This window comes from Musa acuminata, chromosome BXJ2-7 (genome assembly GCF_036884655.1).
Source record: "Musa acuminata AAA Group cultivar baxijiao chromosome BXJ2-7, Cavendish_Baxijiao_AAA, whole genome shotgun sequence".
Classification (NCBI taxonomy): Eukaryota; Viridiplantae; Streptophyta; class Magnoliopsida; order Zingiberales; family Musaceae; genus Musa; species Musa acuminata.
In genome coordinates, this window is record NC_088344.1 from 26,240,322 (window position 1) to 26,310,000 (window position 69,679).

Here is a 69,679-nt window from a genome sequence, read left to right on the forward strand (position 1 = left end):
GTGATCCTCTTGAAAGCCAAAAGAGTCATTTCTCTTAGGTGTTAAACTAAATGAAAAATCATGAGGCTCTGATATCAACTGTTAGGAATGAGTCGGCACTAAGAGAAAGGGGTGAATTGGTGAAGCGGAAAGATTATGTCAGTTTAAACAATCTTTATTTGATTAAAACCAATTTCGATGAAATTCATTTCAAAGAGATATTAACTTAGAAATCGTATTCATAAGCGTAATGGAAGTAAAGCAAGTAAGTAGTTTGTAGTGAAGGTAAATAGCAAGAATAGAAATGCAAATCAAGTTTTTATAGTATTTCGGTCACCATGACCTACATCCACTCCGCCAATTTCCATTCTGTCAAGGCCACTAGCATCCACTAATGATCTTCCTTTAATAAACAAATATCAACCTCCTTACAACTCCATTCTCCTGTTGCAGGCTTAAGAGAGAACCTTTACACCCCTTTTTTACAAAGCTTCCCTCATACTCTCCCTTAGAATGATCTCTAAACTTTAGGATGAGGGACTCTATACTTTACAAGGGTTTTCAACTCTAGAATCATAGAGATTTTGTTCACTTTTCTTGCTTCTCCATCAAGAATAGCTAGGATATTTATAGACCCCAAATGGCTTCAAAAATAGAGCCAAAATTTAAATCCTTGAAATTTTAGGGTATGGATGGTACCATCACTTGCAATCTGACACTGGGTGGTACCACCGCCCAGTCTGGCGATACTATCACTTAGAAGACTGTGTCTGGGCGGTACCACCACCTGACACTGTCTTGGAGATTGTGCCACGATGATTTCACTTGTTTGGTCACTATTTGGACCTTTCTCTTAGCCCAACACAGCCCAAACTTAGCCCAATTGTCCCCTAATTGGGTTGGCCCAATTCTAATCCAATTATATGCTAACTATGAATTTTAAGATATTTAGTAAGCTAAACAAAGTCCGTAAGTCTAGGCTTCTTCCAGCAAGCTTCCGGCAATCTTCCGATGAACTTCCGACGATCTCTCGGCAATATTCCAATGGACTCCCAGCAAGCTCCTGGACTTCACATCAATCTTCTTGGTGAGATCCAATAAGCTTCTTCAGTAAGCTCTTGGACTTCTCAATCAGTTTCGGTAGAACTTTCGACAAACGTTCGGACTTCCGACGAACTCTCGAACTCCCAACGAAATCGCGTTCTTGACTCCCAGGCTTCATTTTGCTTTATGCCTTTCTATCATAGTTAATCCTGCACACATAAAACACATTTTGATCTAGACAATTATTACTAAGCATGAATCATGTTTTCTGGCATGTCATTGGTCCATCGACACTTCGTTAATTCTTCGGTGCATCGTCCTCTCTTGTGGCCTATTACCCAATCGGCCAGTTGACCTCCGCAACTCTGATATCCTTAGTAAAATATCCACTCTTCTTGGCCCAAAGCCCGAAACTATGGCCTGAAACCTTCTGTCGATAAGTCGACTGATCCTCCAGCTCGACATCCAATCTTCTGACATATTTTCCTCCGACCCAACATGATTCTTCCTGCTTTAATTGTCTCATCCTAATCGAAGTTTCCTGCGTCACTCAAAACACAAATTAAATCATAAATACAATCAATTGGTTTCATCATCAAAATCTGAGATTCAATAGTTAGGATTGTAAAGGCACTAAGAGGGGGGGTGAATTAGTCTTTCAAAATAAAGTTTCGATTTGAAAAATTTTGATTGAAAGATACATATCGAAAATGCGTTTAACTTAGAATGTGAGTAAGGGTAGTGAGTAACTAAATCAGTTAGTAATAGCAAGGAAAGGCATAAAGAGAAATGCAGACCAAATTTATAGTGGTTCGGTTATCCCAACCTACGTCCACTCCCGATTCCTCTTCCCTCGAGGTCATCAGCTTTCACTACCGATCTTCTTTTCAATGGGTGAAGATCAACTACCCTTGTTATAACTCTTTCTCTTTTTGACGAGAGAACCTTCACACATCTCTTTTATAAGAAAACCTCACAACTCCCCTGGAATGACCTCTAAATTTAAAGAGGAAGAGACTCAATACTTTTCAAGATAGTTTACACAGTTCAAATCATAAGGTTTTCGTATTTTCACTAAGTAAGCATGAGTGGGGTATTTATAAACCCCAAATGGCTTAAAAAATCAAGTCAAAAATTTAAATCCCCGAGTTTTGAGATACTGGAGGTACTACCACCTACACCGGGTGGTACTACTATCGTACAGAGCCTGAGAACTTGAGCTCTAATGGCACTACCACCTGACAAAGCTTGGGAACATGGGCTCTGGCGGTACCACCTCTTGCTTGGGCGATACTACCATCGGGATTTCTGAAAAAGTATAAACTATGCTTTCCAGCTCTCAAGCGGTACCGCTGCTTCGACTTGGCAGTACCACCACCCTGCCTAACTCCAGGTCACTGAATTAGCCTTCTAACAGGCCTAATTAGACCCTAGTTCAAGCCTAATGGGCTCTTAATTAAGTTGACATGGTTACACCCCAAAACTAATTCAATTAGACTCTAAAAGACTACGATCAAGACTTAACAACTCTAATTATAATTATGAAGCCTTCAATACATTATCCTGCATTTCATCTATTCATCTGGCACTTCATCTGAATCTCTAACGTATCATCCTTTCCTTCGGTATATTTCCTGATCCATCAATATATTGACCTCTCATAACATCTAATCTTCTTGGCGCAATACCTGATCCTTCTAGCCCGATATCCAATCTCTAACATGATGCTCTTCGGCCCAACATTTAATTCTCCTGCTTCAATGATTTGTCTTTTAATGGTTCAAGTCCATGATGGAAGTTTCCCCTGCATCACTTATCTCAAACATTTATTAGCCCATAAACTCATTAATTGATTTCATCATCAATGAGATTCAATAGGAGACCTATGTTTGATGGTCATCCAGAAATAGATGGACCATATTATGTTATGATCCCACTTCACCCTCTTTGTTTTTGATACGATATCCAAAGTATTGTTTATAAGTTTCTAATGTACATTTTGGATAAAAATAAAATAAATGCAATGTCAAATATGATATTTGAGCTTGTGTTTTTTATTTATTGATTGATATGCTCTAAAATATTTCATACGCTATTGATATGCTTCGAAATATTTTTTACGTCATTGATGAGTGCCTAAATATTTTTTACTCAAATGATATGCTCCAAAATTACTCTTTACTCCATTGTTATCAATAAAACATATTTCGAATAAAATGATATTTGTGATTCTATATATAATGAATGATATATATGAGATTTTGTATCTCTATCTTATGATTTTGATATCAAAGTTGTTTGAACTATCATCTCTTGTCATAGATATGTTAGTCACTTGTTGAGTTTTATAGCTTATCCTATTACTATATAAATTTTATAAGTTAGTTCGTCATGAAAATATTTGAATTGAGCTGAGATAATAAAAAATTATTCAGATTTTAGGTAAATCTTTGTGGATTGTTATGTTATTATTGTATAAGTACATTTTACAAAATATTATCAACAAATCTAAATTGATGTATCTTATAAACTTTGAAAAGACATTTTATGTTTGAGATTTTAGAATGTTAAATTTAGTTTTATGATAATATGAACTTGTTGTGGTTATATAGATTCTCATACGGATGACTTTGAAAAGACATTTTATGTTTGAGATTTTAGAATGTTAAATTTAGTTTTATGATAATATGAACTTGTTGTGGTTATATAGATTCTCATACTGATGAATTTATAAGCGTGGCTAATGTTTGGTTGAGTTGACTTTAAGTTTTATGAATTATTGTCGTAATGTATGATTATAAACTATGGATATGAATAATGTTTGAATGTTTTTCATTGTCCTCAAATGTTAGAACTTAAGAATATTAATTTAAATCTTAAATTTATATTATAGTTGAATTATAATATTCTTGATTTAAGATTAGTTGTTTACTATAGTATTCAATTTACAGATAAATAAATGTGTGTAACTAGTGATCACAGCTTTTGAATAAAAGGATAGATAGGCCACACTGTCCATGGGTGCTTTTAAGTTTATAGATTTCCGAAAATTTTAAAGATGCAGAGATTGTTTTCCTCGTTTTAATTTGAAATTAAAAAAATAAAATTGCTGTTACAAAACATAGTAGAGAAGGAAATAGTTATTGAGCATATTAAAAAGCACTCTCAAAGTTCCTATATAGAGGTGGCTTATGGTCAAGTAATTTAAAGCCCTTCTTCAGAGAGTATAATTCAACCTGCTAAGCTAATAATATTCTGAAATAACCTGAAGACAAGGGAGCCGCCACCAGAAGCTTGAGGAGAATTATGATGGGATCAGACTCAAGGACCTGGTCAACGTCTTTCAGTCCAATTTGTTCCTTGGATAGCCAACCGTGTCTGGTAAAGGGAACTCTTGTGCTGATTGTTTAGCAAATTTTATTCATATAGTCAATCACAGTGGCATGATAGAAGCACCATAATTTTATCAGATAACGTCACCCTCTCAAGAAGCCACCATCTTGAATGTTTAGCCTGTACGAAGCTTCTGCAAGAAAAAAATATTTGTCCAGCCACAAAATCGGAAGATCTGACCACCTCATGAAACTACATCCGATATTTACATGGGATGTAATACATTTTTTCATTGACAGAGCTTTTGCCAACACAAATCATCTAGTAGCAGCTTGGAGCTACGATATTTCCAGTATTCCTTGCATCCAGCAGTAGCTATAGCTGAAATCAGAATTTTCTAAAAGACCATTCTTTGTGACTACAAATTTCTGTTATCTATTTGCATCTGTACTATTTCGTATTGTGCCTGCACAGAATTTTCATATAAGATCCTATTATCTGTTTCCTAAAACAACATCCATTACCAGTCTTTACAAATGAATCTCCACTTACTTTCCCTGGAGATATAGCTTTACTCCAAAGTAATCTCGTCTAGCAAATCTTGTGCTTCCATCAAAAGTGACCCATAAATAATCTTACCTGAAAGCGTACTTCCATTTACATCTTGGTAAATGAGGCCAACTGAAACAACCTAATTGTCCACAATCCAAGAATACCAGCCCCTTGTAATATTACTTTACCCAGCGAATGGAAGAACAAAAGATATAGCATCAGTGTTGACTAAATCATTGTATATTCCCCATGTGATATATGTACAGAGATAGTCGTCAACCTGGAAAATGTGAACAAACAATACAAAGCAAGCACTAGTAAGTTGAAACTACATCCACAGGTTGGCAGTCTCACTTCACTAGTTGATTTGTGCCATTCTTCTAAGAAGACCTTAAAATTGAGTAGTAGTCACAAGACAAGACCAATGGCTGAATGCGGTTTAACCAAAACTTAGTTTTAATACAATAGCATCAATTTACCACTTATGATAGTAGGTACAAACTCATTGAATCTTAGGTCAAAGCTTTTTTTATCTCCAGTCACAAGCTGGTCAAATGCCAACAATATTTCAGCACAAAACTGTCCAATGTCAATGCACCACCAGCATGCTGTTGGCATGCACTTATGCTTGGAACCTTAAAGGTTTCACTGGCCTGTAGGACTCCTATATAAACCATGATCCGAACCTAGTACCCCAATTAACACAACAAAAGAAACACTGTTTAACTAGGATCCACTTTGACTATCACTACTACTTTGATTGTATAATCATTCATAATACACGAATTAGCCACTGAAAAATGTCCATGAATTTTTGTCAAATAACCCCTTTAATGTCATCTAACAATACCAGGACACGAATTAGTAACTTGGATATATTTAGCCTTTGATTGCAATACCTGAAATGCGCAAGACCAAGTTACTGTAATCAACTCACCAATTCTTGAAAACAAACCAAACACACCATCCACCTACCTCCAGTGCAAGATTAAACAGAGAATAACACTTAACATACTGTTAATTGTCTCCAAGCAATTCTGTTCATCATAAAGCAAATATTGACCATAGATCTAAATATCAACCCAATACCGGCAAGTCATTGGATGTATATCGGGGACTAGACCAATATTACTCAGCTTAGTATCATTGAATAAATTAATAAAAATAAATTGATTTGTATGACTATTGATAACATATTAATAAAAAAGCAATCATGCTTTTAAATCACCTTGGTGAACTTTGAACCCAGAAAGACAGTATCGGGCAAATGTTGAGAAAACAAATGCTCATCTGGTGCGGCATACAAGAAAGGTACTGTAAGGATCCTATATCTCATGCAGGAACAGGGTTGCAGCTTCTCAAAAACAAAAACATTTCAGGTCAGACAAAACATTTACTAGTGCGCATCTCAAGTATATCCAGAGTGAAAAAAATTTAAAATAATGAACCTAATAAATTTAAGAAAAGCCTCAGATGTAGAAAGCAATCAGATTTTTTTTATTGCTTCAGAAAAAAAAGAGTGTTCCACAAGGCAAGCATATGGCAAGAGTCTTTAGAAAAGCAATAAGATAGCACCTTTGTAACAAATGCCAAATGCATAGTGCACCTCTAATAAATAGTCATATTAAACATTCATAGGATAATCTAATAAATTCACACACGTTAATGCCTCACTAGCCAACCCTCATTATCAATATGTCTAGATTAAATTCCAAAAGTGACTGTATTGCTCTATGAAGGAATAGCCCATCATTCTAGGCATTAATCTCAACAGCTAATATTATGAACAACATCAGCAGCAGCCATGATACCCTTTGTCAAGAATTAATATCAGCACCTCCAACCTTTTAAATATTTTCAAAAACAATTCTCAAGCAACCTCATTCATCTGATGTTAGTAGTTCCCATGATATAACATGCCATTGCTGGATTTTTTAGGATACTGGTTCTTCCATGAAACAGAAGCATGCCACTTAGAAGTTATGAGTCAAATGTTCTTCAATGGTTGATACCAAGGTTCGTAATTCCGTATCATATCGACGTATCGAGCTTGCTCGATACGGTATGATACCAGTGTACCAAGCAGTATGGTACACTCATAGCGTACCACTCGGTACGTATATATATATATATAAAGGAGGCATACGCTGCCTCGACGACGTCGCCTCCTTTTCTTCTCCTCGTCATGTCAAATGAGGAGAAGAAAGCGATCTTCTCCTTATCTACGGTAATCGACGAAGACATCGAAGGCCACAATACGAGCGGTATCATTCGGTATTGTGATCCTTGGTTGATACACACTCTAGCTTTACCTGAGATACCTATAACATTTCACTAACTAATTTTCCAGACCAATTTCTTGTACAAACTGATTCATTGCATGTAATAATTCCATGCACTTAGACATTCAGTTTCTCAATTAACAGTTCATATGTTCATGACACAACAAAATGTCCTTTAAGAACTAATAATCAGATACTTTTCAATAGTCAATGATTTTCTTGAAAACCTGAAAGAGCCTTGTTTGGTCATAAAATTGCATGTATTTTTTTGGGAGGATTTGTATCTTTAATAGCATAAATAAATCTTTCCCTCATGATTTGTCATTAATTTTCCATCATTCAGCATCAGATTAGATATGTGAGCAACGGTAGTCATCGTCCAAATCTTGATCGCACTGATAGTGATCATCCAAACTTAATCAGCTGAATCAGATCATGTCATGGTTCTTGTGATAATTCACCTCCACATGTTCTCTGGTTGAACCTATTTCAACTAGCTGCACAACTTGCACATTATTTTTGAAGTGGATCGGGGAAGAACAATTAGAAACAGAAAAAGCGTTGATGTACAACAGCATTCATCAAAATTCCAATGCGTGTAGAGTCAATCATCAAGATATCATAAATTATTTTTCAAAATCATTTATACCACATATTAAAGAATACTACCAAGATTTCAAATACCAGTCAGTGTAGTGTGTACCGGTTGGTATTTTATCAGTCCAACAGAGTACCAGTATCGAATCATATGGTCCAACACTAGTCAATATTGTATTTTTGTTGGTTTTTCTGACAATACCAAACAATACAAGTCAGTATACCATCCAGTACACTAGAACCATACTGGTGTGGTAGATTATCAAAATTGGTACCAGACTGAGATTTAAAACCTTGAATCCTACCGTTTATCAAATAATTAAAGCATTTATTATTAGAAATAAAAGCAGACTGGACAACATCTAACAATGTCTACATAGTGAAATGGCTCCTCTTATGAATTTATGAAAGAAAACTCCAAAAGATGGAGCAATTTATACAGCACAAATATTGTCAGATGCATCACAAGGATGTGATGGTGTATATCTGACATGATTTGATGCAACTAGGTTTAGATTAGGTGTAGTTTAATTTTCATCTACACAAGACCTGATCTATAATAGATTTAAGATAAGTTTTCTATCATCTAAACTCTTATGATATCATCTATAGAGATAGTTTAGGGGTACACAAAGGATACATCATATGTTTCTATCCACTAGTCCAAAATACTTTAACGAAAAAAAATCTTACATATACTCAGTTTTGTCAAAAAATCAGGGTTGACTACATGCTAAAAAGAATGACCCTTGATCAGTAATGATTATAGTGCAGCAGAAGTTATGGGAACTGTTAGGAGATTAAAAAATGTGACATGCCTGATATTATAAAAATAAAAATAAAAAAAACACTGCTTTCACTTCTCTTCTTTTTCCGCTTTAATCTTTATCTTCCTTATCACTCTTCTATAACCAGTTTTTCCTTCATCTTTACCTGTGGAAACTACGCCAGCATTAATTTAGCAAGATGATCAATAAGTCACTTGTTCCCTTCACTGCTAATAGCATGAACTTACAACAATAGTGTGAAATTAAAATGCAATTGATCTTGGACTGCAATAAGTTCACAGGATATGCTTAAAAGCTAAAACAATAGTATGGATATCAAACAATTCATGCATCTGAACATGGAGAACATCCAGTTCAATATCTCTTTCCAACAGAATTACATGGCACTTTAAGATGTGCACATAACAAGTAACTCAAATTTGCTGGTAACCTAAACAAATTTAAATTAAAAATCAAGAGTTGATTTCAGATTTTAATTAATTTTGCACACAAATTACGACTCAAATTGTTAAGATCTAGTGTGGTGTATAAAATCTACAAATACATGCCCCTAATCAAACCTACATAAAATCTTGTGGCAATTAAACAAGAAATTCCATGAACAAAGCACATATCTTTCATGTTCCAGGAATCATATAGTAGTAGAATAAAGTCATGACAAAAAGAAAAGGTAAGAAAGTTGATTTAGTTCTTATCCAATATTATTGTCAGTAAACAGGCACATGTATCATCACTCAGTTATGAACTGGCACAACAGATCCCTTTGACATGCTTCTTCAGGAACAATGTGTTTTCAGTTTCCATATAGACACACAAGTTCCCTATAACATTATTTCAGTGACTATTTAGTTATCAATTCAGTGAACAGTTGGTAATAATACAAGGAGACTAAATGTAAAGTTGTTGCTGCCCAATGCCTGTTTCAGTAAAAAACTAAGCACAAAAAAGTACAAGAATCATACCATTCATTTAAATTTTGCTGGCGTGATTACAAGAATCCATTGGTCTAAGAGATAATATCACAACAAATTAAGGTGCCTACTTTTCACCGAACACATGTTTCATTGTAGATGGACAAGACAAGAAGGAACAACTCCTTGTATAACTTTGCTTTTTTCACCCCAAAACTCAGTCATTTCCATAGAATAGAAAGGGATGATATTGCAAAATAAGTTGGCGTAGTTTACATCAAATAAATGTTCAGGTAGGGAATGAGCTTTAACCGAATGAAGAATCCATTCCACCCATTTATCTTCTTGATCCCAAAATTTAGCAGATTAGGTAAAAAATTGTGTAACAGAGAAGGAGATCCTACCTAACAACCACTTCATTCCAAAACAACTTTAGCACCTATCTCCTTCATCTTCTCCACGATCTTCTCCGCATCCTCCTTGGGCACCCCCTTCTTCAGCACGGCTGGGGCCTTTTCCACGAGCTCCTTGGCCTCCTTCAGCCCCAGGTCCGTGAAGGTCCTCACTTCCTTGATGATCTTGATCTTGGCGGCCGCGTCGAAGCTCTCCAGCTTCAGATCGAACGCCGTCTTCTCCTCCTTCTCCTCAGGCGCCGCACCGGCGGCACCGGCGGGTCCAGGGAAGCCGGCGGCGGCACCCATGCCGGGGGTCATGATGGCCATGACCGGCATCTGCTCGACGCCCAGCCGGGTCCGGAGGGCCTCCGTGAGATCGGCGACCTCGAGGAGGGAAAGGCGGGAGATCTCGTCGACGATGGCGGAGACCCGCTCGGTGGGCTGGTGGGGGGCCGATGCGGTAGAGAGGTGGGCAGAAGCGACCGGACGGAGACATGGCGGACGGAGGGAGGGAGGCCATGCGCTCGAGAAAGCGGGGCGGAGGAGAGAGTGGGATCGCCTCATGAGAGAGAGAGAGAGAGAGAGAGAGAGAAACGGGCAAGGAGAGAAAAGAAGAGAAAAGTGTCTAAAAGCGCCAAAGGTTGGGGTTTTGGGAATCTCAGTAACGCCGCTTCAATGCAGCACAAGGAATCGGAGCGTTAAGATGGACACGAATATTACGATATTAATAAGTTTTAAATCAAAAAATAAAACAAACTATTTTATTTTATATCATTGGAATTATTTTTAGATAATTTACCAAAAAGATCTAGTATTTAGTTTTTACTGGGTACTGTTGATCGAAATATTCTCATTAAATCTTGTAAATTATTTTTTTCTTGTTTGACTTGATTTTTTAGAACTGAATTAATTTTTTTTTAAAATGAATCGGATCAAAATGATTTAACTAAACATTAACTATTTAATTTAATTTAAATAAACCTAGATTATCCATGAATTTTTTAAATTACCATCTTTACTTTGTCTCCTTCGGCTTTCGCCTTCTCATTTTCACTCTTGGTTTTCTCCTCTTCTCGCCTCATCCGCCTCCAATTTCACTTTTGCCTTCTCCTCTCCCTCTCCCTTATCCACCTTCGTCACTTCCTCCTCCTTAAGAATGTCAACAGTGGGATAGAAAATGCTTCTATCATGTTTGTCCTCATCTCATCCCTATCGCATTCCCTATTTAAATATAACAGGGGCTAGTAATCTACGAATTCTCCATATCCTATTTAATTAAAATTATTTATTTATTAAAAAATAAAATTACTATCAAATCTAGCTAATAATATTTAAATTTATATATAATAAAATATAAAAATATAAAAATATAAATAAGAAAGATATGAAAAGATGAAAAAGGATCGAGGAAAGACACAATGGGAGGGGATGAGGGATGTGCCGTGAAATCATGGGGTGGACGAGAGAAACCGTAACGAGTAAGGATGCAGGAAAAAAAGAAGAGTGTCTGATAGGAAGAGAAGAAATAAAAAGACAAAACTATTTATCGTTTGCAGCTATCGATCACCCAAAAAATTATCATTTATTTATTAATGGAAAGAAGAGGAAGATTGATAAAGATAAATTCAAATAACTGTCACGATGCTGCCTATGATTAAGGATTAGGTGAGGAGTTGCTATTATTAAATAAGAAGATATTTCATTTAATTCAAGTGAACCAAATTATTATTAATTAAATCATAACCGATTTAATCAAGGTTTACTCAATCTAATTTGAATAACAAAAAACTAACTCTTAATGAGTTGGAGGTACAAGAATTAGTATAGAGTGAGGAATTGTTTATGTCTCATATTTATGTGGGTAATATAAAATGTTTCTCATCCTCATCTTCTTCCCCAAGGCATGTCCCCATGGGTACCCATACTTGTCTCATACTTCTCATATTTTAGCTAAATTAACTGGTACACTCGAGTTACACTTATTCACATAACATATTAAAAATATATTAATTTTTATAAAATATTTTATTTTAAAAATTAATCATTAGAAATTCATTTAAAAAGTAAAAAATTAATACTAAATATATTAGCATCTCACCTTAGTAATTCCAAAAATATTTAGGTAGGTTTAGTAAAAATTCAAAGAGTTATACTTGATCATAGATTTAACCCAAAAATATTATATTTCAAAAATTAAATGTCCTAAATTCATGAAAAAATAAAAAATAATACTAAACATGTTATTATATTACCTTAATAGTTCTGAAGAAGTTTGGATAGATTTGATAAAAATTTAATAAATTATAATCGATCACCCATTCCCAAAAATATCATGTTTAAAAATTTATTCACTTTAAAATCATTAAAAAAATTAAAAAAAGATACTAAATATTTTAGAATCATACATCGGTACTTCTCAAGAAATTTTAATTGATGTGATAAAAATGTCTTAATTATATTCGAGTTACACTCATGTTATACTTGGGTTGGGTGACACTCATTCAAAAATATAACAAAGTTCAACTCAATTCATTGTGACCCGACTTGACTATATTTGAAATGAGTCTAAATTGGACTAAACCATCTTATGAATTTCAAAGGTATTATTGAGATTTTTAAAAAATATATCTCCCGGTAAAAGGTGTCATACGATAAAAATATAATGCTATAGGTTTTTAAAAATTGATAATTGTTTCTACTACACTAAAATAATATTTTAGGTATAAAAATTTATGTCCTTAATATAATATTCTAGCCATCAAATTTTATGCCGAATGTTCGATGATTACTTGAGAAAATACCATCTTTTTTTGTTTTGGCATGTGGTATCCCTTTACAAAATTCTCAAACAATCATCTCCTATTTTTAATTTTTAATGTTCTAAAAATGCCTTTTAAGAAATTATTTTTTCTCACCCAAATTTAAAATTATTTATAATATTTTGTGTTAGTTATATATGTTGTACAAGCTGAGTGATGACACATGTGATATGATCTGACGATCTCTCTACTTATTATTATTAGCATTTTATCACATATTACCTTGATGTTGTTAGGAACGAGTTGACACTAGGGGGATGTTGTTAGGAACGAGTCGACACTAGGGGGGTGAATTAGTGCAGTGGATAAAAACGTCATCGGTTCAAAAATCTTTCGTTCGTTGAAATCGATTTTAGAAATATGTTAACTTGAAATACGTTCGGAATGGTGTGCAGCAAAAGTAACCAGCAAGTAAAGCGGTTTGTAATAAAGATAAATAGCAAAACAGAAATGTAAACAATTTTATAGTGGTTCAGTCATCGTAACCTACATCCACTCCACCGATATCTCTTCCGTCGAGGCCACCGACATCCACTAATGGTCTTCCTTCAATAGGCGAAGACCAATCACCTCTTTATAACTCTATTCTCTTTTTGCAGGCTCAGGAGAGAACCTTTATACCCCCACTTACTCTTCTCTTAAACTACACTAACACTTAGAGCTTTTGAGAGAAGTTCTCACAAGATTACAATAGCGTTTTTCTACTTTTTTGCTCTTAATTCTTGTGTTTGTTAACCAAGGATGAGATGGGTATTTATAGGCCTCAAGTTGATTTAAACTTAGAGCATAAAAGAGTCTCATCCTAGATTTCCTAGGTCCTGGCAGTACCATCACCTGTGTTGGACAGTACCATCACCTACAGCACTAATACTAGATGGTACCATCACCCAGTTTAGTGGTACCATCGTCTGGAAGACTATGTCTAGGTGATGCCACTGCTTGACACAGTCTCGGAGACTGTGCTACGACAGTGCTACCGTTGGGTCACTATTTAGGCATTTTACTTGACCCAACTCAAATTTGGGCCCAATTGACTTTTAATTGAGCTGGCCCAATTCCAACCTAATTATGTGCTAAATATGAATTTTTAGACATTTACTAAGCTAAATAAGTCCGTAAGTCTAGGTTTTTTCCAGCGAGCTTTCGATGAACTTCCGACGATCTCTCGGTAATGTTCTGGCGGACTTCTGGCAAGCACCTAGACTTCACAATAATCTTCTTTGCAAGTTTTGATGAGCTTCTTTGGCAAGCTCTTGGACTTCTCGGTCAATTCTAGTAGAACTTCTGACGAACGTCCGGACTTCCGACGAACTCTCGAACTCCCAATGAAATCTTGTTATTGACTCCGGGACTTCATTTTGATTTATGCTTGATCTTTATCATAGTTAATCCTGCATACTTAAAATCTTCTTCAATCTATATAATTATTACAAAGCTTGAATCAACTATTTTCTGGTATATCATTGGTTCATCGATACTTCGTCCAATTCTTAGGTGCATTGTCCTTTCTTGCAGCCTATTGCCTTATCGGTACGTTGACCTCCATAACTCTAATTTCCTTAGTGTAATTTCTACTCTTCTTGGCTCGATATCCAAACTTATGGCCCGAAGCTTTCTGTTGATACATGGATCGATCATTCGACTCGACGTCCAATCTTCTAACATATTTTTCTCCGGCCTAACATGATTATTCGTGCTTTAATTGTCTCTCTCTGATCGAAGCTTCTTGCGTCACTCAAAACACAAATTAAATCATAAACACTCTCAATTGATTTTATCATCAAAATATTAGATTAAATAATCTCATCCTTTTTTATGATGACGTAGTTCCCCCTATCAATATGTCATATTGATAAAATCTTGAATTCAAGTCAAAGCAATGAAAATTTATAACATATCATCATAAAATCATGCATAAAATCAACATACTTCTCCCCCTTTGTCATCAACAAAAAGGAGAAGTGCAACTATTAAAGTACTAGAGATATGTAATTTTAAATCATTACATTATAAACATAATATCAAGTTTTATCATCATGCAAGCTAGTAATTTTCTTTCTTCTCTTTTGAGAAGTGTAAGCTAGTAATTTTGCTTCCTTATAAGTTTTTCTCCTTGTAATTTATTTGCTTCCTTATAAGTTTTTCTCCTTGTAATTTATAAGCTAGCAAATTTTTACTTCTTTTACAATGTGCAAGTTCCCAAATTTTGTTTTTTGAGCTAGTAATTTTTCTCCCTCTTTGTTATTGTCAAAATGAAGGAAAGAATACAATGTTGTAATTCTTTTCTCTTTATATTAATTTTCAAATCATGACAAAGTTAAAGTATCAATCCTTTTTCAATATAGTTGTATATTATTATAATTTTAAATTAAATTATATATAATTTTAAAACCTTACATTTCATTCTTACTTCATGCATGATACCAAAAATAAATCAATCATCACTATAGATATATCATACATGATACTCAAGTATTCATGATATTTCATTAAATCAATATTTTTAAACATTTATCACTTCATGATTGTTTGTACCAAACATTCATTATTTATTTTCTCCCCTTTGTTATATGTAAAAAGAGGAGAATATCATAAAAGTATAAATATTCAAGTCATCATATATAAGATATCAAGAAAAATTTAGTGATGAGATACACTTCATGAATTCAAGGAATTAAACATAAAAATCATATCATAAAAGATAAAATATCAAAGATCACTAAGGATTAAGCCATGATACTAAATGACATTATTTATCTTGGTAAATCTCCCTTTTAGTAAATAACAAAAAGAAACATGAGAGTTCAAAAACAAGATCTTTATTCATAGAAAAATCTTATGTATCAAATATCAAGAAATTAAGATGATGATTCAAAAAAAAATCATAAGTTATAATCAAAAGAAAAATCATCATTCATTTTCAATTTATCAAATCAACATTATTTGGGTATGCATGATACCAAAACATGGTTTCAAGTCTTCAACATATAACATGCATAATTTCAAACTATTATCAAGGTCATAGTTTATTTGCATAAGTCTCTTCTTTAGTAATTGGTAAGAAGAAATCATCAAAGATAGAAAATATTTTAATTCTCATATAAAATAGCTCAAGTAGAGAAATCAAAAGAAAGTTAATGATTCGATTGAAAAATTCAAATTTAAATCATCAAAATCGCTTTTCAAAAAATTCAATGAAAGCAACGTAAATAGATTCACACAAGAACTTGATTAATGCATAATGTCTCAATTAAAAAAGTTATAATTTCAAAAAATTCATGATTCATCTACAAAATTCTCCTCTTTAGTAAATGACATGAAGGAGCAAAGGATATCAAATACAAGATCTTGATTTACAAAAAAATCTCAAGTATCAAATATCAAGAAATCAAAATTATGAATTAGATTATTTTTCTCTTTAGTAAATGACAAAGAGAAACATAAAAAATGAGATCTTGATTCATAAAATATTTCATGTTATAAGTCTTGAGAAATTATGATTTCGATAAAACTCATTCAAAGTCATCAAATCAGTTTCATAGTCCACGAGATTCACAAAAGCATAATATATATGGATTCATTAATCTTTTATCGAAAAATCAATAAGATAGAGATGGAAAATGTATTCCTTTTTTATGTGTTTCATTTGAAGTTGTTTGTTTCATACAAGCATACCTTTGTCTTTTTATACTAAATAAAAACATGCATCAATATTTAGGATTGAAAAATAAATTTCATCATAAAAACCATAAAGTCCAAAAAAGTATAATATATTAAACATAAGGCTTCTTCAAACAAGATATTTGATTTATCATTTTAATTCCAATGATAACATTTTTTTTTTATGTGTTTCATTTTATGTGATTGATTTCATATAAGTATGTTTAAGTTTTTAATATGTTAAACCATCCATCATGTTTAAAATAGAAAAGCAATAGAAAATCATCGTGCATAATTAAATCATTAAATTATCAAATATGATTTCATTAAACATAAAGTATTTAATTTTAACATTTTGTTCCTTTATCATAAAACATGCAATTATCATGATATATATATATATATATATATATATATATATTTAAAACTAATCATTAAAAGTACTAAATAATTTCATAGTAAGGAAAAAGATATTCGATTGAGTCGCTTACCTTGTTGACGAAAGCCGTCAAAGCATAGTTCGCCACCTTGCCCTCGTTGGTTTGCTACTCGTCTTCGGATAAGCTCGTTTCATCCCAAGCCACCCTAAATGTTTTCTTCTTCTTTTGTAGTTTCTTATTTTTATGTTGATTTTTGTTCGTTGATTCTTGTTTTAAGAACATTTTAAGCTTTATTGTGAGAAGTTCAAGTTTATCATCACTTGAGCTTTCGCTCGAGTGAGTGGTATTCTTTTGTTCTAATTGCAAAATCCTTTTTGTTCTTTGGAAGATTGTTCTCAAGTTTATCATGTTCAACATGTGTCATAATACTCATTTCATAGGTCATTAAAGACCTGATAAATTTTTCAAGAGCAAGGTTGTTTAGGTCTTTAGCCTCTTGTATTACTGTTACTTTTGAATCTCAATTTTTAGAAAGAGATCATAAAATTTTGTTCATAAGTTTAAGGTTTAAAAAATATTTACCAAGAGCTTTTAGACTATTAACAACATCCATAAAATGGGTGTACATGTCTCCAATAGTCTCGCTTGGTTCTATTCGAAACAACTTAAAATCATGCATCAAAATATTAACTTTAGAATCTTTAACCCTACTTGTGCCTTCGTGTGTGATTTCAAGAGTGTGCTAAATATCGAAAGCCATTTCGTAAGTAGAAACTCGATTGAATTAATTTTTGTCTAAGGCGCAAAATAGAGCGTTCATAGCTCTAGCATTCAAAGAAAAAGTTTTCTTCTCCAAATCATTCCTATCGTTCATTGGAAGAGAAGACTTTTGAAATTCATTTTCGATAATATTCCATAAATCGAGATTCAACGAAAGCAAGAAAACTCTTATCCGAGTTTTTCAGTAAGTATAGTCTATCCTATTAAACATGGGAGGATGAATGTGAGAGTGACCCTCTTTAAAGTCGAAAAGAGTCATTTCTCTTGGGTGTTAAACTAAATAAGAAATAACGAGGCTCTAATACTAACTTTTAGGAACGAGTCGGTACTAGGGGGGGAGGGGTGAATTAGTGTAGTGGATAAAAACATCATCGGTTCAAAAATCTTTCGTTTGTTGAAACCGATTTCAGAAAGATGTTAACTTAAAATATATTCGAAAGGGTGTGCAACAAAAGTAACGAGGAAGTAAAGTGGTTTGCAATAAATATAAATAGCAAAATAGAAATGTAAACTATTTTATAGTGGTTCGATCGTCGTGACCTACATCCACTCCACCGATTCTTCTTCCGTTGAGGCCACCAGCATCCACTAATGGTCTTCCTTCAATAGGCAAAGACCAACCACCTATTTACAACTCTATTCTCCTTTTGCAGGCTTAGGAGAGAGCCTTTATACCCCTATTTACTCCTCTCTTAAACTACACTAACACTTAGAGCTTTTGAGAGAAGTTCTCATAAGATTACAACATCATTTTTCTACTTTTTTGCTCTTAATTCTTGTGTTTGTTAACCGGGGATGAGAGATATTTATAGGCCTCAAGTGGATTCAAACTTGGAGCCTAAAAGAGTCTCATCCTGGGTTTTTCGGGTCCTGATGGTACCATCGTCTACAGCACTAACACTAGGCTGTACCATCGCCCAATCTGGCGGTACCACTACCTAGAAGACTGTCTGGGTGGTACCACTACCCAGACTGGTGGTACCACCGCCTGACACTGCCACTGGGTGGTACCACCGCCTGACACAATCTCGGAGATTATGCCATGATGGTGCCACCTGTCGGGTCACTGTTTGGGCCTTTCACTTGGCCCAACACAACCCAAACTTGGGCTCAATTGACCCCTAATTAAGTTGGCCCAATTCCAACCTAATTATGTAATAATTATAAATTTTAAGATATTTACTAAGCTAAATAAGTCCATAAGTCTATGTTTCTTTTAGCGAGCTTTTGGCGATCTTCCGGCGAACTTCTGACGATCTCTTGGTAATGTTCCGGTGGACTTCCGACAAGCTCCTGGATTTCATAACGATCTTCTTGGTGAGTTCCAATGAGCTTCTTTGGCAAGCTCCTGGACTTCTCAGTCAATTCCGATAGAACTTTCGATGAACGTCCAGACATCTGACGAACTCTCGAACTCCTAATGAAATCTCATTCTTAACTCCGGGACTTCATTTTGCTTTATGCCTTGATCGCTATCATAGTTAATCCTGTACACTTAAAACCTACTTCGATCTAGATAATTATTACAAAGCTTGAATCAACTATTGTCCAGCATGTCATTGGTTTATCAACACTTTGTCCAATTCTTCGATGCATCATTCTCTCTTGCGGCCTATTGCTCAATTGGCCAGCTGACCTCTACAACTTTGATTTCCTTGGCATAATTTTTGCTCTTATTGGCCCGATGCTTGAACTCATGGCCCGAAGCCTTCTGTCGATATGTTGACTGATCCTTCGGCTCGACGCCCAATCTTCTAACATGTTTTTCTCTAGCACAATATGATTTTTCCTGCTTTAATTGTCTCTCTCTGATCGAAGCTTTTTGTGTTACTTAAAATACAGATTAAATTATAAACACTCTCAATTGGTTTCATCATCAAAATCCAAGATTCAATAGATGTATATTATGATATCCTTTGATCTATGCAATGAGAATTAGATCGTGATAAGATCATAATAATGAGACTAATTCACCTTTAAATACATATCCTAAATTATCCCAATCATAGGTTACTCGAGAAGGACATTGAAATAACCAGCTAGATCGATGCGCTGTATACTTATCTATATGATGGAGGCGATTAGTCTTATAGTCGCTCGTGTAGGGATACTAAAGATATAGTGCATGTGCTCATTAGAGAATGAGTTCACTGATTGATCCGCTTATGAAATATTGGATGATTAATGATACTTGATGTTAGACAACGATTCTATAGTCTTAGTTATATGTTTGGTCCATTCTTTAATGTCGGACTTACATGTTTGAAAGTTTCAGATATGGTTCAACCAGTTCTCGGGAATGACAACCAACCTTACAAAGGCAATTTAGTGTCAACAGAGGATTATTCACTCTCGATATCGCGAGAGGAACATTCCATATGTGCTCGCTCAGACAAAATCCATAGCCAAGGTCATTCGGATTGAGAGAGAAGAAGTTCTCTAAGAGAATTCAATTAGAGTGAAACTCAGATAGGATTCTGTATGAGCCTGATATTACTATGCCCAATATACAGTCTTTGGGATATTAGATGGATGAGGGACTATAGATACATGGTAACTATAGATAGATAGGTCTGATGGATTAGATCTCACTGTACCATTTGAAGACTATGACGTAGTGGCCTAGTACGTCCATAGTCGATGAGTCAAGTAAATTATTTTGGAGATAATAATTCATTATATCAAAAGGAGTTATGATAGAATCAACTCACGGCCAGCTCGGTATCGGGCCTATAGGGTTATACACATATGGTGGATGTTGTGACGATTAGAGGTGCAAATATGAGATATTCACGCAACCATAGTTTGGATCCTATGGATAAGATCCAATTGGATAATTAGATAGAGATCCAATATGGATATGATCCATTAAGAGTTAAGTTGCTAGCACCTCTATAAATAAGAGAAACCTTATGGTTCATAGGTTAGAACTTTTAGTGGTCACCCTTCTTATTCTTCTCAACCTCCTCTCCTCCTTCTTGGCTTTGGATAGCTTTACAGTGCGTGTGAAGAGAGAGATCTCACAGAGATATGAGGAGCGTCGTCATTGCTAGTCATAGGTGCCCAGCAAGCCAATCACATGAGTGATGACACGTGTGACTTGATACATAATCTTTTTGCTTATTATATTTTGACGTATATCACTTTATAACTATTACATAAATGCATACATATATTGTGATGTCATTGGATTTGTGCAATGGGAATCAGATCGTGATGAGATCACGATAGTGAGATCGATTCACCTTTAAACACATATCCTAAATAATCTCGGTCATATGTTACTCGAGAGGGATATCGTGATAACCGGACAGACTGGTGTGCTGTATACCCGTCCATATGATGGATGCAGCTGGTCTCATATCTGCTTGTGTAGGGACACTAGGGATACAGTACAGGTGCTCATTGGAGAATGAGTTCACTGATTGATCCGCTTACGGAATGCTGGATAGTTGATGATGCCTTATTGTCAGACAACGATTCCGTAGTCCTAGTGGTGTATCTGGTCCTTAGACTTGAGACACCAAGGATGTCCTGTATGAGTGCTCCACTCTTTGATACCAGACTTATAGGTTTGGCTGTCCCAGATCTAGTACAACTGGTCATTGGAAGTGGTAGTCGACCTTACGAGGGCTATTGAATGTTGATAGAGGATCATCCACTCTCGGCGTCATGAGAGGAATATCCCATGTGTTCTTACTCAGACAAATCCCTGGCCAGGGTTATTTGGGTTGAGAGAGAAAGAGTTCTCCGGGAGAATCCGATTAGAGCGAGACTCGAGTAGAAACTGTATGGGTCTGACAACACCATACTCGATATACGGTCTCTGGGATATTAAATGGATGAGGGACTATAGGTATACAGTAATTGAGGACAGATAGGTCCAATGGATTGGATTCCCCTGTATCGTTTGGGGACTATGGCGTAGTGGCTTAGTACGTCCGTAGTCGATGAGTCGAGTGAATTATTACAGAGATATTAATTCACTGAGTTAAAAGGAGTTCTGACAGGTATGACTCACGGCCAGCTCGATATTGGGCCTAGAGGGTCACACACATATGGTAGGCATTGCGATGAGTAGAGGTTTAGATATGAGATATCCGACGGAGCCCTTGTCTTATTGGATGCAGATCCAATACCCAATAGGGGAGGACCCATTAGGGTTTGACAGGGGACCTCTATAAATAGGAGGGATTCAAAGCCCCATAGGCTAGAGAGCTCTTGCTTGCCTTTCCTATTCTCCTCTCCCTCTCCACCTCAGAATAGGCCTGGAGTTTTGAGGAGCGTCGTCGCAACCCTGCTGTGTGGATCACCGCTAGAGAGGAGGACGCTTGACCTCCTTCACCCTCTCCTAAGGATCTGTAAGGAAACAGGGATATACGATCTCCCTAGATAACACAATATACTTTATACGCAGTTTCATGTTTCGCGGATTTTTGCGTACCAATCTTCGCACGACGACGAACATCTCTTTGGGAATCGGAGATTTTGTTTTCTTGTTCTTCCGCTGCGCATGTGATGTCGCCCCCAAAGATTTCCCAACAGTCACTACGTTCGCTATGTGGATCACCGCTAGAGAGGAGTACGTGAGTTCTCCTTCATCCACTCCATCAGATTTGGAAATTTCGAGAATATATGATCTCCCGAAGTAACATTACTAATATGATATGTGTGGTTTTTCGATTTTGTAATTTTCTTATGTATTAATTGTCACACAACGATCAAATACTTAACTTAAAAAAAAATCTGATTTTGATTTTGTTTTTTGCGATGTGGACCCATGATTTCCCAACATTTTGTGGGTTAATCTTTATCCGTAAAAACCTATATAGTATTTTAAAAACACATTATAGTATTTAAAATATTATATAATATTTTAAAATACTATATAGTATTTTATTTTAAAATACTATATAGTGTTTTTAAATCAAAGACACCATATGATGTAAAATAAATATATTATATAGTATTTTATGAATAAAAATAACCCATAAAATATTGTAAACAGTTGATGTGAAATTTTTTTGAATTTGGATGAGAAAACATTATGAATAGCTTTCGGAAGGTATTTTTAAAATTTTAGAAATACGAGCTGGTGGTCTAAAAATTTTGAAAAGGGATACTACGCAAGAAAAACCCCAAAAAAATATTTTTACAAGGACAATCGCCCAAGAATATTTGGATCCCTTAAATTTATTGTTTTCTCATGTTAAAATTATTATTTAATTATTAAAAATCTGTAGATAATATTTTTATTAAAAAATAAACATTATAGTTAAAGTTTATTATTAAAAATTACGTGTTGTTCAATATTTATTGATCTCAACAGGTAAGATATTAAAGTATATTAGTGCATTGGCAAAGCTTTATTAATGTTATTTAGTTATTTGTCTTTAATAAATCTTTTTAATTTGTAATTTATTTTATTTCTTGCAGCTATTGTAATATCCTCACATAATTTCTTTCTGCACCAAAAAATTTCAAAATCTAGTAAAACAAAACAAATTTATGAGGTATTTACTAATAATGTCCAGATATCTTCTGTAATTGCCAATGTCATGATCACTGACGCATCTACGTAGATGACATATTTTGATAAGTTATACACTTAATATAACAGAACTATTAAGTATCAATAACAAGAAAAACACAAGTACTAAACTGACCCAAACTTTTAATATGGTGAATACTCTTCAGCAATCAGGGCTCAATACATAGATCCTAATTAGTCAACAAAGATCAACAGTTGGTATAACCTATCACGTCAATATAAATAATACCGAAAATATCACCCAACTAAAATATTATTTGGAGTATATCTCCTAGCTATATAGGTTCAAGGGATCGATTAACTCTTTGGATATGGAACTTCTTTAACTCTTCGAGATGCTGATGTACCTTCAAGCTCATATAAACTTGAGCAAGAAATCTTGTGAGACTAAGTTTCCCATAAAGTATTCTAAATCAAAATTACTTGAATTACTATTTCACTAACTCGACGTTTTTATGCTCGACTCCTATCAAGGGGTAACGGTCGAGATTCCAAATTATACTGATGGTTGCTTGAGACGATAAGATTGTGAAAAGAAGGGATGAATTTTGAAAAATCAAATCGATAGCCAAATTTGACATATTTATATAGAGTATGTTATATTTATAGGAATATTTTGGAGAAAAAAATAAAGTGGAAGAATTTGTTAAATACAAAAGTAGCAACAATATTCATTCATTCATTCATTTTATTAATCCTTGTGAAAAATCAGATAGACATATATGTGGAGCAAATATTTTCATATTCATTTTTATAAATTAAAAATTATAACATATGTATGCCTGCAAATCTAAAACTATTTGCGGGCTTACTATTTCTTAACAATTAACGCAAACTGTAATTGATATTAATACTCTTTAGAATATATAAAGGGTATATTAAGCATTATATATATATATATATATATATATTCTTAAGTATCATAGTATTTACTTTAATTCTTTATATAGATGTCAAAGAAAGGAGTATAAAAGGGATATTTATGATGCAGAACATTATGTTTTTTGTATATATCTTCGTCATCGGTCTTATCGTTTGTGCACACATCCACACCCACACCCACGCCCACACACACCGCGTCGGAGAAGAGCTTCTGCTATGAGCGTCTGCTTCTTCTCCACCACCCCTCACCGGGTCACCTCCACCACCGCGGCCTCATCTTTTTCCCGACCGCTTCACTGCCAAACCTACCCTTCCTTCCACCACTGTGGCTTCGGCCACCATTTCCGATACCACGTTCCTCCCGTAAAGTTCTTATCGACCCCATGGATGAGCCGAGTCCGCCTAATCGGAGTCCTCAAGGAATCCAGCGAGGTGGAGACTGATGATCGCCAGAGAGCTCCAGCATCAGATCAAGAAGAACTGGAAGAAGCCGCCGATGGGGTCGTTGCCAACGGCGTCGTGGCGGAGACGAGCAAGGAAGGGTCGGATTTGGTTCGAAAGGTTCCCGTCAGGAGCAAGAGAAAGATTGATGAGGAGGAGGACGGGTACGATAGGTACACCCTGCGTAACGGGAGGGAGGTGTGTATTCAATCCTCCTTTTACTTGTTGTTCTCGTTGGTGTTTGAATTCCGAAGAATTTGTTTGATCTTATGATAGATTGGGAGAGCGTAAGTCTTACTGATTATCAAAGAAATCATTTGGGCTGTTCTATTAATTCACATAGTGCTTGCGACGCCCCTTTTCTGTGTAGTTCAATACTCGGTCATGCACATCACAGTACCTTGTTCCTGTATTTGTTCATCTCCTATTTGTTCCTTCTTAGTTGGGTTATTTATCACCCGATGTAACTGAGATGCCCAAGAAATCCTATTACTAGGTCGTTTTTAGGATTTGACTTTAGGTCGTACACATTCAAATGTAAAATCCACAGAAAATTTATATGTATACAAATGACTAGTTTCTTCATTTTTCTGCAAGGAAAGACTTCTAGTCTCTAAACTGATACGCTTGATATTGTTTATAAAGTGAATTAACAAAATGGAGAAGTTAGAATGGAATTTAGGCTTCGAGAGTTACATATTTGGGCAACATACAATTAGAATTTGAAGTTCACATCTCAAATAAGCATACCTCCACCTTTCGGACTAGAATCAATGGGTCGATATCTTTCAAACTTATAGGTTCTTCAAAATTTTAATTTATATGTTGCAAAGTTTGTAAAAGACTGTAATTAATTCCAATGATGGCCGTGCCATCCTAAATGGTATGAAATGGCAGTACGGACCAGTCCGGGCGTGGACCGATATGCAGACTGACCCGTTTTGAGTGGTCCATCCCATTTTATTGACATAATAAGTGAACTGTTGGTGTCTCTGCATCTTGTTGAAGGATTTACCTGGAAGAAAAGACTAATGGAAAATCATTTTTCATGTTTTCTGGAGCCAACCTGTGGATTTACTTGTACGAGTGTGGATGCTGTTTGCGTGATACACAGCATTTTTGTTTTCTGTTATATGTTTCCTTTAGAATTTACAGGAGCTTGCAAGCAGCATTTCTTTGTTGCTTGCATTACAGCAAGTATCTATTATAGTCATAGCAACCATGTTTGAGCATTTGGTAATTTAGAATATTGATGAGTTCTAAAGATTTATTGATACATTTAATTGTTTCTTGCATTGCATATTTAGGCTTCCGGGCGAAACAAATGGATATACATGTGGTAATTAGAATGTTAATGAGTTTTGAATATTTAATAAGACATTTTATTTTTTCTTGCATTACACATTTCGGCTTACAAGTGAAATGAATGGAACTGATAAATCCACAGAAAGGAGTAATATCATGAGTGGATCATTCACTCATGAATTAACTTCAACAATAAACATGCATATCATTAATCTACAGGAGGAAGCCGAAACTAAGGTTCTAGTATTTATACATATTTATAACTTGATGGTTTTCTACTTGTCATCTAATCTCATTCTTTTTTAGTCTTCCCTGATTTGAAAATTTTGTACATGACTTTAATAATTGTTGTCTCTGTGTTGAGGTAGCATGTGTATTCTGATGCTTAGTAGAAATTGTGCTTGTGCTATGCAAAGCATCCATTTTATCTCAAGGAAGAATATACAAGAAAAATATGAGATGTCCTTGGTTATTCAGCACTATAGGCCTGAATGAATGTCATGCTGTTCATACCTTTAGGCCTATGGTTGCGATATTTTGGAGGAGCTTTATGAAAATGAGAATATATATGTGCACACATATATGTTTGTTTATATATTTAAGACAAACACAATGGTCAGTGTAGAGCAAAAATATGAACCCACAGGAGTGAAGTGGCGGACACTTTCCATAAGAAAGTGCATTTTTTTTCTTTTTGGAATAAAATGAATAACAAGACAGAACAGACTCCATAACATGGTTCTAGCTCTGTCAGCTGGAAGTTTGCTTCTTGTCGAAAAAATATCAAGAACTTAACACTGAATTAAGTCTTGCTATGTAAATGAAATAGCTTGTCAGGACCAGTTGACTAGGGCTGGGTCATGATGTTTATCTGGTGTACCTAATTAAGTTTGTTTGGCATGATTGCTACTTATTGTAATATAAATTATAAACCCTCCTATCAGGAGCATCTATGATTATGTCCAGAAAGAACTTATAGGACAGAGGGGGTGAAGCGTGGGGGAGGTGGAAGTTATGGTAGGGATGCAACAGTCAGATAATAGGAGGAACAGTTAGATCACATGACCTTAAAGATACTAATTGCTTTTGTCAACTCAAACATCTTTACATAGCAAACAAACAACTGAACTTTGCCTCTATATACATAGCTTGAGAAACAAAAGAAAAGAAACTATCAAGAATAAAGAGATCTATTGCTTTGTCATAGATCATCGAATCACTTCTAGAGATCTATTCCTTTTTTTAGCTGATCTGATCTGTCACAGTATCCCAGAAAATCTGATATTAATTCTAGAGTATTCTACAACAACAACAATAACAAGTAGTAGTGCTTCAACTATTTGGGGTTGGCTACATAGGTCTTTTCACACCTTGAGCTTTGTACAAGGCAATCCCCTTGGTCACATAGGAGCATTCAAAGTTTCTATTTATAATTTTCTGATAAAGCATTCTTAGATCTCCCTTTATATATCCTTGGACTACTAATATAGATTGTCTCACCTCGGCTAACCATAAAACCTGTATGGCTCCTTATGATTCCTCATAATTTTGTTTTGTATTGGGGCTATATCTAATTGTTCCTGAATGAGAATATTTTATATTTTATTTTTTCTGGTAATTTCACATATCCATCTTAATATTCTCATTTTCTCGACATGAAATTTTTGTACATGTTGTTTCTTGATTGCCAACACTTGGATTCATAAAGCGTACTAGCCTAACAATTATTTTATAATTTTTTTTAATCTAAGAAATGTGACAATCATAGAACAATATTATTAAAAGCGCTAGGTGCTAAAATGCGTCAAGGTCCTAAAACGCTCGAGACGCTAGGCACTTGCTCGAGCGAAACGAAACGCTCTAAAATATAAAAATATAAAAATATAAAATATAATTGATAAATATGATTATATAAATAAAATATGATATTAAATTAAAAATATTTAAAGTGCCAAGCTACATTATCCATCTTCTAATAACAAAAATATCAAAAGACTCTAAACAATGAAGTTCTATATCAAATTCAATCATCATCATATGCAACATCGTCATTTTCAAACTTATCATCATATTTCTCTTCCTCTTGTCCATTTTTATTGAAATAAGTTTTCTCCTCTTCAACAATGACAGGAGATGAACTTGAGGCTTTTGTACTCATTTTTCTCTTTATCATCTGTCTTGTATGTTTGTAATTCTCTAACACCTGAGATGTAGCCATAATAGTAGTGCTAAATAGGGTGAGCATAGGAGTCACCAATAGTGGAACGTGGGGAAGGAATTACTGACGGTGGAACGTGAGGTTGGGAGAGAGTGGCAATGACGGAAGAACCTTTGGACGATGACAGATGAATCTATAGACGATGGTAACAACAACGATAGAGGGAGCACATGCATCAGCAGCGGAGGTGGGGAGCACAGGCATCGACGACAGCTGCCTTTGACGGACTAAAGGTGAGTCGCGACGACGAAATAAGGTTCGGGGGTTTCTCATGGGGGGATTTACTGTAATGTTTAATTGGTTCAATTAAACCAACTAGGTAATATTCAATCAAACCAGAGTTGACCATCTGGTTCGATTGCTCACCTTCAATCGGGCGCTCGCTCGATGTGCCTGATGCTTGGGTTCAAGCAAGTTCCTAGGCAATGCTTCACTAAAGCGTGTTGTTCGGCTTCTGTGTAAGGCGCTTGTGCCTCGCTTTGCTCGAGCGCCTAAGCGGGCACTCGAGTGCCTTTTGAAATCAATGTCATTGAAAACTTTGACACTCCTCTTCACTTTAACTTTTATCTTTTACTCTACGATCGATGTTTATATTAATCTTTCTATCTTGTTGTTTAATATATCCAAGATACCTGAAATATTTACTTATAGAATTTTCTTATTCATTAATTACATCCTTTATTCTTCTTTTAGTATTACTAAGATTACATCTCATGTATTTAGTGATAGTGTTACTTAATTACATTTCATATTTTGAGTCTTAGTGTTAATTTAAAACTTTTAGTTTTTATGGTTTGTCTACTTCCGTAAGTTCAAAATTGATTTAATTTAAACTCTCATTACTTAAAATAATATCATTATGGCTAGTAAGTTCATCCTTTAGTGATGTAAAAAGATAAGGATTTCAAGTTGACCCTTCTAGAGTATTCCATTGAGAATGAATTACTTGCTGATATGTCAGGTTACTAACAAAAATGTGGCCAGATAACTCTCTTTAAATGTCAGCTATCATATTTATGCACATCCATATAGATTGCTTTCTGGTTTTCAATTTGAAAGAGTACTACAAACCAAGGTATGCAATACTGTACCGTATCGGTGTTTCGAGGTTGGCTTGGTACGGTACGGTACCGGTGTATCGAGCGGTACACCGGGGCGTACCGAACAAATTTATATATTTTCTTCATTACTGTAGCACTACTACAGTGTAATACTGTAGCGGTATTGAGCGGTCCGCGTACTGGTATGCCGTCGGACTGGTACGTACCGCCCGTACCTGGCAGTACCATTCTGTCACGGACAAACTTCTAAACAGGATGTTTGATGTAATGCTTATGTATGTCCGTGTCTTTTGGTATATTCATTCTTTGCCTAGCATGTAGAGGGACAGCCGAAGGCTTAATAGTCCCATTTTAGTTGGGTTTGGTGGCCGCTTTAGCCTTGTAAATAAAGGTTGTGTCATGTGGACACTTGTGAGAGATTTTCGGTCTGTAGTGGACCATTTTGACCCTTTGTTGTCCAACTGTTCAAAGCTTGTAAAATTTGTTTGTAATTTGTATCGTCTATGAAGTGTTTCCTGGAATGTTTGCTTGTGGATCCCGAGTGAGGCGTTCTCTCTAACCCGTTTTCTCTTTCGTAGGTCCTAAGGGACCATGGGAGGCTTCGGGGAGGCTAACTTTTGCGGACGGACATGCAAGAGTGCCGCACGACTTAGGCAAAACCAGTTAAGTCCGTGACAGATGGTATCAGAGTGGGACAAGCACTCATAGAAACACTTGGCATGCAAACGTGGGGGACCTAGCGAGGCTACGTTGAGGGCAGTCAGCACACGCGCGACCGTTTGGGGAAAAAATGGGCATGAAGATGTAGGGAAAATGAGTCGCTCGGAGGAGCGGGCATCTGAGATTGGCATTCAGAGGAATGGCCAACCCTTCGCACAAGAGGCACCACGAGAACAGGCAAGCTTGGAAGAATGCGGAGCGCACAAAGGTTGGGATGGCTGAGTTTGAGCTACGGTTGGACGTTGACAACTATACTTGATGGTGCTCAAGGCAAGCGAGGCGCTTGGTAAAGGATGAGACCATGCACGGTAGAATGAGTTGCTCAGCGATCGAAAGAGTTGTGCAAAGCTTACCGAGGTGAGGGGAATTGCTAATTCGAAGAATTCGGTACTCATGCATAGGCTTGTATGCGGATGATGGAATGTTCGCGGTCATCCTAAGGCGACCGAAACTCGACGCCATGGAGCATTGAAACTTTCTTTTCGGCATGTGAAGGATATGTCCGTAGGAGGCTGAAGTGTGCAACAAGTTCAGTATGTTGCTAGGCCTTGAGTGGTGCAGTGGGGGTTGTATTGACGTGGAGTCGCAATCTAGCAAGTGCGTTTGCAGGAGGCAGAACAATGCACAGTTTGTTCAGCAAATCGGAGTAGTCCAAGGGGATAGTAGTCTCCGAAATGAAGAGAGATGTTGCTCCAACAGGACAGTTATCCAGGAGGGATAAGTCCCGGCTCTCCAGAGGGAGAATCATATGGGACGGATCGCACATGTTGAGGAGTACCTCAACAAACAACAACTCCACGAAGCTCAATGGATCGAGCAAGCGGCGAGGAGTCATCGCTTGATCTCGCTTGAGAGAATGCATTGGTGGATGCATTGCGTGATCAAGTGGGGGACCGACCCAAAGCAACACAAAGGTAGGCACACTTGGAGTCGATGTGAAGATTGGACTCAAGGGAGGGCTGACCCGTAGAATGGTGGGCACGAGGGCCATCATCAACTCAATGCAAAACGAGGAGCGGAGTAACTTGGGTGTAACTTGGCGAAGTACCCAAGCCGTATGAAGGGAGCCAGCATAGAAGATGGAACATGGAGCGGAGACACAGTGCTTTCCTTGGACAGAGGTCAAGGACATGAACTCTTGCAGAGGTAAGAGCAGGATCATGTTGTTTCATGGGTCCTTCATTCTGTTGGAGCAGACTCATCTTGTATGGTGCCAAAGACGAAGGGAGCTTCTGGGCACATGTACCTTATCTCGGAGAAGCATTTGATGGAGGAACTAAGGCGACTCAACTTGCGGAAGCGAAGTTGGGTTCAGAATGCCTTGACACGGGGCAAGAGGACGCGGAGGCGGGTACTCTTGAAGAATATGCCACAGTGTTGCCAGTCAAGTTGCTAGGTAGGAAGCGGTGCGCAGTGAAGATTGTGTTGGTAGGGGTAGAGGCCCAGGATCCAGATAATGGTGCACCATTTTCAGCGAAGTCGGTGGACTTCGGGAGCTACTAGGCGATGGACTGTCCTAGAGTGGTGCTTCATTTAGGTGTGACCCAAGAGTGGGTGGATGAAGGTCGATTGCCAAAGGAGCGAACAAAATCGAAGGTGGAAGAGACCCTGCGATGTATTGGCAGAGGCCACATATGGAGGGATCACAATTCGAGTTCATCCCACAAGGATCAGAATGCAATAGAGATGTTACCAGGAGGCGACATGGTGCAGCGGATCGTGGTGGAACAGTTCGTGGCAATGCGATACACACGACATTATCCCGTGAGGGACTAGATCATATGGAGGTATGATCGAGAGCTACTGGAAGCTCCACTTCGGTGAACAACACGACGGCAAGAAGGGCTATGGATTCAAGGAGTGAAGGCCATGGTACCGTAGAGGCGGGTCTTCCGTGCGTGTACCGAATTTTGCATCGGATGAAAGCCTTGGTCATCAGCATATGAGGGCTGTGTTCCACCAAGGAAAACGTTTGAATGCAAGTACCAGTGAGTCCCATGGGAGGGACTTGATCATGCAGAGGTATGATCAAAGCAGCTGGAGAGTTGGATTGCTCCAGAGCCCATATACGCTTAAGGGAGCTCGACAAGTCAGAGAACAAGGTCGAGTAAGCGAACGTTACTACCAAGGAAGCTAAGCAGAACAGAATCGGTGCAAATCCTACAACGTGATGGTAGAGGCCATGCATGGGAGTTGCAGTCTGTCTTTCCATCGACCAAAGGGAGTTGCTTGGAGAACACAGAGGTGTTGAAGCAAGGGGTCGAAAGGGGCGAGGAAGCGACGACGAGTCCAGAGGGACTTAGCTACTCAAAATCAAGCATTAGTTAGAATGGAGGTGGACTCGGAGGAGTGCCACAGAGACATATCTACTGATCGTGAAGAAAAGGGATGCAGATGCGAGGCGACGGATAGTAGGGCCATGGGCATGACAGCGCTATGGTACCGCAGAGGCGGGACTTCCGTGAAAGTCATTGATCCCTTGCTCTCATGGAGGGAGAGCGCATGGTCATGAAAGGGGCTGAGAAGGTGGAGCATGCAGAGGCAAACTCCAAGTACCGAGACAAGGCTGAAGGGTAGAGGCCAAGGAACTTCGTAAGACCGGTGTCAACGAGCTTCTCATCAAGATAGCCAAAAGTGAAGGACTTCGGGTCATACAAGAGTGCACGACCAAGGAACGAAGCAGGCCGTACGCGGTGCTGTACCTTTGCTACTCAGTGGAGTAGGTGGCAGGGTTGATGGAGAAGACGGTACAATCTCAGAGACGACCAAGTCTATTAGAGAATGTCTCCAAATTGGGGTGAAAACTTCCTGCATTCCAGAAGTTCGATGGCATTGAGAAGGTGAATCATAGTAACTAACTCAATGCAAGGAGTGCAAACACTTCAAGTGCTTCAGAAGTGTGAGCAAAGAGTAGGCGAAGGCTAGCAACCAGCTCGATGCATGGAGTACAACCTCGAGGAGGCGAGCGAAGTTGAGTAACCTTTGCCTTCTCAACTCTTAAGAGAATGGACGAAACCGAGTACCCCAATTCTCTTATTTATCCAGCAGAGGAGCTCTGCACAGGTTTAAAGACCCTTCGAAGATAATGGAAGACAATAGTTGTCAAATCCTCACCAACGGTGATAAGTGTTATTGTGAGTAGATTGTCCGCTTCATTTCCCAACGAAATGACAATCGAAAGCGGAAGTGATGCGAACCTACTTGAAAGTGACAACTAAGTGAAAGAAGAGTCAATGGGCAAATTTTGTGGAGGAAGGACCCAAAACTTCAGAAGTTTGTCAGACGATGCTCGTTAAAGCTCCAACAAGCATCCACCCAATTCAAGCAGCATGAGGCATTTGAGAGATTGACACATAGTAAGGATAGTCTTTTCCTTTATTTGGAGATCCGCAGGAACCAACAGGGATCAACACAACTCAGCCAACTCCACACTAGAGTCAAAGTCATTGGCGAGTTGAAGCAGCATGGCGGATCAAAGGTTCGACTACTCAAAAATAGCAGCGGAGAGCAGCTGGGAGCCAGGAGGCGCATTGCAGTTGGAGCAGAAGATTAAAGACTCAGTAAAGGCGAGGAGTTGCAGTGTCGGCAAAAGCTTCGACGAGGACGTCGAAGGAATAAGTGGGGGAGAATGTCACGGACAAACTTCTAAACAGGATGTTTAATGTAATGCTTATGTATGTCCGTGTCTTTTGGTATGTTCATTCTTTGCCTAACATGTAGAGGGACAGCCGAAGGCTTAATAGTCCAATTTTAGTTGGGTTTGGTGGTCGCTTTAGGCTTGTAAATAAAGGTTGTGTCATGTGGACATTTGTGAGAGATTTTCGGTCTGTAGTGGACCATTTTGACCCTTTGTTGTGCAACTGTTCAGAGCCTGTAAAGTCTGTTTGTAATTTGCATTGTCTATGAAGTGTTTCCTGGAATGTTTGCTTGTGGATCCCGAGTGAGGCTTTCTCTCTAACCCGTTTTCTCTTTCGTAGGTCCTAAGGGACCATGGGAGGCTTCGGGGAGGCTAACTTTTGTGGACGGATACGTAAGGGTGCCGCACGACTTAGGCAAAACCAGCTAAGTCCGTGACAATTCAGTACTGCATACCATGCTACAAACATCAACAAGCTCTTGTGAACTAGGTCTAATTACTTCATGGGAATCATTTGTTGTGTTGTGTGTTTCTGTACAAAAGAGAGGTAAGAAGATAATCTTGACTTGCAATCTAGATTTTGCTGGTTCTATTTGCAGATCAATCATCAATAAGGTTTTTACACTTTCTTCTTTGAACTTTTTTCCCCCCCCCCATTTTTGCACTTTTCTGGTAAAGTTTCTTGCCTAATTGCAGTCTGATATTTAACTTTCTTATTTTTTGTTATTTTAAATCTGAGAAATTATCATCTTAAGATTGTAGGTGTTTCAAGAAAAAGCGTACCTTGTTGGAGTTGAATGTAAAGGTACTGAAGATAACACATTCAGTATTGAGGAATCACTTCAAGAACTTGCACAATTAGCTGATACTGCTGGACTTTCAGTTGTTGGCTCTACTTATCAAAAGTAAGTTCCCTTCTCTTATGGAAACTGATTTAGTGGATAGTTCTTTGTATGCATTTATAAAGGCCCAAAATATATATGATTTTTTGATGTATATACTTAAAAAGATAATCTTGTTGAGGGCTTTTTAGCTGCCATGAAATCCCTTCTCTAACCTTACATGAGAAAAAGGAAACTTAGCTGCAATTGTTTCTGTTTAAAATGTACACCTAACTAGTTTCCTCACTTCTGATCCAGTCTCACACAATGTGTCATATATAGCTAATTGTACACCTTTGTGTATTTGTCTCCCTTTGAGATTTATAAAATGATTCTTGTATGTCTCCACAGCAACAGTATGTGAAAACACGACTAGCCACAGCCATCTGCTTTCTAAAAACTTTGTTTTAAGGAATTTCTGAGTGGTTATTTCAAGCACTTTGATTCATGGTTGCTTTCCATCTGGTCAATTTAATATTAGTTTTTTTTGGTGTTCTTTAATTGTTAACAATGCTTTGAACCTGGGGCTGAGTCGGGGAAATTAAAACAAAAAGGCAGAACCTTAAGAAGGTCTAAACGGATTATTAAATGTTAACTTTTTTGTGGTGTTAATGTTCTCTCTGGGTAATGATTTTCTATCATGTTCTAGAAGGATTAGTGGCCAGATGACACTTCCATTATTAACTTTTTCCCTTGTGTCTTCTACTTTTTCTTTAGTGCAGTTGCTAATGCATCCAAAATTCAAAGATCTCTGGATTCTCCTCCACTTTGGTCATTGCAAATTATTGCTTTTTGTATGAATATTTTAAAGGGCCAGCTTTAGCACCATGGTAAAGTTTCTACTTTGCTTTCTGGTGTAGAGTATTCGAGTAATAGCCTCTTTTACTTATAGGGCCAATTCTGCCTGCATGAAGTCTCCCCAGACACTGAGTTGGCAGGTGCCTTGTTTTGGCTGCCCTTTTTTTTGTGTTTCTGAATTGCAGCAAGAGACAGTACAGTGCTATTTAATCTTTTGTGCAGTGGCTGTCCTTTTTTTGTATGGGTATCTCCAATCTGGCAATAGATATCATTCAACACTTTTTCTTTTTCTCTCTCGTTGTTGTGATGTATAGTCTAATGCATTCTTCTGCTATTTGCCTCAGCTATATAAAACGATGAGATATGGTCTCTTGGTAAATGAACTTTCTTGGTTTTTAGCTCCTATGATGTATGCTGTCTAGTTTTGACTTTCAGTTGTATTGCTTTGGTACTTCTGCTGTAATACTTAAGATTTACTTATGCACACTGATCCAAAGCTTTTGGTTAGGCTTGCTAATCCAAATCCGAGGACATATATTGGCTCTGGCAAGGTTGCTGAAATCAAGAGTGCAATTCATGCCCTTGATGTTGAAACTGTAATTTTTGATGATGAACTGTCAGCAGGGTAAGATTCTCATATATTTACTGTCACAAGGAAAATATGCATTTTAATCAGTTTAAAGCACAAACACATATCCATAATTCTGAAAGTAAAAACATGTATTCTGTTTATGTCATTCCAATATGATTAAAAATGCAAGACTATTAAAAGCTTCTATGTTAATCTCCGTCAACTGAGTTTGGTAGCACGTGAGTATATTTGCACAAAGGTACATGCATAGCTGAGTCATGAGGACAGCTATATCTCATAAAATATTGTCTACGATCATTTAATAGGAAGCTAGTTGCTTAATTTCATGATCTTCCATTGTGTATGAAGAAAATTGCATTCTTGTCCCTTTGACTTTCTATGTGGTTTTAACTGCTGTTCTTTGATTTTTCACATACTTTATAATAGGGAACTATATCTTGGATACGATATGTTGGTATGGTGACGTACTATGACATGGCACCAATAAATATATAAAAGAGTTGATGTGCTGGTATGCTTTGGCAAGATATTGCATATTTGAAAACAATTGCACTAGTTTAGTATGGTCAATTTGGTGAGCACACCATGGTACTGAAATTCATGCTTTGCAATTAACAAAACCTGACAGAAAGCAAGTTGAAAGTCATGAAGTAATTCTTCTAAATTAAAAAATAATGCTTGGTGGAAATAAAATTGCTGAAGTTATATATCTATTTGATGACAATTATCACCAAGTTATAATAAAATAAGTTTTCTTGATCCTGAGAAAAGGATAATAGACAATTTTAGGATTAAAAATTGATAAAAATAAGAAAAAAATTATAAGAAAATGTAAACATAATTAAAACATATAAACAATTGACTGATTTGGAATTAAAACAAAACTATTATAAATACCAGAAAAATTGAAAAGTGAATAATTATATTTAGTATGAAAAGTTGAATAAGAACTTACTTAAATTATTAAAAATTTAGAGAAGAGTTACAAATTTGTGAAAATTGAATTTCTATAGTTTTTTTTCATAAGAAAATTTCATAGGTTTGCTGAAAATGTCACTATGCCTCAGTTTTGATGACATGCTTTGCAGAGTGGGAACAATTCAAATTATTTATTGCAATTGATATTCTTAATTAAAATAAATATTATAATAGGTAAAGGGAATGCAGAATATGTGTCAAATGGGAAAATATGTTCTTTTCATGGCATTTAATTATTTTGGAATGTCCTCTTTAAGAAGTGCAAATAAATATATATTAAAGTTGTTTTGATGGTACAATTTTGTTTTTAATATTTTGCCACTAGTTAAATTTTATGAATGTAAATCGGTCTTGAAACTCACCATTTTAGAGGAAGAGAAACTCATAGGTATTAGAAACGATGTGCTAATTTTTTCTTTCAATCCAGTATATCTAAGTTAAAGGTTAATATAAAGACCAATGCTGTCTGATGCTATCTATTAACCTGGTTAAATTTTGTTCATCATTAAAATTTGCTGATGATGTTTCTTTAATATAAAAGGGGCATTTTGACAAGTTTACAAGTATGACTGATTGTGTAGCGCATGACTAATATAAGAAATAAACACTCCAATGCAGATCTTCAAATAGCAGTCCTTCTTTGCCTTCTTTTGGTTCTTTTCTTTCTCATGTGTGCTTTTATTTCATATCATTCTGTAGACAAGAGTAGTACCAATGCATTTATTGTTCATAGTAGCTTTAATCCTGGTAACATTTGGAATCTTTACTTCCAGACAGCTACGCAATTTGGAGAACGCCGTTGGTGGGGATGTTCGGGTATGTGATCGAACTGCTCTCATTCTTGATATCTTCAACCAAAGGGCTGCAACTCATGAAGCAGCTTTACAGGCAAGTATATCCACTCAGCATTTTGATTCTGTTATTTTGGATCTCATGGGAATCAAAATAATGTACCAAAAATCAAGGTATGTAATACCGTATTATACCGGTGTTTCGAGGTTAGCTCGGTATGGTATGGTACCGTGTATCGAGCGGTACGACAGGGTGTACCGAGGGGTACGCCAGGGCGTACCGAACGGTACACCTAATTTAGGTGTAAAACCCTCCGAAGATACCTGAAAATAAAAAAAAAGTTAGGATAGGGTTTTTAAGTTAGAAATAAATATTATAATTGCATAAGTTTAGCAAAATCAATGTAAATTAGGTAAGAATAATATCACATATCTTTTTTGGGCTTTTAAGAATATCTTGTACAAGGTTCGTATTTCAGTCTATTACGGATTGTCCTTATGTAAATATTGAAATATCTACAGAAAAATCATTTGAATTGTTAGACTATTTTGTTACAATATAAATTCTAAAATTCAAATGAATTAAATAATTACATATGTAAATAAACCTGATTCCTGATTCTACCACCAAAACGAACGACGGGCCTTCACGGGTGGTGGATCGGGGTCCTCGATTCTATACATTTGCATATCAATATGATATATTTGTTGGACCCAATCATGAAATTGATCCTATGACATAGTGTATTGGTACACCGTCTGCCATTGATGCATCAATATGGTGCTGATCGTCATGAATCATATTCGTCACAAATCGTTTTTTTGTAGAGTTTAGGAGAACACAAATGTGAGAAAAAAAGAGTTTGAGATAGTTTAAAAGAGTATGAGAATGTAATGAAGTGAAATAGGGGAGAAGAAGGGTTTAAATACTATGAGAAAGGGCTCCAACGATCAATTTGGCCGTTGGAGCACTATAGCACTGTTACAGTGCGAATCGACTGTTACCGAGCGGTAACGGTTGATTTCGACCGTTACTGAGTTGTGCCGGGCGGTAACGGTCGAAATTTTGACCATTATTGCTCGATATTACCCCGTATCGTCCGATACGGGGCGCTTTTAAACGTTCTGCCCGGTAGCGGGCGGTCCGCATACCGGTATGCTATCGGACTGGTACGTACTGCCCGTACCGGGCGATACCATTCGAAATTGCATACCTTGCCAAAAATGCATCTATTAGTCATATTTACTGTGGAACATTTGTTCTCATGTTGCTCGTCTCATTTTGAGCCAGGAAACTAAAAGTATATATCTATGTGGATGCGATCCTAGAGATTGCAATAGTTAGTTCTCATGTAGTTCTTCTAAAGCAAATAATCAATCAGACAATTTTTAGTTTACGTGATTCAAGTTATAATATACAAGTGCTAGCATAAATCTTAAAGTTCTATTGAATAGAAGTTGCAAATTATCACAATAGCAGAAAAAAAAAGGGGGCATACTTAGTACACAATGCTCCCGCTAATGTGGGGTCTGGGGAGGGTCAATAAGCACATTTAAATATTTAAAAAGGTTATTTCTGTGACTCATGCCCCGGTCTCCCATGTTACAATGAAGTAACCTTACTATTGTACCAAGGTCCACCCTTATCACAATAGCAGGCAATGATATAGATAATTAAATTCCTTGGATATCAAGAGCAATTTTAACACCTCTTTGATTGTTACAGCATATCTCTTCAATTTAAGTCCTCAATAGTCTTGGAAATTTTGGTTTATCCTTTTTTCTTATAAAATGCTATATTTTGAAGCTTCTCCTCCAATTCTTAGTTTTAATTTTGGTTTAGTGAAGCTATTATTCTTGGGTCTTAATAGCTTGTGATATGCTAAACTCTTCCAAACCTCCATGAGAATTGAATCAAGTGCTACACTTTTATGATTAGGTTGTGGAAACTAGTTAAGATATGGATTAGAAAAATCGAGAAGAAGTTATACAACAATGGGATTGTTGGACATTGACTCAACAAACATATATGTATTTATTGTAAGGTAATTATTCCCAGCAGCTGGACATATCTTTTTGGTGAAATGACTTGTTCATGAACCTAAAACTGAAGTATCCTAATTGTCTTTTTTCCTTCACATTTATAATTCAAAATATCTTCTGTCTTCTATCTTTGGTGTGTGTACGAACAATCCTAAAACAATTACATACACAAAAATCGAATCTCAGATCCTGGATCCATATTGGTCCAGTGGAGTGGCATGGGTCCGGTACATACATGCGTATCGACACATGAACATGGAACAGAAAACCTAGGGTAATATTGTAAAACCCATGTCAACATGAACAAGAATTCCCTATGATTGTGTAGAGATTAGACCCCAATTAATTAAAGGGTAAAAAATTTGCAAGGATTTTAGAAAATGTGTTTTTTATTGATGTCCATTTTGCACAGAGGTTGGAAGCTAACTCTTCCTTTCCTTTGTTATTTCCACTTTTCCTGTGCTATGAGTGATCTGTTAAGGATTGCTGACATTAGTCTCAAATCTGTTGCTCCACATGCCTTCTATATATCTTGTAATCTTGAGCCAACCTTTGTAAGCCTGACATTGCTTTTTGATTCATGCTTTTGTGTTTCGTTCTTTATCTTTCATCGAATATTTGATGATGTTTGGGCTTCTTTATCATACTTAAGAGATAAAAATCTTATTTTTAGGTTGCTTTAGCGCAAATGGAGTACCAGCTTCCCAGGTTGACAAAAATGTGGACTCATCTTGAACGTCAGGCAGGTGGCAAGGTTAAGGGAATGGGAGAGAAACAAATTGAAGTGGACAAGCGTATCTTGCGTACTCAGGTCAGCTTTTGAGTTTCCTCACCTACATTTTTTTCCTTGTTGCAGAGAGTACTATAACTGTGGTTCAAGCAAGTTATATTGATGGAAGCAGTGCTGCATATAGGATTCTATAAGGTGAATGTGATGGCTTGAAGGGGCTTACAAGGCCATGCAAATATTGTTTTTTAGAATTTCCTGTGCCTTTTATTAGTGGCATGCAAATATTGACTGTCCTTCCTTCTCCCACAAAATCATTGCTATAGATAAAAACACCAATGGAACCTTTTTTTTTCTTTTTTCACTTTTAAAGCCCCCTCATTTGTCTAAGTTGACAATATCATACCTATTTTCCATATCTACAAACATTATTTTTAGATTTCTATTAAGGTCTTCCCATTTTTAAGTAATTTTTTTTTCTTGTTATGAACACAAATATTTAGGTCCTATTGTGTCCTCTTTTTTGTTATTATAACTTCTTTTGCTTGGTTAGGACCAAATGTTGTGGTAGAGCAATGCATCCTACTATACTGTAGATTGATGTTAATTTTACACTTTACTAATTCATTTGTGTAAAGATTTATCAATGCAGATTAGTGCTTTGAAAAAAGAGTTAGAGTCTGTTCGGCAACATCGGAAGCAATATCGTAATCGCCGCCTATCAGTACCTGTTCCTGTTGTGTCCCTGGTAAGAACCTATGATTACTGGTGATGCTAAACTTTCTGTAGAAGTAAATTGAAGAAAAAGTATTTAGGTTGGTTACACAAATGCTGGGAAAAGTACACTCTTGAATCGCCTGACCGGAGCTGATGTTCTTGCTGAGGATCAGCTTTTTGCTACACTAGATCCAACTACCAGAAGGGTCCAGGTAACATTTTGCAATTTAAGTGGTTAGTTCAAACTACGCTTCTCTAATTGAGTGAAGCTGCAGTTTGCTAGAGTTGAGGAAAACTGAACAAATGTTTACTACTTGAAGCATCTTAAGCAAAAAAACAAAAAAAAAGAGGTGTTTTTTGTAGTCATTGCAGGATTCTCTATAGAACATGTCATCTACCTGTTCAGGTCCACTCTTCAAAACAGAAAATAATGAAATTAATTGAAATAACACTTTCATAATTTCATTTAGATAAGATCCATATTACAAGGTAAATTGCATACTTGTTTTTTCCTTGCATGTCTTGCCTACACCTCGGTTAAAAATATCTTGTTTAATGCTGTTAAATCTTAGGATTTGATTCCTACTTCTTTGTGACTCTGCTACATAGACCATATGGGGGGCATTTCATTAGTTCTTTTCACCATGTATGTTCTGATGTCTTCTGTCTTGCTACCCTCATCTTTGCATCCACCACCTTTACAGCTAGCTGTTCAACACCTTAACTTAAGTAATCTAACAACTTCTGTGCTTTATTCTCTGCCACCCACCTCCCTGCCGCTTCACCACAGGGCATGTTTATCAACTCCCCAGACCACCGCTTTTCATTCGCACCTTTGCCATTAAAGATTTACACAAAAACGGTCTAATACTTTCTCATGCTATATAGTACAATAATGATATGATGTCCCAACTGTTTGGGGCTGGCTATATGGATCTTGGCTATGTTATATAGTCACACCACAAAATTGAAATGAGAAAAAGAAAGAAAATGTGTCACAGAAGGGAAGGTTTGTCCCAAGGATTATAATTTTGAATAATACCGCCCGTACCGGGCAGTACGTACCGATCCGTCAGCAGGCTGGTACATGGACCGTCCACTACTGAGCGATATTATATATATAATATATATATATATATATTATATAAATACGAGGCAATGTCACCTCTTTCTCCCCACAGGAAAAGGCGACGTCACATTGCCTCGGCAACGTTGCCGAAAAATTCTTTTTTACTTTTATTTATTTATAAATAAATAAATTATATATATATATATATATATATATATATATATATATATATATATATATATATATATATATATATATATATATATATATATATATATATATACTGAATGGTATATCGCTTGGTATACAGTACTGTACCATACCGAGCGAATGTCGAAACTCCGGTACGATACGATATTCCAATCCTTGGTTTTACCACTTTTCTGAGATGCAAAATCACAGATCATGGAGCTAGAACTTCCTGCATTTCTCAAATATTAAAGAAGTGAAAGAAAAGGGATTCACATTAAGGGTAAGTTGTCATTAGTGCATGAGATGAGTGGCTGATATGTGAAAATTTCATCAATGTACCTATGTGATACTTGTTCCCAAGAATACAATAACAAAATCGAAGCAGATAAGATCACCATGGAATTGGGAACCACGTGTATTTATTTGAGCTGTAAAAGTCATTTTATAGTCCAAGAAGAAATTTATGTTTTCCATGTCAGATGTTGACCCAAAGCTAGTACCTTAGATCCTGTATTTTGGGTTTACATTTTGATGTCCGTATTATTAGAGGAATTGAGGTATGCCTAATTAGATAATATAGTTCAAAGGATTTTCTGTTGCACAGGCTTTTAAATTTTGAAAAAAGATCAAATTTCTTCACTAAATAGTCCTAAATATAATGGGAGTGTCAGTTACAGCCACCGGTCTGATTGACCAGCTAACTGACTGTGCTCTGGCCCACTGTTTGGAATTTGTGTTGGGTAAATCCTTGTGATTTATGGGTTGATGAAAAATAGATTCTGGGATCTTTAGGATAATCATCATTCTACTAAACTACAGGCGTTGATTGCCATGAACTAGGTATGTGATTAGGCCAGACCCACTAGGATATTTATTTGAATTTGTCAAGCCTATGGATCCTCTTGATCCATACCTAGCATTTTGGGTTAAGTGCATGTTGATTATTGTCATCAGTTATCAAACTAGAATCTAGAGCTCATCAAGTTTTGTTAATAGATCCAAAATGAGTATCCATATTGGGTCAGATTTTGGTTTGGGTTTCAGGTTATAAGGTCCCGTTGACATCCCATATTGAATCTCTTCTGACTTGGAAAATTTTCTTTGGCATACAAAAATTTTTGTCCAAGTTAGTGTTAGTAATCTATAGGGACAATTCAGGGTCTAATCCTGGTTTTTACCCATACTTATGAAAACACCATCAAAATAAAAAACCCACCTGTTCTTTATCTTATGCTTAATATAGATACTTATGCATGTAAATTACATTCCTGCATTCAGATCGCTTCATGCAAATAAAACCAAACTAAATACCCCCTGCTACATTTTTGTTTAGTTAAAACATTTAAATATGTAAAGAACATCCTGCAGTTCCTGATGGCTATGAACTTAATATCCACTTTCTGTTTGAAATTTTGGGTCTTAAGTTTTAACCTTATCCAAATCGTTGATTGAGGGTATAGTATCAGTCATTTTTATTCTAAATCCCATACGTATTGGTACTTGGTTGCCACTTGAGGTGTAAGGTCTTGTCTTTTAGTGTCCCTATGTCCAAGTTCTGATCCTAATTTAATTGAGCGTTTACTAATTACTACATAAATCCAACTAATATAACAAGTTTATGTGGAGACATGAAATATATAGCTGTATATGTTATTTATTCTATCTAGCATGGTTCATTTTATCGGTCTGTACTAGTGTATTGACCAGCCATCGGTACGTCATGTACTAATATACTGACATATGGTACGATAAGACATATCGATAGACCAGTATGCATTGCTTGTACCGATCTCCTATTGGATTGATATGTACCATCCACACTGAGCGGTATGCTATGGTACGGTGAACCTTGCTATCTGGTTTATTCTATATATTGAATGTCATGGATTGAACCTTGTTCTGATGATAAAAGTTTCAGCTACCATGAGGAGTCCTGTAACAAGCCATGCCGAAAAACTGTGCCACATTGATGCCAGATATTTTAGACTATGGTTAGGCCAACTTTTGACCTATTTCAGCGGCAGCGATTTTTTCTTTTATTCTCCCCAATTGTATTGTGCTCACAGCATATCAAAATTGCATGCCTTTGATATTAGAAATCTACCTCTCACCCTAGTCATGTATATGTTTAATTTCATTAGTTTATAATTCTTTTGCATAGGTTTCTTTACTGCTGCTAATATTGTACAATATTTGCTCTTTTGTTTCAGATGTTGGTAATTGAATGTAAATCAGTCCAGCATTTTCTTTTTTTATGGGAATTTCTAATGGTACATGTTTTGAAATGAACAGATGAAAAATGGAAGTGAGTTCCTCTTGACTGATACTGTGGGTTTCATTCAGAAATTACCTACAATGCTCGTATGTGATTCTATAACTTGTTCCCATTTATTCAACACCATTAGTTTTGATGTGGAGAGCCTATAAATAGATGGTATTAATTTCATGTTGCTGCATGACTGCAGCCTAAATCCCATAAGATAAAAACAAAGCTGTAGCCTCGGCATCAAATACTGACTCGAGTCATTCTGGTCCAAGAAAATGTAGCTCAAGGATTTGGTGTCAATAACTCAATGCTACTTTGAATTTACTTTAGATCTAATAAGTTTGGAGAAGTTTGATTGTCTTTAGGGGCTAGCTTAGTAACAACTACATAAATTAGTTTGTGGCATCGAAGGTTTAGTCGTTGTTGTTTTTCTAACTTCTCGGCACATGACCTATTTGATATGTCTAACTGTGATATGAGTTCATGGGATCCAAAAATGTTTAACAAATAGGATTAATGTAGGAAATATACGGCCTTGGAATCAGAAACTTAGTAATTGGTCAGGGTTGGTCAGGTTCTCATTGATGAGAGGGTAAATGGCATGGAGGGAGAGGGAGGAAAAGTTTAAATAGAATTGAGGTCCTTGGCCTATATATCTGATCGAGGAGGGTAACTTAAATTCGATAAGGGGAAAAGAAAAACGATTTTTTTATGAAAGAATATTTTTAAGGAGGCTTAATATGATCTTATCTGTGATTTAAAAAGCACTATGCGTTAACAGGTGCCAAGGTCCAAAAACGCCTGACGCGCTAGGTGCTCGCCCAAGCGAAATGAGATGCTAAAATATAAAAATATATAATATAATTAATAAATATAATTATTTAAATAAAAATATGATATTAAATTAAGAAAATCTAAAGTACAAAGTCACAATGTCATATTAACAAAAAGTCTAAAAATTCAAAACAATAAAATTATCAAAGTCATTCATCATAATCAATATTATTGTTATTTTCAAACAAATCATTTTCATTGTGTTCGTCCTCTTCCTTTTTTTATTTTCATCAAAATATGTTTCATTTTCTATGTCTTTAACAATAGCAGGAGTCGAGTTTGATGTTGTTGCACTCATTTTTCTCTTCATCATCTATCTTGTATATGTTTATAATTCTCCAATACTAGAAGCTCTTGCTACATCTCCCTATATTAATCTATCGTCTTCAAATATAAGCTCATCTTCGGCATCTTGCAAGTTGACACTCATTTCTCCTACTAACCACTCATTTGAATCATCAATATCTTATAATGAGATTGGATCAATTATATTTCGTAAACCATGACCCGTCTTCAAAGCTTGATAATACTTTATGTAGACAAGATCGTGTAATCGTTGATGTTCCAACTGATTTCTTCTCTTTGAGTGAATCTATCATTTCATATAATTTAAAAATATATTAATATATTTATTTAAATAAATAAATTAATTGAAACAAAAATATTTAGTGATCCTTACATGCTCAAAGACACTCCAGTTTCGCTTATAACCCAAGTACTACATGTCAAACTAAGTATTTTGATAACAAATTGTTGTAAGTTCGGGGTGGAATTTTCAAATTAACTCCACCATTCAATTGTAAAATTTATGTTATTATTAGCAATAACATAGTAACATATTATAGTTAAAATTAATTATATCAAATTATTAATACCTAGGAATGTAGTTGCCTTAGATTGAACTGTCATTGGAATTCCAAAAAGACCTTCGGCATTTTTATATAGAGATAATTCATAAATAGTCTTATCTTGCACCACAAGGCTTGCAACGCACTGATATAATCCATCTAAAACTTCTGCATCAAACCCAACAGATTTAATCTTATAAAGAAATTATGGGCTTAAATAATATCCTGCTATATATAAGGGACGATGAAGTTGATAATTTCATCTTTCGTCAATTATTGTAAAAATTTTCTCATATTTTTTTTTATTTTCATTAAAAGACATTTTAATCGTCTCCTTTGCTATATACATAGCCTCATAAACATCTCCTATTGCAGGTTTATTTTCATCATCTACCAATTGAAGGACTCAAATAAGAGAGCCCATTACCTTTAATATATAAACTACATAATTCTAAAGGATGGTATTAAGATGATATCAGTGGCCCTCTTGCCTTTTGCTTCTTTTGCTTATTTTCTTGTCATCCATTTCTCAGAGGTAAATATGTTTCTCAAGTTATGTTTTTGACGATGCATGCTTTGTAATGTCAAGAATGAAGTAGCAAATCAGGTGACACCATATCTTACCAATTCTTTGTTGCCTGTGCTCTCATTATATTGAAAGCTCCAGCATGATTATAGAAATCCAACAACAAAGATTGCTCTTTCTAAAGTTTTCTTGATGTTAGGGATCTTTTCAATATCCTCCAATATTAAATCAATATAATATGTCACACATGGAGTCAAATATAAGTGGTCTTTTTGTTTCAAGTAATTTACCTAAGACAAAAGATAACAAAAATGATAAGACTTAAGAGTTTAACACATTTAATTAAAAATAAAGTAATGAAAAATTAAAAAATTCAAAAGATGAATATTACAAGCTAATATATAGTTGCTTCCAGCGATTTCAATAGGCGCTCAGGTGAGGCGAGGCGAGACCTGAGCGCCTCGCTTCAAAGAGGCGAGCGCCTAGCCCAAGCGTTGGGTACTTCGGGTGAGCGACTGGGTTAAACCAGGTGACAAAACCAATGTTTTACGTTTGGTTCGGTTTTCGGTGCTTCAGTTGGTTTGATTGAACCAACTAAAGTACCAATATCAACCTCCCAACATCCCTCTCGTGACTTCCCCAACCCTAACCCTGCTCGCGATTCTGCCACTAACATTTCCTCTCTACTACTATCGTTGCCATTGTCGCTGCTAGCCGTTGCTGTCGTTGTTGTCGTTGTCACTATCGCCGCTCCCGCTCCTGTTACTGTTGTTGCTTTTCTGAGTCAACAGCCTCAGTCTTACTCTTACACCACTGTCGCTGCTCGCTGCTACCGCTATCACTACTGCTGCTATCGCTGCTTGCCATTATCGTCGCTCCCGCTCCTGCTGCCATTGTCGCTACTATTACTCTTTCTCCCTCTACTCACATTGACTTGATAGTATACTATTAACAGTATACTGTTAACTGTATACTAGTAACAATATTTTTTTAATTATTAGATTAATAATATATTATTTTGATTTTAATACTGCTAATTTTTATTTATTTGAAATTATTGTTATTGTTTTGAATTTTGAGATTTTTTGTTAATGTGATATTGTGATTTTGTAAGATTTTTTTAATTTAATATCATATTTTTATTTAAATAATTATATTTATTAATTAATTTATATATTTTTATATTTTAGCATCTCGTTTCGCTTGGGCGAGCGCCTAGCGCCTCGGGCATTTTTGTACCTTGGCACCTTTTGGCGCTTAGCGTTTTTTAAAGCACTGGTTGCTTCCATTGTCGGTTATGACTTGAACGACATTTTATTCTTTAATTTCTTCCACGAACTTGTCAAGCAAATCATATATCTTGTCTCTAGATTTTACAAAAGATGAAGCATCTATTGATTTCACAAACATGATCCCTAAAGAATAATTAACCATAAAATTAATTATATTCCTGCGACTCCTGTCAGTCCAAGCAGTTGACATAATAGAGCAATCATGTATTGTCCATGATTCTTTATGGCACTTTAGTAAGTCATTTGTATAATTCAACTCTTTTTTCAACAATGGAACTCGCATCTCATAAGAACTTGGAGGTTTTAATCTCGCACTATATCTTCCAATAGCTTCAATCATCTCCTTAAAATTGTCTAAACGAGTTGTACTAAGGGGAAGATAAGCCTGATAGAAGAAGCTAACAATATGCTAAATTATTCTTCCTCTTATTTCTTTAGCACAAGCATCACTTATATTTGTTTGTCTTAATTTTGAGCCTCCTGTTTGCCCTTGTTGTTTTTGTGATCCTTGAAATATATATAGATCCATCGGTCATTTTTTACCCTTCTTAGTACTTATAATTTCTGTTGTGTACTTTTTTCTCACTTGGATTGACACTCATAGAATAATCTTATTCTTCATCCCTGATATATTCAATATTATCCTCTGGTAAATTCCTGTAAGGTTCATTCTTTTGCATATTCTTTTCATTCATATAAGCCAACAACTCTTCTTTTACCTCAGGTGGACACTTATTGTAAGCTGTTGCATTCTTAAAATTTTCTATTAGATGTTGTTTTGCACGAAAAATACCACCTTTAGTAGTCTTATCATAGAAGATGCAAGTCACCGCATTAGGATCTTTAGGATCCTTTAGATAATTATACTTCCATGTAGGATCTTTTTTTGATGTCATTGGAGAATTTATTGAGTTGCTCTGTACACTTGCCATTTATCCTGAAACCCTAATAATAATTTCAAATAAATAAAGATTAGCAGTATGAAAATTAAAATAATATATTAATAATCTAATAAATAAAAAATACTATTACCAGTATACTGTTAATAGTATACTAAGTCGAGTCGATGTGAGAAGAGTAAGACCGAAGTTGCTGATTGAGAGCAGTGGCAGCGGCGAGTAGCGATGGTGGTAGCGGCAGTGGAGAGTAACAACAGTGTAGAGGGGCAGCGACATTAGAGAGGAAATGTCGGCGGCAGAATCGCGAGCAGGGTTAGGGTTGGGGAAGTTGTGAGGGAGGCTGATATCGGTGCTTTAGTTGGTTTGATTGAATCAACTAATGCAAATGAGACCGAACTCGACCTAAAACGTTGGTTCGGTCACTTGATTTAACTCGGGCTATCGCCCGAAGCACCTGGCGCCTGGGCTCGCCTTGCCTAGGGGCACCGCCTGGACATTAAATAAGGCACTCGGGCCTCGCCTTGCCTAGGGGCACCGCTTGGACATTAAATGAGGCACTCGGGCCTCGCCTCGCCCAAGTGCCTAGGCCAGTGCCCGAGTGCCTTTTGAAATCATTGCTTTCTCTTTATACTAGACCATACATTTAGGGTGCATTTGGAAACAAATTTGAAATGTACATTAAGGGCCGAATGCACATTTTAAATATGAATTGGTGTTTGGTAAACTTTTTTAAAATCATATTTGGCCTGGATGCTGTATTAAAAATGCTCAAATGCTAATGCGACCTTAAGGTTGTATTAGCATTTCAACATTTATGGGATGCTAATATAATTTTTTAGTGTTTCCTCATCCATTCTTTCAATTTTTATCATCGCCCCTTTTCTCACAAGTTTGAAATTTTATTTATTTATCTTTAAATTATTTTATATTCATTTATATATATATATATATATATATTATATGGGCCATACAAAATTTTGTAAGATTATGTACGTTTCTTTATTTATTTTATTTATTTACTTATTAATTTAAATAAAAAATATGTATTCATTTTTGAATAAATATTAAAAATGTTTGAAGGGTAAAATTATCATATAATATTCAATAGACTTTTGAAATATAATTTTATCAAACACTTATTCTATTGCTTACCAAACACTCAAATCATTTCACAACTACACATTCACCCAAGCCCCTTTCTCTAAATGCACATTAAAAACGCAAATGTGTTCCCAAATGCAACCTTATTGCCTAGTGCTTTGTCCGATCAGCAGTATTATTTTTTGTTTGATATTGCCTTTTAGAAAAATATTCTCCTTTCATATATAATTATTGTGTAACCATGCACGCTAGACACTTACAAGACTCGAATCCCTTACTGCTTAATGTGCATATATTATGCAAATTACGTGGATGTCTTCTTAGACACATCTGAATATTTGATACTGCCATCTAGTGATAAGAAAACTCAATATAATTAATACATTGCAATTTATTGATATTCAATGACATGTTGAGAACATTAAATTTAAAAGACTCTTTCAATATTGTGTAAATGTCCTTGCACAGGTAGCTGCATTTAGAGCGACACTAGAAGAAATATCTGAGTCGTCTCTTTTAGTGCATGTTGTGGACATCAGGTATGAATTCAATATAATATTATGTATTCTGTTTGTACTTCTATCTGGCAGTTTACATATTGATTATTATCTTCCTGATGTGAAATTCCAGTCATCCACTAGCTAATCAACAGATAGATGCTGTTGATAAAGTACTTACAGAGTTGGATGTGGCATCAATACCAAAGTTAGTTGTGTGGAACAAGGTATGCATTTATCTTACTTGTTCTGATCTAGGGAGTTTTATTCATGTAGACTTTTTTTGTTCTTTCTGTTTTCACTACTGGGAATAGATTAACATCTAAGGAGCTTTTTGGCTGTTGGATATCCATATGGAATTCATTTTACCAATGGATTTTAGGCTCATAATTGGAGGATTAGCCATTTAATCTTCTGATTCCCATATATATATATAATTTTTTTTTTTTTTTGTGATGATGAAATCTATCTTCATGATAAGTGATTCTCAGATTAAAGGGTATTTTGACCCTAGACCATGCATTGGAGGATGCCTTGTTCACTGGATTGTTCTTTTATTCCCAGAGCTTAAAGTGTTGAGAGAACTTACTTTAAAGATATATGTTGGTCTAAAAAGAATTCAGCATTTGGGTGGCTACATTTCGTTAGACAACCATCCAATCGATTACCTTGAAACTTTTCCATCTTTCCAAACAAGAGAAGACTGATCTGATCAGGATCGGGTTGGGATTGGCCCTTTCCTGTGGTAAAATGTAAATACACATCCTTGTTATTTTTTCTATAATTCTGATAGAACAGAAATCTTGTATCAAGGGATTGAAAACTATGTCATGGACAGGTTCTTCCTATCCCCTTCTCTCCCTTCAATCTCACACTTCCTCCTAGATGGAGGTAGCATTAGCAACAGGTAATATTCCTTATTCCACCTTTCCTCTCAATCTCTTTACTTTCCTGTTCTTAATCCTTGTACCCACTAGTAATATTCCTTATTCCACCTTTACTCTCAATCTCTTTATGCTCCTGATTTCTTCTGCCCATTGTAAGTGGCTGCCACTTGCAGCACCCCTGCCTCCTCTTCTCTTTACCGTCTCTTCTACCTTTTAGTTATTGCAAGTGCAAACTAAGAAGCACGGACACAAACACAATGACAAGCCATTTTAAAAAAAATTAAGACATGGACATAACTAGAACACACGTATTTTTTAATATATATATAATATTTGATTAATATGAGTTTTATAATATTTATACTTTAAATTTATAAACTCAGGAATGTGAACAAATAAATATCATTATACAAGTTGAAACAATTAAAATCATCTAAATATTAGTATCCAAAATAAAGATTGAGTATATAAAATAATATTTAATAATCACTGAACTCATTCTCTACATCGTTATCACCTTCATTTGATGATTCATCAGCATCATCAATAAAAATAATTTTTTTCATCTTTGGTTCATCTAAGGATAAATTTGCAAATTCAAGTACTTCAACGTCTTCAAATAAATCAAATTTATCTTTAACAATATTCCACATCTTAGTCTTCCCTTTAAGTACTGTAGAGTTCTTATGGAAACAAGATGAAAATTGTGTAAATATCAAATCTTCTTTACATTGAGGAGTCATTCTATTTCTTTTAAGAGGGCATGAAAAAAATAGGTATTTTAGTTTCTTTTGCAACATGATGAAGAGGAAGGTTGCAAGTAACTTCAAAGCTAATGCTTGAAATGAAGGAGTAGATGAATCATATACAACCCACCAACTGTTAGAATCTATATGGTAACAATCGTGTAAAAAATTATAATCAGCAAAGTATAACTCTATTGGAGAAATTAGTTTATTCTTTGATGACACATGTTCTCTTCTCAACAGTTGAATAATATTATTTTAGACATCTTAGTCTTTATCAAGAGACTTGTGAATCTTTATGTGGGGTACTCCATTAGGATTCATTCATCAATATAATATATAAAATAAAATAAATAATTTTATAAATATATTTAATTATATAACAAATATCACTAGAATACCAAAACTAGTAGATATTAGTATTCAAAAAATGAACCAAACAATATAGTGGAGTATTGCTCTTTGTCCAACAGTGAATAGGAATTCGATAAATTACATCATAGAAAGATGAAGATTCGTCTATTTGTTTTCCTTTATATATATATATATATATATTAGTTTTTCCAATCATATGACCCTACATGTCATATATTAAATGAAGACATATTTTATCCATGTCATAAAATCTAAGTATATCAGAAGTAGATCTAGTGAAACCAAGAATATAATTATTTTGTCCCACTAAGTATCATCAAATATTTTTTCCTCCACAAATGTTGCATTACTAATATCATTGTCCCTGTAACATGATCACTTGTCGTTAATAATAACATATTGAAATTCACCTTTGATAAGTTTAAACCTTTTAAGTATAACAATTGTTAATGTAAAATGTGTGAACTTTAATGGCACAAAATCGTTAAACATGCATTGTATGTTAACTGCCATCATATGTTAACAATCTATTTAATATTTTTTATTGCATAAATATTTTTTAACGCTAGATTGAGAGGATGAATCACACATGGAGTCCAAACAATATTAAAAAATTATGATTTAATAATATGCCCTACACCCATGTAATTTGAAATATTATCAATAATAATTTATATTATATTTTGATGACCAATCTCATTGATAAGTTCTTTTATCAAATTTGAAATAAAATAGTTATCCTTGATTTCTCCTGTACAATTGACTTCCTTCAGAAACATGGCTCCACCATTATTAAGTTAATTAAGGGTTTTTGTGAATCATTCTATTCGACACATACAATACTAGAATATTTTCATTTAATGTACTTTTAATTGGTCGTAAGAACCTCTCAGTTGCTTTTTCTTTCTAAAGGAGAGTGATTCTTAAGCAATTATAACCAGATGAGAAATAACCAAATAAAGGATTATTTACAACAAAAGTAAAAACACTAACATAATATGAATTTCTTGCTAGGTAAAATGATAAGCCAATAGAATAAAACATTTTATCAATCTCAAAATGTAATTGATCACGTATTATCATATTAAATTTCGCTACAATACCTTTCTCTTTGTCACTGTAACATAATTTTTTTTCTTCTGATCAAATGTGGAACTGTTTGTACTACTGCACAGGTGACATCTTCATTGTTATATGTTTTCTATTGAAAAAGTAAAATGCCTTTCGTGTCCATCTCTTGTAATCGCAAGGATATCAGAGTACCTTTGTTTGTACCATAGTTGGAAGGCTAAAGCATTTCACTTGGTATTTATGTACAACAGAAATGGTCTATTGAAACCTATGTCCTTGGATTTGGTGCTTGTATTGCATGAGTTGATTTGTGAAGTCTAGAGAAATACATAAGAATATAATGAATTAAAGAAACCAGGTGAAAGAAAACTATTAACTTTGTTAGATCCTAATACATAGTTGTGCCATAATCTTACTTTGTTTTGTGCGGAGTTGAACTTAATATGCAAAATGACTAAATATTAAATATTTATTAGCTTATAAAATAATCTCTATTTATGTTTTAAAATATTTTAAAAAAGGTTGTTTTAGGAATCATATTTTTTAGAAGTCAATTTTTGTTCTTTTTAATATTTATTTTATGCAACACAAATTAAATAAGTTTGTTAAGTTCTATTAATAGCTCTTTTGTTCTTCTTATATTTAATGATAGACGTGGTAGGAATATCTCATGATAATGTAACTTTTGTCATCAACTCAAAACAGTTCTTATACAAGTGTTAGAGCACATCTATTAAAGTTGAGGGATTGCCATATACACAAAGGTAACACAATAAAGAATATCTCTAATATGTAAAAATTAGAAAATGAAGTTATGGTAAAACAACAACAAAGTGTTTCGAAAAAAGTACCGTTATCCTTTTCTACTATTTCTTTCGATTGTATGAGTAGTTATACATTTGATCAGAAGAAAAGAAACTTAGGTGACACTAACAAAGGGAAAGGTATTATAGCTGCATTTAATACAACATCACGTGATCAATTATATTTTGAGATAGTTCAAATGTTTTAATATGCTGGTTTACTATTTCACCTAGCAAGAAATCCGTATTATGTTGGTGCTTTTACTTGTGTTGTGAATATCCTTTTATTTAGTTATTTATCACATGGTTATAAGTTTTTGAGAACCACTCTCCTTTAGAAAAAAAATAACAAAGAGGAGATCTTTTATTAGTATTATGACTGATTAAAGGTACATAAAAGGAAAAAATAGTTAGCATTATATGTGATAGACGAAGCGATTCATAGAGGAGATCCTTAGTTAACTTATTGATGGTGGAGCCATGTTTATTAAGGTAGCCGATTGTATTGGAGAAATGAAGGATCAATATTTTATTTCAAATTTGATGAAATAACTTATCAATATGGCTAGTTATCAAAACATAATATAGATTATTACTGATAATACTTTAAATTTGCAAGGGTGCACAGCAAATTATTGAATCATAATTTTTAAATATTGTTTGAACTCCATGTGTGGTTCGTACTCTCAATTTATTGTTGGAAAATAATTGTGCAGCAAAGAATATCGAATAGAATCAGTTAACACATTATACAATTAGATGGATTTTTGATATTGTAGGTAATGTTGCGATGATAAAAAAGTTCGATCATGAATCATGTTATAAGATTGATCATATTTAATGAGTTTGTGCTATTGAACTTACTCAATACTCTATATAGCTGACACAGTTTTTACCTAAACAATTATTATGCTTAAATGGTCAAACTTACCAAAGGTGGACTTCAATATATTGTTATTAACGACAAGTGATCATGTTATAGGGATGATGATATTGATAAAGCAAGATTTATGAAGGAAAATATGCTCGATGATATTTGGTATGACCTATTTATGATATGCTTAAATTTTATAACATGAATAAACCATGTGTTCATTTAGTACATGACATACAATGATATGATTGAGAAAGTGAAAAACATATATATACATATGAAGAAAAAAATCAAATGAATTCATCTTTCTATGATATAATTTATCAAATTCTTATTCATCGTTAGACAAAAAATAATAGTTCACTTCATTGTTTGGTTCATTCTTTGAATCCCAATATCTATTAATTTTGATTTCTAATGATTCTTGTTACATAATTAAGTATATTTATGAAATTATTTATTTTTATTTTTAATTTCAGATATTAGTGATAAATAAGTCCTAATCGAGTACCCTCACAGAGAGATCCAAATATTTCTCGAGAAAAACTAAGATGTCTAAAAAGATATTATTCAACTATTGAGATTAGAACACGTGCCAACAAAGAATATGCTAATTTTTCTTGTCTTTACTGATTATGATTCTTTACACGATCATTACCATATGGATCCTAAAAGTTGGTGGGTTGTATTTGATTCGTCTGTTTTTTTCCTTCAAGCATTAACTTTGAAGTTACTTATGTAGCCGTCCTCTTTATCATGTTATAAGAGAAACCAGAGTACCTATTGTTTCATGAATTCTCTTAAAAGGAATAAAATGACTCAACGTGCAAAAGATTATGTATTCATTCATAGTAATCTCAATCTTCTTTCCAATGCTTATTTGAAGATTTATTTGAAGATATTGGAGTACTTGAAGTTGAAAATTTACCCTTGGATGAACCAAAGTTGGAAAAACAATATTTTTATTGATAATGCTTATGAATCACTGAATGGAGGTGATAATGATGTAGAGAATGAGTTTAGTTATTGCTAAATATTATTTTATGTACTTAATCTTTATTTTGGATATTTTCATTTATATGATCTGAATTGTTTCAATCTGTTTGATGATATTTATTTGTTCACATCGTCGAGTTTATAAAACTTAAGTATAAATATTATAAAACTCATATTAATTGAATATTATATATATTGAAAAATACATGTCCTGACTGTGTCCATAGCCTAATTTTTTAAAAAATGGTATATTGTTGTGTCCGTATCGTGTTCATGCTTCTTAGACTCCAATTATAATTGATATATGTTTCCTTGTGACAATCTCTAGATTTCATTCCTAGTGACAATGATTTGTCTCTATGCAGAATCCAAAGCAGATGGCCCTCATGTGAGGGCCACGCGAGCGTAGTGTCGCACATGATGAAGCATGAGGGAGCAATGCCGTGTTCCACAAATAGAAATGAAAATAAATAAAAAAATACATGACTGGAGACGTTGGACATGTGTCGGGCTGTGCTGACAATGTGTTGCACACTGATACGTCCACCAAAAGTACTCGTAGATGCTTCTGGGCATGCAACCACCTCTAGGATGGCGGTCTGACAAATAAATACCAGATGAACAATATTGAACTGGGTGAAATTAAAAACCCCAATCCCAAGTACCATTAGGGGGATGCAAATGGAGTTGAACCACTTTTTAATTTGTCATGAGTCAGTATTTGTAATATTTGGTGTTGTCTTCCTTTCAAAAGAGTTGAAAAAATCTTTGATGCCCTTTGCTTGGGGCTGAATTTGCGTTGATAGTCTCGTTTTGGCAATCCTGCTATTTGCAGTCCATCACTAGCTATAGCACTTCCCGTCATCATCATTACCACCGTAATTTTCTGTTTGTTCCAGGATGGACCAAAACTATGTCCCTATCATATTCCCTGTTTGTACACTTGATAGTGCATATAGATGCATGAATGCCAACGACTAACGTTGGATCATCATCACTTCACCCCTCAACCCTTATTCTCATTATGGATAGACTACTTAAATGCCACCTACCAAGTTCCTCTGTGCTTGTTGCTTCTGCTTTGAAGCTTTCCATTAATTCAATTCAATCTTGAGAGCCTATCTAATTTCTTGATGGATCTTTATGCATCTGGTTACATTACGAAATTCACTGGCCAAATGCAACTTTAAGCTTGTTATTACTTCACTATAATCAATGTAGTTTTAGTCAAAGCACCATTAGTGATTGTGGTGTCCGAAGTGATGGATGTGTTGCCACATCAGGTTTAGTATTTTGTTCCTTTGTTAAGACACAAATATAGGAACACAATCAAAGCATTCACAATTGAGTAGTGGAAATGTGGTTTAGGTTAGATCAACCAAGATTGTGAAGATCTTGGTCAGTTTTATTCAGATGTACCTAGATCTGTGTAGATTTAGTCTATATATATATATGTATATGTATGTATATGTATGTATATGTATATATATGTATGTATGTATATGTATGTATATATATATATATATATATATATATATGTATGTATGTATATGTGTATATATATATATATATATATATATATATATATATATATATATATATATATATATATATATATACAGTATTTTCGCTACTCAAGTGTTCAAGTTCACTTATTTGTGTGAATTTAGCCTACTATGTTGATCTTGGCTTAGTCTGCATGAACTGAGACTAGGTCTAAGTAAATCTAGGCTGCATCGATGTGGATTTTGGATAGGTCCGAGCTAGGTTTTACGAGGATGTTGGTGGAAATTGTGCAAATCTAGAATAGATCTGAGGACCACCTGGAAATTGTTTGGATCTGTACAAATTTTGATCATATCTGTGATGATCTTTGTTGGATCCATGTGGATCTATCTAACCTAGATTCAATTAGTTGTACATTTTATTTGTTATCAGGAGTTTAAGATTAAAAAAAAAAAAAGGCTGTTTAGAAGTTTAAAAGGGTGGAGGTGTTGGTTGGATCCATGTACATATAAACAATCGGGATGGTATACTGGGTGGTACAATCGGTATGGTATCGAATGAAATTGCTTGGTCTGTGTACCGGCTGATAATTACTGGTTGGTATGGGCTGTTCCGAATTTTTAAATCTTGGGCCTAGGTACAATATCTAGCTCCCCTCGTATTGGATCTTTCATCTTTTAGACCAATACCAATCTTGTTTCTCGGTTTGTGTTGAGCTAAATCAATGGTATCTAAACATTGCATCCGTTGCTATTCGTGTTTGCTTGGGATCTAACACCAAATTTTTGTAGGTTGATGACTTGATATTTACTTGAACAGAAGTCATTCACCCAATAACTAGTGCATAGTGGGTCTAGCCGCATGGACTAAAAATCATTAGCTCAGCATATTAGTAGGTCAATCAAGTCATATATAAACAAATTCATGCTTCCCTTATTTCTTGATAAGGGATTGTTGGGATGTCACATCATTATCCCACTGATAATCTTATAGCACAATGACAACTCTCTATCAGAAGTTCAGAACTACTATTTCGTTAATGATTTCCTATCGAGGCATGTTTTCCATATACATGGGTTTATACTTTGTTGATGTTGCAGTTTTATGGAATATTTTGTAGTGAGTAAAATGTTCTATAACTTTGTTATGAGGAGCTGTCTACTGCAGATTGACAAGGCTGATGATCCTGAAAGATTACAATCTGAAGCAGAGCAAATAGGAGCTATATGCATATCAGCAATTAGTGGTGATGGGTTGGAGCAATTCTCCAGTGCAGTTCAAGCAAAGCTTAAGGTATCAATATGCCTGTACTTAAGGATCTAGTCTTTTCAGGATTCACTTACTCTGTTTTGCGTCAATTGTAGGCCATTAACTTTGGGATCATCTTAACAGGACTCGTTGGTACCAGTTGAAGCTTTAATTCCCTATGACAAAGGGGATCTTCTTAATTCAATACATCAGGTCGGAATGGTAGAGAGAACTGTAAGTATCATGCTTGACCATTGACAAACGTATGCCTACTGAAATAACATCACATTGATATCGCCCCTCATGAAATGCTTCGCACATCTTTTAAATTAAGTGTTACAAATTACAAATTAAGTGTTACAAATTTGACTTGGACATGAAAATCTCTCTCATAATATTAAATTAAGTGTTACAAATTGAGCATATATCCTTTAAAATTTTGAGATTTTCTTCATCGGTTACTTCATGTTGTATTCAAATTTTGACACAATTCATTTTCCTAATCTATTGAAGGAATTCATGGAGAACGGGACCTTGATAAGGGCACATGTTCCTCTTCCACTTGCAAGGTTGCTCACCCCAATGAGGCAACTTGTGGCTGCTGCACAATGATTATGGTATAATGTGAATTCGTATCGATTATGTTATAGATAAATCTTTCTATAGCTAGCACAAAGAAATTATCACGCTGCATTCTCAAAGTACATAGTCTGAACCGTCCTCTATCAAGATAGGTGTCAGGATCCTCTCCTAGTCTGAGGAAAAGCTGGAGAAGTTGGAACCTCCAATTCTCAAATCTGGCCTGTCCATCAGATCCTCGTGTCTTGGTCCTCACAAATTTGATCGATGCCTATGAATATGATTGAAGGGCCTATATGCAGGAAGATTCAGGATCTGAGAGTCGATGGATACAGCCAATGTGAGAATTGAAGCTTTTCAATACTGTTAGACATAATAGAATGTCTGAAGTGTTTCTGCATGGATTTGAAGCATATATATAGTTGACATTATCATAAGCCCATAGATAAAGTTAGTGTGTCCCTGTGATGATAGAATGTTGGATGTGATCTCCAAGTTTTTATGATATAGTTGGGATTTGGAGTGCAAACATGTATCTTATTATATAGACATCTTTTATGGTCTCTTGATTCCTTCATCATTGGACACTATAGATTTAACTTTAAAGTAGTAGCGGCGTTGAAATATACAAGATATTATATTGATTTTCATAAGTTATTACTTGAATGTTGAATAATAAACCATTTGCATAGTGATTCTACATGCTCGATATATATAAATGCCACGTAAGACATTTAAGTTGCATATGTGAAAGGGTCCTTGTGTGGGTCCACGTGGGTCTATGTGGACAACAAACAAATGCCGTATGTGAAATAAATGCATGCATACTAAATGGTTACTTGTTACATGACAGCCACATAATGTCCAAAAGAAGTCGATAATGATTCATTTGTAAGACAATCAAGAGGGGAAAAAAAATATATATATATAGTGTCACATCTTACATGCTTGATATTGAGAACAAATGTAGCCATAAAATTTGGACTGGATTCGTCGGGACAAAAAAAAAGGGAAGTGGAATTGCAACTTGAATCTTCAAACAGTCTAATAATAATAAAAAAATAATAATAATGATATTTAGTTCTCGATACGTTTGAATCAAATTACTGGATTAATTAGTCGGTACCTTCGAATCAAATATTATTAATATATCCTCTTGTAATATTTTTGTTCTCGTCATTCCTTTTATCATTATTGTTGGCTACATTATAAAAAATATTTTATAATATTTATTATAACATAATATATAATTATATCATATTTTTAAAATAATTTATGGAACTTATGGTTTGACCAATTAATCCACTAATTTAACCAATAGTCGAGTAAAACTTGCTTATATATGAGCCTCATTCGTATAAGCAAATAAAAGTGCTTCATCCAAAATAATCTACCTCTATATAATTATCGACTATACCATTGTTCCTTTGAGGATCTATAATCATCTTGAAGCCCAGCGAACTTGACTTGGCTCAATGGATACAGATTTCATAAGTGGTTGATGACATTGCTATGTAATGCTCTCATGTTGGAAAATCATTTGATAATATATTTTTTTATAATTCTTACTATAATGTTACTGTGTGTGTGTGTCTTTTTTTATCACTTGCTTAAATCGTGTGCATTTTGACTAAAATATTAATTTATGAATAAAATAATCAAAAACAGTTTAATAACTAGCATATCATGATATCAACATTAAAAATATGAATCATAATTTAAAACAAAGCATATAAAATATTATCATATCTAAACAGCAAAACACATACTTGTCCTTGTTTTTTACTATTTAAAATAATAATAAAAATATAATTTCAGAAAAAAAATCTATTCAGGTTGGCAACCCACTTACCTGAAATCCAAAGTTGAAGTCTGTCTAGGCCATCATCGCTATTATTGAAAGAGATTCTTTGGTTATCCTCGGTTGAAGCTCGAGTAATAATAACCTTCGGTTAGCACCAAAATTCTTAGATTACCCACCCTAACATGGCTTCCATCCTAATAGTTAAAACAACATAGCCAACTTTACAATATCTTTCTCCTCTCCTTTCTAATGTACAGGTTTTGGATTCATATCTTTCACAATGTCCTTATATACTCTATTATAGATATCCAGTACTACTTTATGCACGAGATGAGCCCTGATAGGGTGCACTATGAACTCAACAACATCATTAATGATTCCATGGTTAGTGACCCTTGACCATGCAATTTAATGCCACTCATTTGAAACCATTAAATTTGGACATTTTAGTGGCAGAAACAAAAACTCGGTGCACTGGTGATCCACGTCCACAGTAGCCGTATTGTCGTAACCTTATATTACCTATCTAATTGAATTCTGCAGAAGCTATTAAATATATCAGCCAACCCAAAACATCTTCTTGTTAAAAACTAAACAACAAGGAGGTCCAAAAGGAGTTTCAAATAACAAAACACTTTCTTCCAAGTTGTTTTAGTCAAGCCATGGTTTCCAAGAGTCCATCTTTGTGCCAACATCATCAATTCTCTCCCACCTCAAAGATCTCATAGATCATGCCTTCTCTCATAGACTCTCATAGAGAGCGACTCGATCTGTATGTGATTGAGGGAGGAGAAAAGATGGGTAAGAAGCGCGATGTATGATGGCAGCCACCTCCCACTAAATATTTAGGGTTTTCTCACAGTACAAGGAAACTTATATAACAAACCTATCCTTTTCCTTTCTAAATTAGGTCTTGACTAATTTATTGGTCAAGACCTAATTTATCAGAATAATGATAATAAATTATCACAATAAAAGGAATCAACAAGTCTTTAAATAAATTTAATGATTTCCAGCTCTTGGCAAGAAAATTAAAATATTAATTTATAATTCGATTGTTTAGTCATTAATCAAACCAAGTCAAAGTAAAAAATTAGGTCTAGTCAATGAGATATTTTAGTCAAATTAAATATAATTGGCTGGTGTATCACAATAATAAATACAATAAGTTTGTTTGAAATAACTTTGCTCAATGGATTTTAAAAATTTTTAAAATATTTTATACATATGCGAATTTAGAAAAAATCAATAAGTCCAAAAATACAATAATGATATATTAAAACTGACTATTAATATGACCTATAATGATTGTAGGTGATTAATATCTTACTTTTTTAACCTACCATAATTACCATTGTAATCTTATCAGACAATCCTATTGTCATATTTAACTATAGCATATACATTTACAAATATATATAAAAGAATAATAAATAATTTTAGTTACATAAGTAAAAATATCAATTATAATGTCCAACCATATCTTAAGGCATTAATGAATTGAAACAATATCAAGTTCTCAATCAACAATAGTTATTTCTGAAATTTTCTTTGACCATTAAGTACTTTATCTTGATAGATATATAATAGTTAGAGTATTTATTATTCTTAAAGAAAATAAGTACTATAATATTATCATAAAGATCTTTAGCAGCTCGATAATTGAATTAATCACACTAAATCCTGAGATAAAATGCCACAATCAATAAATGACCTCAAAATATGCCACAAAATCAATATTTATTATCGATAATATAATAGTAAATTATATTATATTTTTTAATAAATTACATCTCTAATTTTTTATTTTATATAATTATTAATAATTTTGATTTATTCAGAATCTAAATAGTTTATAATTTTATATTTTCTCTATTTTTTTTCATTTCCACCAAAACATGATAGACCCATGTAATATTTTTTTAATATTTGAACTTTTAAGTAGATGAAAAACCTATGATAGAAATTTGGTCAAAAAATTCGAAGCCTTTATATCCAATACACTATTTTTTAAGGTCAAACCAAAGAACAGTGTATCATATATATATGACGATTGGTCCAAATACTTTGTAATTTTTAGAAAAGCATGCATTGTATTGAGATTAATTTTTGTCACCCTTTTTTTAATTTATAGAGTTTTTCAATATTGTTCGATTTATTTAGAACCTGAACAATTTGTAATATGTTTGATCCATGCAATGTTTATAATTTTTTTATTTCTCCAAGTTAATTTCATCAAAATATGTTTGATTCACAAAATATTTTTTTGATATTTGAGCTTCTAAACTAATACTATTGAATCTTGGATTTTGATGAAGAAATCAATTGTTGAGTTTATGATTGAATCCATGTTTTGAGAAAAGTGATACAGGATCACGATCATAAAAAAAATAAAATAATTGAAGTAAGAAAAAACTGACGTTGGGCTAGAGTTAGAAAATGAGCATCGAGTCGAAAGAATAGGACATTGTGCTAAGATCGGATGTTGCGAGAGTCAACATATCGATGGATTGGGCGATACGCCGAAGGTTCGGACGATGTGCCGGAAGTTCGTTAGGAATTTGGATGAACAAATGATGTGCCAGATAACTTAGCTTCTTGTTTTGTAATTGTTTAAGTCTTAATTATCGTAGTTAGATCTTAATTTGAGTTAGTTTTAGGAGTAATCCTACTAACTCAATTAGGAGCCAATTGGGCCTGATTTAGGGTTGAATTAGGCTCGTTGTTTGGCTCATTCAGTGGCATGTAGCATGGTCTAGTGGTGGCTATTGAATCTCATATTTTGATGATGAAACTAATCAATATGTGTTTATGTTTTAATCTGCATTTTGAATGACGCAGGATGCTTCGATCAGGATGAGACAATTAAAGCAAGAAAAATCATGTTGGGCCAGAGGAACATGTCAGAAGATTGGACGTCGGGCCGGTGGATCGGTCGATGTATTGACAAAATGCTTCAGGCCATGGATTCAGGCATCGGGCCAAGAAGAGCAGACGTTGCACCAAGGATATCAGAGTTGCGGAGTCAATTGATCGATTGGGCAATAGGCCGTAGGAGAGGACGATGCGTCGAAGAATCGGACGAAGCATCGAGGGACCAATGACATATCGGACAACTTGATTAATGCTTAGTATTAATTGTCTATATAGAAATATGTTTTACATGTGCAGGATTTACTACGATAGCAAGACATGAAGCAAAATGAAGTCCCGAAGTCAAGATCGAGATCATGTTGGGAGTTCGTCGGAAGTCCGGACGTTTGTCGGAAGTTCTACAGGAACCAACCGAGAAGTCACGGAGCTTGCTAGAGAAGCTCGTCAGAACTCACCAAGAAGATCGTCGTGAAGTCCAGGAGCTTGCCGGGAGTCCACCGAAACATTGCCGAGAGTTCGTCGGAGGTTCGTCGGAAGATCGCCGGAAGCTCGCCGGAAGAATTGACATAGGGATTTGTTTAGCTTATAATATGTCTTAGGAATCGTAGTTAGCATGTAATTGGGATTGGATTTGGGCCAACCCAATTAGGGTCTAGCTAGGCCCATGTAGGAACTATGTTGGCCCAATAAGAGGCCCAAACAGTACCCTAAGAAGACTCACCGTCGTGGCATAGTCTTCGAGACTATGTCAGGCGGTGGTACTGCCCAACACAGCCTCCCAAGCGGTGGTACCGCCAGACCTAGGCGGTGGTATCGCCCAGGATAGTGTTAGCCAAACTGACACTAGGCGATGGTACCGCCCAACGTAGGCTGTGGTACCGCCCGTGCCCAGGGAACCCGGGATGGGATGTATTTAGGCTCCAAGTTTGAATCAACTTGAAGTTTATAAATACCCCCCTCATCCCTGGTTAAAACACACAAGTATTGAGAGAAAAAAAGTATAGAAACGCTACTGCAATCTTGTATGAGCTCCTCTCATAGTTTTAAGTGTTAGAATAGTTTGAAAGAGGAGTGAGCGGGGTGTAAGGGTTATCTCCTAAACCCGGTAAAAGGAGAATTGAGTTGTAAAAGGTGATTGTCCTTCGCCTGTTGAAGGAAGGCCTCTAGTGGATGCCGGTGGCCTCGACGGAAGAGGAATTAGAGGAGTGGATGTAGGTTACGATTGACCGAACCACTATAAACAGCCATCTTCTCTGGTTTGCATTTATTCTTGCTATTACCTTACTGCAAACCTCTTTAAGATCAATAGCTTACTGCCTTCAATACTTTTCCATATGCTTTTAATCTAAGCATATTTTCGGAATCAGTTTTCAACGTAAATAGTTTTATCGAGATGAAAGGTTTTTTAAACCGACATTATTTTACCGTTGCACTAATTCACCCCCCCTCTTAGTGCCGAGCCTGATCTTAACAATGGCACCACTAGAAGCACAGACTCCTAGACATTGTCTAGGCGGTGGTATCGCCTAGACTGGCGGTGGTATTGCTTAGTGCTTGGGCTATGGTATCATTAAAGCTTAATCTCCAAGGCTGTCAAGCAGTGGTGCTACTAGACTAGGTGGTGGTACCATCCAATGTTAGTGCCAAACTAGGCAGTGGTATTGCTAGTTATCAATCTAGCAAATGGTGGTACTGCCCAATAATTGGCGGTGGCACTACCCAGTAATTGACGGTGGTACTGCCAGTATCTTGGAAACTTGGGATGAGATATTTTTTTGCTCCAATTTTAAAGTTATTTGAGGTCTATAAATATCCTACACTTTCTTGCTTAATATAGCATGAAAATTGAATAAAAACTTATGATCTAAGTGAGAAAACACTATTGTAATCCTCTGAGAATTCCCCTCCTCTTATTCTAAGTTTAGATTTCTGTTTAAGGGAGGAGTGAGTGACTTGTAAAGGTTTTATCCTAAACTTATGAAAAGGAGAAAGAGTTGTAAGAGGGTAGTTGATCTTTGCCCGTTGAAAAAAAATCGATAGTAGAAGCCGGTGGCCTCAACGAAGGAGGAATCGAGAGTGGACGTATATCACGACGACCAAACCACTATAAATCTGGTGTGCTCTTTTCTTTTGCTATTTACATTTATTGCTTACTGAGTCTGCTGCACACTCCATTTTACACTTACTCAAAGTCAAGCTCACTTTTGATATTGGTTTTCATCGAACATAATTTTTCAAAATTATTGAAAGTTTCCGATAACACTAATTCACCTCCCCTCTTAGTGTCATTTATGATCCTAACAGTTGGTATCACAGCCACATTACTCTCCGTTGGTTTAACACCTAAGAGAGTTTAAATGACATTTATCGATAATCTAGAGGGTCACTCTATCACTCGTCCTCCTATGTTCAATGGGATAGATTACATATATTTAGAAAACTCGTATAAAGATTTTTTTTTATTTTTATGGACTTTGATTGATGAAATATCATTGAAAGTGATTTTCAAAAGTCTTCTAAACCAATGTGTTAAATCTTGGATTTTGATGATGAAGTCAATTGTCATTTGTTATCTAATCTATATGTTGAGCTAAGTGTGCAAGATTAACTACGATGAAAGTAAGATATGCAGCAAGAGTTGCGCCGGAATCAAGACAATGATCACGTTGGGAGTTCGAGAGTTCGACGGAAGTTCGGACAGTCGTCGGAGGTTCTATGGGAACAAATCCGAGAAGTCCATGAGTTTGCCAAAGAAGCTCGTCGGAACTCGCCAAGTGGATCGTCGCAAGTCCAGGAGTTTGCCGGAAGTCCGCAGGAGCATCACCGAGGGTTCATCGGATGATCGACGGAAGTTCACCGGAAGCTCGTCGAAAGAAGCGATTGACGCACCGGAGCAAGATTATAGTAAATGTCTTAGGAAATATCGTAGTTAGCACAATGATTAAGTTGGAAATGGGAGGTGATCCCATTAACTTAATCTTGGGGCAATTGGGCCCCTGAAAAACCCAAATTGGGCTGAATGGATCAACCCATTCGGACCTTGATTTTTGCCAGGTGGTTGAACCGCCCAAGTCAGGAGGTGGCACCGCCTGGGCTAAGTCTCCGAGCAAGACTGGGCGGTGCAACCGCCCTAGCCAAGAGGTGGCACCGCCTAGGCTCAGTCTCCGAGTGAGACTGGGCGGTGCAACCTCCCCTGACAAGAGGTGGCACCGCCTGAGCTCAGTCTTCGAGCTCTGGCAGGAGGTGCAACCGCCCCTGACAGAAGTGGCACCGCCTAGAGGCTCAGTCTTCGAGCTCTGCCAGGCGGTGCAACCGCTCTAGTCAGGAGGTGCAACCGCTAGATCCCGGAATTTCGGGAATTGACAGTTTTGAGCTCCAAATTCAAACTGGGTTGGGGCCTATAAATACCCCACCCATTCAGCACTGAAAGGGCACAACATATACACCGAAATCCTGATCTTGTTCTGTGATTTTTAGAGCTCAAAATTGTTGTAAAGGTCAAAAGTTCTTCTCCCTCTTTTCTTCCAAGTTCTGAGCTTTAAAGAGAGGAGAGAAAATTCTGTAAGGGTTGTCTCCTAAGCCCGTCAAAAGGAGTGAAACCGTAAAAGGGTGGTTGGCCTTCGCCTATTGAAGGAAGGCCTCTAGTTGACGTCGGTGACCTCGTCGGTGGAGGAAGCCAAAAGTGGAGTAGGTCAAGATTGACCAAACCACTCTAAATCTCGGTTTGCATTTACTTTGAGCATATTATCTTTACTGCAAACCTCCTCTAAAGCTTACTGCTTTCTGCACATATACGATCGGGTTTCAAGCTTTGCACTTTCCGAATCGACGTTTAGACGTAAATCAGTTTCATCGTACGATCATCATATTTCTGTTTGCGTTTACATTTTGATTTCTATCATAACTGTAAACTGCCTTTATATCCTTGCTTAAACTGCATCTCGCTTAATCAAGTGATTTATGAATCAGCATTTAGACGTAAATCAGTTTTTTCGTACGAATATCATATTTCAGTTTGCGCCTACTATTTGATTAGAATCATAACTGCAAACTGCATTCATATCTTTGCTGCATCTCGCTTAAACAAAAGTTAAAGTGATTTACGAATTGGCTTTCTTACCAAAATCACTTTTAATAAACGAACGCAGTTTTTATTTTTCGTAGAAGGTTTTCCGCTGCACTAATTCACCCCCCCCCTCTTAGTGCTCTTGATCCTAACAATTGGTATCAGAGCTGGGTTAACTCTCAAATGGATTAAAACCCAAGAGAGATGGCATACGCCGGAAACCAAGAGGGTCATTCTATTACACGTCCACCCATGTTCAATGGGATCGACTACACCTATTGGAAGACCCGAATGAGGATCTTTCTTATTTCTATGGATTTTGAACTTTGGAATCTTGTCGAAAATGGATTTTCGAAGTCTTCTCTTCCAATGATCGATTGGAATGAATTTGAGAAGAAGGCTTTCACTCTTAATGCAAAGGCTATGAATGCCTTATTTTGTGCGCTTGATAAAAACGAGTTCAATCATGTTTCGATTTGTGAAACCGCATTTGATATTTGGCACACACTCGAAGTGACTCACGAAGGCACAAGTAGAGTGAAAGAGTCAAAAATCAATCTTTTGTTACATTCTTTCGAACTTTTCCAGATGAAACCGAGTGAGACTATTGGCGACATGTTTACCCGTTTCACGGATGTCATCAACGGTCTAAAAGGACTCAGAAAAAGTTTTTCGGATTTTGAGCTCGTAAATAAGATTCTAAGATCCCTTCCTAAAAGTTGGGATCCTAAAGTCACTGCTATTCAAGAGGCGAAAGATCTAAACAACTTCCCTCTTGAAGAACTAATCGAGTCATTAATGACCTACGAGATGACTTGCAAAGCTCATGAAGAGCAAAAAGACATCCTTCCAAAGAACAGGAAGGATATGACACTTAGAACTTCAAAAGACTACTTGAGAGAAAACTCAAGTGATTAAACTTGAACCCAAGAATGACTAAGTTATTTGCTATGAGTGCAAAAAGCCGGGACACTACAAGAGTGATTGTCTCCAAGTCAAAAAGAGAACATCAAAGAAGAAGGTGCTCAAAGCAACATGGGATGACTCGAGCACATCCGAAGAAGAGGAGTCCAACACCGAGCAAGTTGCTCATTACGCCTTAATGGCCATCGGAGAGGAGGTAACAAATTTAATAGATGCAGATTTATCATTTGATGAATTATTAAATGCCTTCCATGACTTATTTGATGAATGCAAGATTATTAGTAGAAAATACAAATTGCTAAAAAAGGAGCATGATAGTCTTACTTGTAATTTTGATAAATTAAAAGCTGAATATCATGATAGTTTAGGTTCATGCATAAAATGTCATGATCTAGAAACTCTCCAAAAGGAAAACTTGCTACTTAAGGACACCTTGAAGAAATTCGAGGTTTGTAGCAAGTCCTTGAATATGATCCTTGCAAACAAGGGTCACGTTCCCAAAAGAAGTGGAATCGGATTTGTGAGAAATCCTCACCAAAA

The 69,679-nt window shown here is 35.5% G+C and overlaps 2 protein-coding genes across 7 annotated transcripts; one reads left to right on the top strand and one right to left on the bottom strand.

The window, feature by feature from the left end:
• Window positions 1–9,523: 9,523 nt before the first annotated feature.
• LOC135616180 (uncharacterized) lies at window positions 9,524–10,546 on the bottom strand. The gene has a single exon (XM_065115368.1). The coding sequence runs from the start codon at window positions 10,443–10,445 to the stop codon at window positions 9,903–9,905; it is 543 nt and encodes a 180-aa protein (XP_064971440.1). The 5' UTR covers window positions 10,446–10,546; the 3' UTR covers window positions 9,524–9,902.
• A 13,552-nt stretch (window positions 10,547–24,098) lies between these two features.
• LOC103974028 (uncharacterized) lies at window positions 24,099–60,048 on the top strand. Of its 6 annotated transcripts, XM_009388757.3 has the most exons (14): window positions 24,100–24,592; window positions 34,098–34,240; window positions 35,523–35,639; window positions 37,358–37,472; window positions 40,092–40,229; window positions 40,798–40,893; window positions 40,961–41,074; window positions 44,416–44,484; window positions 50,358–50,428; window positions 50,520–50,613; window positions 58,812–58,937; window positions 59,037–59,126; window positions 59,406–59,509; window positions 59,627–60,048. In XM_009388757.3, the coding sequence occupies exons 1-13, from the start codon at window positions 24,170–24,172 to the stop codon at window positions 59,502–59,504; spliced, it is 1,695 nt and encodes a 564-aa protein (XP_009387032.2). In that variant the 5' UTR covers window positions 24,100–24,169; the 3' UTR covers window positions 59,505–59,509; window positions 59,627–60,048. The 6 variants fall into 6 exon arrangements, 4 of the variants coding, with proteins under 4 accessions (XP_009387032.2, XP_009387031.2, XP_064973752.1 ...); XR_010488750.1 differs by having other exon boundaries at window positions 24,099–24,592; window positions 59,009–59,126; window positions 59,406–60,048; XM_009388756.3 differs by having other exon boundaries at window positions 59,406–60,048.
• The last annotated feature ends 9,631 nt before the right edge of the window (window positions 60,049–69,679 follow it).

What these genes read in the sequence shown, in the direction of transcription:
- LOC135616180 (XM_065115368.1), bottom strand. Translation starts at nt 10,445, where the DNA reads ATGAGGCGATCCCACTCTCTCCTCCGCCCCGCTTTCTCGAGCGCATGG.
- LOC103974028 (XM_009388756.3), top strand. Translation starts at nt 24,170, where the DNA reads ATGAGCGTCTGCTTCTTCTCCACCACCCCTCACCGGGTCACCTCCACC. An exon ending in AGTTAGTTGTGTGGAACAAG is followed by an intron (nt 50,614 to 58,811) that starts GTATGCATTTAT and finishes TGTCTACTGCAG; the next exon opens with ATTGACAAGGCTGATGATCC. An exon ending in TCGGAATGGTAGAGAGAACT is followed by an intron (nt 59,127 to 59,405) that starts GTAAGTATCATG and finishes AATCTATTGAAG; the next exon opens with GAATTCATGGAGAACGGGAC.